Source organism: Athene cunicularia (assembly GCF_003259725.1).
Source record: "Athene cunicularia isolate RWA chromosome 2 unlocalized genomic scaffold, athCun1 chr2_part1, whole genome shotgun sequence".
Taxonomy (NCBI): domain Eukaryota; kingdom Metazoa; phylum Chordata; class Aves; order Strigiformes; family Strigidae; genus Athene; species Athene cunicularia.
This window is the reverse complement of record NW_020799095.1, coordinates 57665166-57727868: the sequence shown is the minus strand read 5'-3', so window position 1 is coordinate 57727868 and position 62703 is coordinate 57665166. Positions and strand designations below refer to the sequence as shown.

Sequence of the window (62703 nt, the reverse complement as noted above, 5' to 3'; positions counted from 1 at the left end):
AAAAAAAAAAAAAGAGAACGTATTAAGGGTCAAGCATCCCTTGTCCCACGAAACATGAACCCTTTTTGTATTTGATGTTAAAAAAGATCCAGGGAGAAAAAAAGATTAAAAAAAAAAGATGTATTAACTTCTACGTGCCGTCCAGGTGGAGGGCGGTGCTCAGCCATACAGCCCAGTGCCGCCCTCCGCCTGGGCCACACGCCAGTGAGACCTGACTCCCACCAGGGAGAGAAAAATCCCCTCTGGGACCAAGTCCTTTGCAAAGGGGGGCTTTTCCTCTCCCCACAGCACTGAGCATCCCTTGCAGCGAGTCCCCGTGCCTGAGGAAGGGCCATCGATCCCCGGGCACACACAGAAATTCCACTCGCGGGCACAGAGATGCTGAGGAGAAGCCGATGGAGGAGGTTTAGCCGCTGCTTCTGCGCAGCGTCCACTTTGCAATAGTAACCAACGGTAGTTTTATTTTTCTGTCTTTTTTTTGTTTTCTTTCTTTTGTAGCAGGCCTGTTTAGTTTACAACAAAACCGCATACAATCACCAAGAAATTAGTCAGGGCAAAGAAAAATAAAACAAGAACCTCTTTATAGGGATTTCTAAAAAAAAATCTATCTATCTGTCTATCTATCTATCTATCTAATCTATCTATATATATATATAAAATGACTGTTCCTTATAGTGTTTAACTTAGGCATTGTTTCAGTTTGTCTGGGCCACATCGCGGGGAATTTGAGTTTGATGTCACTTACCTCGAGTCCTCTGGTTGAGACCCAAATCGGAGTCACTGTTGACCTGTTTTACCATTTCGTACATTGCCCTTGGGCTCACTTTCCCTTGAAGATGCAGACCTCGGGAGGAGGGAGGGGACACACGTTCCTTTTTTTATTCCTTTAATTCCTTCATCCCGCTGTCGCTTCGTTCGACCTGTCGTTCCCGTCATTTTCTCGGCACGGGGAAGTGACATCACTGCTCTTGTTTCCCTTAAATCAAGGAACATTTAGAAACCTTTCACACCTTTTACTCAGGGATGGGGCTGGCATATGTGTGGTACACTGATGTGACCAGAAGCAGCACTTTTACTGCTCCGGAGTAGGGATGTACAATGTTACAGACAAGTTTGGATTTCCTGCATCTCATGGTTTAAACTTTGTAGATCTCACTTAGATTGCAATACAAAAGCAGCAAGCTCAGCACAAACTGTAGCTGTTGGTTATCATGAAAATTCACTCTCTGCAGAGATTTATTTTTACTTTAAAGTGTGTTGCCAATAGTAAAAAGGAAGTGGTGAATTTCTGTTAATACTTGCAACTGCTAAAAAAAAAAAAAGTCTGTATCAAGGAGCGTGAATCCTCAATATTCTTAAACACTAATAGTGTTATTTCAAAGAGGGGGGCTCTTGGTGCAGTGCTCTGCGTGTCATGGAACCGTTCTGCAAACACTTACACGCATGCTTCAGGGAGGTCTGGGCTGGCCAGTGAAGGCTGCTCGGGAGCTTGCTGTGAAGCACATGTATAACCTTTGGGAAATTGAAGCTTGCTTCAGTCAGGGCCAGATCCTGTCTTTAATCAGGCAGCTGGGAAAATCTTGGGGTTTGCCCAGCTTTGCCAGGGCGGAAGCCCCAGGTGGGCAGGGGGATTTGGCTCATTGAAACACTTCTGCTGTCCCAGGAATTTGACAAATGGCAAAATGGGACATGTACTCGTACAAATAGTTTCCATTTCTTCCCTCCCCATCATCACAGGTAACAGCAGAGTCCGCTCTGGGCTCTGGCCGGTGCTGATGTGAAAAGCAAAGAGGATGAACGCACCACTAGAGTGCAGGCAGCAATTTCCTTTCGTCTGGTTTATCCAACCCTCCTGCTCCCCCAAATCCTGAAATACATAGCAAAATGAGAATTAGTTGATGCAGATAAGCGTACGTGCACACACACCCCCCAGACAGAAGTGTCTGTTTGCACACAAATAAATATGTGTGATTTTTTTTTACACGTATGCCTACATGTCCACTTGATTCCCTGTCCTGAAGACAGCCTTGCTTTGTGTCGATAGGGAAATTCCAAACGCGTTGCACACCTCTACTCCAGAGTTCAATTTCTTTTACATAGACGACCTCGCTTCAGATGTGTTACCTTTACTGATAGGATCTTTTCTTGTAGCACTATACCTTGTGGGAATATTTTTTGATGTAAACCTAATTTGAGAAGCTTATTAAAAATAGAAACTTTTTTTGAAGCACTCACATTGAGGAGTACAGGTAATGTTTTAAAAATTGCACAAAAGAAAAATGAATGTTGGAATGATTCATTCAGTGTTTGAAAAAGAGATGGCTCTGTTTGAACAGTGAGTTTCATACCTTGTTTGTAAAAAAAAAAAAAAAAAGTTTTTAAATACAAAAGCAGAGAAAGGTTGAAAGTTACATGTTTTTTGTATATAGAAAATGTCATGTCTAGATGATCTGATTTGTATTGGCTTTGGCCAGGAAGAATTATTACTTAAAAGGCTCTTAAAGAACAACTGTGCTTAATTTTCTGTTCGTATTACATGGGTCCCATTTCTGGGGAATGGAGTCATGCTTCACACTGTTTATTCCTGTGCTGAAAACTTACCTTGGAGCAGCAATTCTCGAGTGCAGCTATTGGGCACTTCAAAGGGTGGCTACTGTGCAAAACTAGAGTCTCACTCTCCAGCTGTGTTTTGGCTTTAAGTCTGTCCTCCCTGTGCCGAGGGAGCCCCTGGCAGCCCGCAGGGCAGGGCCAGATTTGAGGGAGGGCCCGGCCATGACCTTCGCAGGCAGGGCCAGGCCGGCCCCAGTGTCGGGGCGCTACCGGGGCTGGGGCCGGCAACGCCGCAGCCGCCCTGGGGTGGAGAGCCGCTGCCGACTGAGCGCGACCTGCTTAGTTCCTGCTTAGTTCCCGCCTCAAGCCTTTCGGTCCCGTTTTTTCCTCTCTCTGGGATGCTGTTCCACGTTTTTTCAGCACTTCCTGTTCCAGACGAAACCCAAAGAGTATAACCCTGAGCAAGAAGTGCTTATAACAAGGGATCCTAGCCCAGCGCCAGCAGCAGAGCGATGCCCGAGGCGCCCCTGCCTTCCAGCCCCTGTCGCTGCCCCCTCTCCCCCACCTCTGCTTTCAGATCCCCCGGGGAGCATTTCATCACACAGAGCACGTTTCCAGTCATGGTCTTGGCCGATGGCGAGACCAGTGTTTTTCAGAAGCCAAAAGGAGAGGATCCTGAGGCAGTTTCTGAGAGAGAGGGTCCTTTTCCTGTCCAAAGATTGAGCTGGGCAGCTGGGAGCCAGCGGCAGGGCAAAGCGGGTGAAGTTTCAGGCTGCCCCCGTCCCCCTCCCTGGAGGTAACTCAAGCTTTGGCTCCCGCAGGCACACGGGGCAGAAAGACTCCCCCTGTCCAAGTGACTCCACAGGCGCTCAGAAAACCAGCCCCAGCTGTGTTACAATGAAGTGCATTCAGCCAACAGGTAGTATTTATACAATAACAGTCTCTAAGGTTTCTGTAGTTTTTTTCTTGTCGTTAGCTGAAAGGACTCAAGTCTTCCACTGAGGATTTTATGGAGGCTTCATCCAAGCTTGTTTCTTTTTTGTTCGTTTCTATTTTGAGCAGTCAAAGCTCCTGTGCCCTTTCCCTTGACCACGCAGTAGGTATGCATTGGAAGTGTTGTTTGCCGCGAGCGTTAGTCACTCATTGAAGCTGTCGTGGCTGTACTTCGGGATTGCTGACGAGCAGAAACTTCAGGGCCCAGGTCCTCGGCCGGCACGGAGCCGGTGTGGGACCGCCGGCTCCCTGGGCAGCGTTACTCTGCCCCTTCACACCAGCCGGCGAGGGGATCCCGCCCTGGCATTTGCTTTAAAAATCCAGGACCCACCTACTCTCCCTTTGAACACACTCTGAGAACTCCTGTCCAAGTCAGTCGGGTTTGGATCCGTGTAGCTGAGGGCAGAAACGAGCCAGGGGTGGCTGCGGGTGGCTCAGTCTGTGTTTGCTGCCTGGCCATCGGGCTGGCTTCCTAGCAAAGTTACTAATCTGTTAAGGCGTAGATACGACTCTTCACGACAGTCAGCTAATGTTGAAACTCACTAATGTATGTATTTGCTCTTTTTTTTTATGTTTTGTTGGAATAATATATTAACTTGTTGAACACTGTTCTTTTCACAGTGTTACAAAAGGGGGGGAGGGGGAATTTCCCAACCTTTTTCAGTTCGGGTGAGCTACTGAAAATCATTTTGTACTAGCTATGTCACCGCTCCCGGCAGCCAGCGGCGGCGCTTGGCCGTGCTGGGGTAAAGTTTAGCCATTCTACAGCAGTAGTTTTTAAGGTCTTTTTGTTTTGTTTTGTTTTGTTTTTTAATTCGTCTGGTATTACTAGTGAGGGTTGTTGCAAATAACACTTCCAGTGTAGTTCCTAGTGTAGGCCCAGTAAAAGGGATATCGCAGCTTTGTGTTGGGGAGAAATCGAGCTGACATGGCCAGTACAAAGGAGAAATAGGGAGGGAATAACGTTTTGCACCTTATTGAAAAGAGGAGAAGATTTTAAGTGCATACAGACATAGTTAAGAGCTTTTATTGTGACAGGAGAACTTTTTTCCATATGCGTGCATACTCTCTGTAATTCCAGTGTAAAATATTGTACTTGCACTAGCTTTTTTAAAACAAATATTAAAAAAAATGGAAGAATTCATATTCTATTTTCTAATGGTGGTGTGTCTATTTGTAGGATACACTCGCGTCTGTTTATTGAATTTTATGGTCCCTTTCTTTGATGGTGCTTGCAGGTTTTCTAGGTAGAAATTATTTCATTATTATAATAAAACAATGTTTGATTCAAAATTTGAACAAAATTGTTTTAAAGAAATTGTCTGTATACCAGTACAAGTTTATTGTTTCAGTATACTCGTACTAATAAAATAACAGTGCCAATTGCAAATACGTGTTTTGTTTTTATGAGTTATGACTGAATGGGAGAGAGCTTTCCTAGGGAAGTAATTTGCCCAATTTAATTTCCCCCCCTCGGCAACACATTTGAGAGCGTTGGCTTTTACTCGCGACAATGCAGAAACGCGCACCTACCCATCCGTAGCCATAAAACCCTCTCCAGACCATCAGAGTGAAGCTCTTTATTGCATAACAAAAACTTTTCCATTTACAGCTTCTGAACACGTTAAAGGCCGGTGCCAGCTGCGCTGGAGTCGTCGCGCACGCGCGGTTGCCACAGGGGAGGGGAGGCAGCACTCGGCATCGCCACCACAGCAGGGCCGAGTGGGGCAGGAGAACATGGAACCTCATCAGCCCTTTTTTGGCCGATTATGCAGAAGCGCTTCACAGTTATCGCAGGCAACACCAAGGAGTTTTGGACTATGAATTACTTATTTGTGAATGAAAACTTCAACCAGTAAACATTGTGTCAAGTAAATGCTGGGGAGGGCTCGCTTAAACAGCTGAACAACCACAGGCAAAGCAAAGGCTGCGGGAGTATCCATGCTGTGTTCAAGGGCGCAGAGCTGTGCCAGCATCTAACCCAGATGAGCTTTGGCCACTCTGCTCCTGGGCAGCTCCCAGTGGGCAGGGAAGGGACCTGCCCTCTCCTGCCTGCTGGCTCTGGCCGCTGCAGAAGGCAAACTGCTGCTCTTGGGCCTCAGCTTTTTTTTTTCCCCCATTCTACATAAACAAGGTCAAACCTGGCACTGGTCACAAAAGCCCTCCTGGCTCCCACAAAGACCTTTTGGTATAAAACTGATATTAGCAACTAAAAACCAACATCCCCGGGGTGGAGGCGGTGATGGACACGGGCAGGAAGCTGTAGCAGCAAGTCTGTTCAAGACAGTGGAGCTCGACGAGTATAAACCAGGGAGTGCTTGGTCCAGAAAATGCTTCAAACTCTCCTTATGTCCACAACTGAAAAACACCAGCCCCTGTCGCAGCACAGTGGAGCAAGCTAATTGCTGCTGTGTTTCTTGCTCACCCCCATCCTTCCTCCCCCCACTACTGACTAGCTGAAAGACACGCATAGGCACGCTTTGTGCTGGAAAGGCTCCTCCAAATGTAAGCAAAGGCTCCTCCTGCCCCTGCTTACAACCCATTTACATTTACAGCGTGGCCCCATCCTACGCTCACCCCCAGCCATGCCCTAAGGTGAGAAGACAGCTGCAGGGCAGAGCACAGCTGAAGCCTCTGCCCCATGGCCGATGGGGGTGAGCCAGTGAGCAACCCCCGGGCACCTGCACTTTTTTTCAGAGAGCGGAGACGCAGGTGGCTGGTCCTGCATCCAGAAGGATGCTGGCTCAAGGCCTGCTCCTGTCACAGGCAGGCCTCATGCCTGCGAGGGGGGCTACACGTGCACTCCTCGCAGCCAGCATGCAGCCGCTGGGGTGTGAGCAAGTCTGCTGCTGTGCCAAGGCCTCCCTCACCCCGTAGAGCTCCGCTAAGCCAGGCCACCAGAGCAGGAGGGACAGCCAGCCCAGCCCGCACAACGTGCTGCAGCAAGGCAACTCCAGAATACAGCTGGGAGCAGTGGGGGGTGTTTTGGGTGTCCCTGTGTTTCAAGAAGCCAGAGATGGACGTGCTCAGCAGGGAGTCCTTTAATGATGTAACATTATGATTTATCAGCATCCCTGCTTGTAGGTCTTTGGTGTGTTAAACTCAAGTGACTTGCGGAGCCAGCCCAGGGAGCCAAACGTCAGCATTGCTCTCAGCATTGCTCTTGGGTGCTCAACAGCTGCCTGGCTGGGGGAAGCAGGCATGAACTTGGCCTACAGCACAGGCAGTCGCAAGCACGGCAGCCCGCTGGACAGGGTGGCGTTGGGTGGTGGGGTTAAAGGAGCCCAGGTCATGCACAATCACCCGACACGATGTGCTTTCCAATGACGCGTCCCACAGAAGGGCACCAAGTAACGGAGAACCTGGTTACATGTGCAGGTGAGGTAGATCCACAAACGGCACAAGGTGTTTGTCAGTGGTTGTGGTCTCTGCTTGGGACCCCACCAGGCACAGCGTGCCCTCAGCACCCTCAGAGCCCAGTTCCCTGCCAGAGTGGCACAGGACCTGGGGCTGAGCGAAGATTAGGGCAACTACTGGAGCACAGGCCTAGGTGTTACAGAAGGGCTCAAGTTCCTCTTTTTTTCCATTTTGCAGCCTGAAAGCTAGACACTTACTGTGTGAATGGTGAGCGCTGACAGAGCCAAGGATCATCCCTGAACAAAACTCACATATAACTTTGGGTGAGATGCAGACATGCTACAAAATGGAAAAAAAGACGAGCTTAAGCCTCCTTTAACACCCAGTTTAGCCACCAGTTCAGCCTTTCTGCAGCCAATTTCTCTCTCCCACTCACTTTGGAGAGAGAAGGAGAAAAATCAAATAGAAAGAGAACATGTTGCTTATCAAAATGATGGTAGGAGCTGCTATTTGGAAAACCAAATACTCTTAAGTCAAAGCTTTGAAGCTTTGTCAGTAACCATTCTTAGCATCTATGTCCTTTACAGCCTGGAAAATTCCAGGGACAACTTAAGATTTGCCTATCGCCAGCCTTCCCTATTAGTCACTGGTCAGTCAGTGGTAGGTTGGCTGTGTGTGGCACCTCGGCCCCGGGCCAGGCTGGCCATGTAAGTGTGGTGCCTGCCTGGGGCCAAGGCCTCACACTGCCACGCCTGTGGAGAAGCCACCCCGCTTTTTGCCCCCAGCACCTGCCCTTTGGGAAAGAAACTGTTCTGAAGACATGTCATGAAGCTGCTCTGTTCAGCGTGCCTATGAGCTTTTAAAAAATGTTTACAAATATATATATTTATATGTATATGTATTTCTTAAATTCCATTTAGAAATGTAGCTAAAAAAAGTAGAAAAGCGCTAGCGAGAGTAGGCGTGAGACCAGCAGACTGCTGTGCTTCCCACATATGAAGGCACGAGTGTGGAGACAGCCCTGTGGTCAGGGCTGCGCTGCAGCGGTCTGACCCCACTCCTGCTGGAGGTGTTCACCTGCTCATGTGGCCCTGCCCTTCACATGGCGAACATAAAGGACCAGTGACCCCCTACAGCCGTAGCAATGCGGAGCAGTAATACTGCCCGTACTCTGGGCAGTATGTGGCCCAAAGTAGGGTTTGCTGTAAAGAAGCTCAGTGTCTTCTTAACGTGATGCTTTCTGGCTGGAGGCTTGAAGAGAGATCAGGTCCTTTATTCCCAGGGCCTGCTTGCACCTGTGTGCAGGTTCCTTTATGGTATGTGGCCAGGACAAATGGTCTTTAAAGCCAGCACAAGCATAACCTGTGCTCACATTAAGGCCCTTACTCACCTCCAGAGCAGATGAAGGGGTCATACCACAAGAAAGAATTTTGTCCTGCATGTTAAATGGAAGCCATTTAAAATACCAGGCTATTTAGAAGACATTCTGTGCTTTTTCTAATGTGCACAACACACTTCAAAATCACCAGGGATCAGCTTGTGGCTTAGACTTGCTCCTCAGCATGGTCAGCTGTACCAATCCTTGTGCATGGCTTTCTGAGCAGTCAAGCACAGGAGTTTAATTCTGGAGTTAATCTCTTTATTATGCCTCTTCCTACAGCTCGCTGTTTTGCTTTTCAAAGGAAGCCTGCCTCTTTCCACAGGTATCTACACAAGGGGAAAGTAAGACTCTGAAGTACTGAAGTAACATTAGCTGTATTGCGATCTCAGCAGCACTTTAAAAGTAAGTGGCCAAGCATTATTAATTCATTGGAGCTCACTTTTACATCGTTTATCATAACGAGCTACTGTGGGATTCATGTGGATGCAATGTGTATTTTCAAAGAAATTTCATTGTGATTTATCAATTAATTAGTGGGCCATTACACTTTATTAAAGTGTTACCCAGAGTCTTAAACATTCATTACTGCCTTTAGAGCAAATGTTTTAACTCCACTCTCAGCCTACCAGTGTCTTGGGATTGGGTTATTCTGCTGAAAGCTCTCTTTTGCTTTTTATGGTGTCGAGCACTGCAAAGGAGTGGTACCAAATAACCAAAAGTGAATTTGATCCCTCCAGCCTCATTCCCCTGGCCACATACAATGCACAGCACGGCATCTGTACACCTTTGCTAAATGGATATGAAGAGGCAAGAGAACAGGGAGGGCAGCAGAGAAATGCCCCCCCTTGGAGGGGATTACTGTTGCCGAGTTTCAGTGTCTTAAAAATCTGTTCACAGACAGCAGGCAAAGCAGGAACCCAGGTAATTCAGTAACTGCATGCACAAAAAAGCAGGCAAGATCTGAGACGTTTTCTCCTGAACAGTCTCTGCAGATGGGGGCAGGGGGGACAGCACGGGTTTGCTACATTCAACGCCAACTTCTCTGAAGAGGCAAGTTCACTAAATAAGGAGATTTAAGTAAGAACAGCAGTACCAGCCCTGTGAACTGAGAGTGAGAGAGATCTGGCATTTTTAACATCACAGTAGGAAGTCACCAGTAGCCTGGCCTCATCCACCATCCACCTCTAACTAACATTCTGCAGGCTGGCAGCCACACCACAAACATCCATTCTTTTGCCAGGACAAAGATTAAGAGAATTTGAATGGTGATTTCTCCACGCAATTCCTTGTATCTTTTTATCTCCCAGCCTGCAATGTTTGGAGGGTGAACTGCCAGAAGTGGCGGTAGCTGACAGGCCAGTCTTAAAAAACAGCAAGTGTGTATGTGTGCAGGCGTTAACAGCCCTGCCTGTACAAGCCTATTCCTTGTTAATTGAGGTTTCAGCAGCTATTTATCAGAGGAGGAGAAAAAGAGGTGAAGAAATGTTGATTAAAAAATAACATAGGCACAACAATAAAAGATGAGGCTATTGCATTTTGAACAAATGGCACTGCATTAATAGTACGACCTTCCCCACTCAAACCCCAGACATAGCCCCTCCAATGGCTATGTTGCTGCCATTCTGAGAGAGAGGAGAGTTTGCCACTAAGACAACATGGAGAAAGCAAATCAAACCAGCTACCCTTCCTGCTCCTCTCCCCCACCCCTCTCTCTCCAGCCCCCCCCAGTCCTGGGCTAAGAGAAGACCTGGCTGTGCTGCTGCGTGACCCGGATAAATGTTGTTCTCCTGCTCAGTTCCTTGAGTTTGGCAGCTCCCACGTAGGTGCAGGTGGAGCGCAGCCCTCCGAGGATATCCAGGATGGTGAGTTCCACGTCCCCTCTGTATGGTACCTCCACAGTTCTGCCCTCCGAAGCCCTGGAGAAGAGATCGGTTGCTGCATTTATGTCTAGATGCAAAACATAACAGTGTGTTTACTGGAGCAATGTGGAGCTTAATACTCCACATGCTGCAGTTTACACACATTCCCCCAGCTATACTGCTTGCTTGCCTGTTGCTACTTGGTGCTCTGAACCACTGAAATGCCTCAACTCCAGTCAACACCAATACTGGGAACTAGAAGCAGATAAATCTTTTAGGTACCCCAATATTACATGAGTATATTTACAGCTCTGCCCCTTCCTCCCCTGCACCATCTGCGTACAAGCAAGTGAAACTTTCCGGTTTATTGAAAGGTAAATTTGACCTTGAGAGCTGCAAGCTTTAAATATAAGGAATGGCCAGGCTCAGGCAGCTTACAGAAATGTTGGAGCTGGTGCTCAGCGGGCACGACTCAGCACAGCTCTACAAAGACTTCACAGTCCCTGGGCTGTGTCCCATGTCACTGACCAGACGCAGATGGAACTGCTCAGCTGTCTCCTACCAGCCTGATTCTCGAGAGCCCACAGAGATGGAGTGGGAAACCTGTCACAGAAACCCTCTGCAGAGCTGTCCCCTGAAGCTAAAGGGGGAGCTAGCATAGTTCAGAGCCAGGCAAAAGGGCCAGAAAAAATAGCAGTGCTGTGAATACTGTCAAGTAAGGGTGCATGCCAGCACAGACTGCACTGTTCCCAAAAGCACATCTGAAGAGTTACTCGATGGAAGAAGCCAGGCAAGTAACTTTCACTCCTTCCCCTTCAGCTTTCTCCAGCCTCATGCTCAGCAATTCCTCCTGCAGTGGAGTTTCCCCATCACCAGCTGATCTCGCTAGGCTTTAAAGCAAGCTTGTTCTGCACGGCAGGCTAGCTCCTTTGGAGAGGTGGGCCTTGAGAAGGGGGTCTAAGAGAAATGCAGAGGGGAGAGGGGATTGCTCTCCTTTTCTCCTACAAAATGGAAGCAGAAATCACGGCAGGGATCTGTCATTGTTGTAAATGAGGCTTTATTTACTTCTCCCTTAAACAAGTTGTCTAGGGGATACTGCAAGAAAGAAAGAGCATGCCTGTTTGGAGGCTCCATTTGCAAATCATTAACAACAGGAACAGTGGCTATGTGGAGGTACTTCAGCATGAGCCTGGCTATATTTCACTTTGTTAGTTTAAAATCGAGGTCAAAGCCCTAGGGAGACAATAAAGGAGAAGTGTTAATATGCCATGTGAATAAGGACCCATGATTAATCTCCCTACATCTGATGAGTAATTGATTCTTTCTTGAAACTCTTAAATAAATGCTGTAATAAGTGGCCAATGGAAAACCAATGTACCACTGCCATCTAGCAGACTGCATGGGGCGCAGTGATGCGCTGTAGGGCCTGCACTGCTGAGAGTTCACTGGCTTTTATTTTCAGCTCCAGTGCCAGCAGAAAGAGAAGGCCTGGCCCACAGAACGACACAGAAGTAGTCATGTTACCACTCTGCAGCTTGGTTTTCGGCCATGCCCACCTCTTCCATTCAAAATCAGGAGGTTCAGCTCTGCCTCCACAGAGCCTCCCATGAGATTCTGAGAGACAGTGCATGTCTGGGATTTGGGGAAATCAGTGCCAATTTTACCTACCAGATCCTGCCACCTGAAGAGTTCTGCATGCTGTATTGGGCAAGAAATGCAGGGCTTACTGCATTCACACATGACTGCCCGTTCAGTTCATGCATGAGAATCCAATTGATTTATGCATGAATGCCCCATTAAGTTCAAACGTGAGTACCCTCTTAATTGATGTTTGCGCATCATGTGGGATGCAAGATAGTGTTGATAGCAGAGAGCTGACTGCAAACAAACACAGCCCCAGTTACAGTGGTTCAACAGACCTGCTGAGATGGGAACACTGCTCCCAAAAGCATGAACACTTGGCCAGCCTTTTTTCACAGCAAAATTACAGAAATGTGGGACATTTACAGCCACTGCCCCTGGGAGATGCCCCTGCAGTGGCTATGGTGGTGTTTGTTAGGAAGCTGGAGCTTGTAGGATGCCACTTTTGGCTTTGGAGACCAAAACCTACAAAAGTGGTGAACACCTAACGTCACAGCCTCAAAGTTCTGATGGATGGACAGTTGCTACTGTTTCTCTAGTATCAGCTGATAAGCTGGTAGGATGTCCTGTCGATCAAGGAGTAACCTATAGATATCGTACTGGGAGAAGCATGCTGGAAGAGAGGTGTGAGATGAGCTCCACAGAAAATGCCAAGAGTCCAGTATTACGCCCATCGTTGAAAAAAGTGTCAAGAAGGGCTGAAAATTCTCCATGCTCCCACCGTACATGCTGGGAATACCAGAAGGAAAAGGAGGAGTGGGACAGAAGTGGGATGGAAGTGGGACAGAAAGCTAGAGCTGCAAGTGAAGGAACTGCAAGTGCAACAAAAAGGTCAGAGCTCAGCCAATGTTGTTATGGCTGTGGAGCAAGCCCCAACACAGCCAAGCTCTTTGGTGTGTCAGCTTACTCCCCAAATGGGGAAATGCCCACGCTGCTGCATGTGAGCACTGTTCACTGCCCCACCTCCCACCATTTTGGATGTAAATGAAGACCTGCAGCCACTGACCTCACGACCCTATTAGTACCTTCAACAGTGGTGGTAGTTTTTGCTTCTATGATCTTTATCACACGCTTTTATGCTAAAGCACAGTGAATAACCTAACTACCATTATGTTCTTGGTTGGTTGTTTTGTCCTAAAATTTGTGCCAAGTATTCAGATGATGATGATGTTAACCCTGATAGGGGTCCATAGGGGTGAGGGGTGGAGTTTGTTTCTGTAAAACACATAACCAAGAAAGTCCCAACAGTTTGAATATATACTCATTATAAAGTGTGTACTTTGTAAAAAGCATCTGCTCAGATTGTTGTAATACTAACCTCTGTAGACTTGTCCACGGGGATGAGGCAGTTAAGTTTGTGATGAGTATAGATTCAGGCTGTATTAGCGTTAACCCCAATACTCTAGTCCCCAAGGGAAAGGGGTAGAGTTTTTAACACATATAACACGTTGCCCAGAGCGTGCTGATGAATCTTGTCATCTGGTTCCCATGGGAGAGTGGGTGGAATTTTATTAAGTGTACGGACACCTTGTTGCACTATTAACCGCTGTGGTGTGAGCCAGAGGTGGGTTCTGATAGGTACATAACCAAACCATGATGACAGCCCCTTTAATATGGTGCTCAGGGTGGAGGAGTGACATTTTAGTAAGTGTACCATTACAGTATTAATCCCTGCTGTCTGGTCCACAGGGAGTAGTATATAACTGATGTACATTAAGACTGTGATGATGTTGAAAGAGTTCAAATGGATTAACATCCAGAGTTCTTTGATACGTACCCTGCAGAGGCGAGCAATGTCATACAGGCCATGAATTGCTTGGGTTTGCTGCATTCTTGTGTGACGTCACACAAATTAGTTCATGCACGAGCACTGAATAAATTAATGCATGAGTGCCCAACTAATTAATGCATGAATACATAATTAATTTATGCAAAAGCATCCAATTGGTTCATGCATGCCCAAATAATTTACAACCAAGCACCCTGTTAGTACATGCATGAGCACCCAATTTGCTGATGCATGAGCACCCAGATAATTTACATGAGCACCCAACGATTACACATGTAGGTGCTGTGTTGGGCACAGATGGTTGAGTTTGGGTAGCAAGGGCTGCTGGTGTGACCTGTGTGGGAGAAGGCCATGATCTGCTTCACACCAGATGGTCCCACCTGGCTCTGAAAATGGTGTCAACCACTGAAACTTCAGCCCATCAGGGAAGCACATGACACCTCCGCTCAAGTGTATTTAAGAAACAGCAGGAGCCACTGGGAGAGGAGACACACCTCGACATGCTTGGGGAGACATGCAGCTGGAGATATACTCTTGAAAGGAGGTGCTTGTGCCACAGGTGTGCACTCCCAAGGGGACTGTAGTCCCCGGGTGACCCATGCCAGAGCAGGGTCAGCCACAAAGGGACTGAGGTCTGTGGACAACCCACAGTGGAGCAGGCACAGTGAGGAGGAGTGGCAGACAGAAACCATTACACCCATGACCACAACGTTCTGTGCTACCTCTTTCCTCACAGAAGTAGCTGGGACAGACTGAGTGTGACCTTGTGGTGAAAGTAGAGGGGAGCTGAGACATGGCAGGGCGAACTGAGGTGTCTGGCTTAAGTGGAGTCTGGAAAAGGCGGAGGAAAGGTGTTTACTTATGTGTTTGTTTAATTTCCCAACAGCGATTAGAGATTTGTGTTAGTTGGCAATAAATGAAACTAAGTAAAAAATCCCCAAGCTGAGACTGTTTTGCCAGCAACAAATGCCTGCGCAGAGGCCATGCGTGGATTACAAGGGGTGTCACAGAAGCTGCCGCACTTGGCAGAGAGCTGCATACGCAAGTCAGCAGGAACTGCTGAGGGATTTTCAGCTCTGACATCTCTCCCAGAATGACAACCCAAAACTAACCCTTTGTCAGAAAAGAAAGGTGAAGACCAAGCAATTGGGACTCCCAACAGCTGGGAAAGGTGTGCTCAGATGCTCTCAGCAGAGACTCGATCTCTCGCTAGCCACTAAATGGCAACTAGAAAGGGAGAACTCTGCTTTAGACCTTTTGCACAGGGCCCAATCTGTGGTGTGTGCCCTGTAACTCCCGGCCAGCTGAAGCCTGCTGCTGGCATGGAAGGATGCTCACGGGGGGTGGGAATCCTGGCAGGGTGGATGAGGTGAAGCACATGTGATGGTGCTCTGTCAGCCCAGCAAAACATGGGTCAGGATAAACCCTATGAGTGGAGCATTTAAGAAATGGCAGGAACTGAGGGCAGGTCTTCCAGGCTATCATCTGGGACACAGAAAAGTAGCAGCCAGATGCTGGTGCTGGTGCTGTTCCGTTTCCATGGCACAAATTCCACCCTAAAGTTAGTATAAAGTGCCAAAACCCAGCTCAGGAGCAGCTGTGAATTGCTGACTAACCAGAGCAGAACTGCAGCGTTCACACACAACCTGTGAAATCTCAAAAGGGTTAACAAAAGCAAATTGGCTCTAACTGAACAATACTGCGTGTGGTCTCTGTTCCCGCTTGCCTTACTTCTTTTGTCCCATAAAAGAAACTTAATAATTGCCATTCAGAAATTGCCAGCTCTGATCCATGCTTCTCATGGAAGGAAGTAAAAAATGTAGAAATAAACCAAAATGTAAATGACATAAAAGTAATGAAACTGGGTAGACAGATTTCCCACAAAATTAAATGAGATCAACTTGACATATTCATTACAATAACAATTACTGTCATAACGTTATTCCCTGCTACAGCCATCTCACCTTATGTGTCAATTTTCATTTAACTGTTTGCTGGAGGCTCTGGCTCTCCAGCCAAAATGTGTAATTTTGAGAAGATGAAGTTAAGTGACAAGCAGACCAATTCTGAAGGGGCTGAGCACACTGAGCTCTTCACTGCTTGCATAAAACACTGTGAGTGCTCAGGCTCTTTTAAAGACAAAACAGCATATTGTGGTCACTGACACAGACTTACAGCTGGGCTTTTTAAATGCATGTAAAGAGGCCCCACTGACTTGGCTTGTTTGGGGTATCCAGCATTTTAAATGCTGATTTAGAACGAGAACTTTTGGTTCAAGTTTGCCATAAGCTAAATTAGTAGGTGACTAAACTTCCTGTAACTTTTCTTATCAGAGTAATTCAAAGCAAAGCCTTGCCATTTCCAATCATCCCTTCAATGTCCAGCACATTTACAGTGCTGCATAACTAACAGCTGCTATTTTTAAACCAGTGACACTCGTGCTGGGACAGGCCAAGCAAGACCAAAATCGAGGTTGGTATAGGTAGCCAGCTCTGTGTCACGGCTGCAATGTGAGCAAGAATTGGCTCCTTCAGAGTTAACAGCCAAGGCTTACAGATTTCATGTGTGGAGCTGTTGTACCTAGCAGCAGACTGGGGGCCTCCTTCTATGTAACCTACCAGTGGTACAAAATCAGTGGCAATATCTCAACAGGGATTAAAAATTTCAGATGGTGCTTCTATTCCCTTGTTGCTAAGAAAGTTTCAGAACTTGATCCCCAGGGGACTCTAAATCAGGATGCAAATTAAAATACAGCTATGGATCAAGCAAAATTTATGTAGTATTGCCTATAAGGAATTGAAAAGGTCTATCTAGACTGAGCCAAATACAGTGCCCTTCTGTACATCCTTTACTCCTATAAGACCTAATACTTGCACTTTATGTCATTTTTAAGGGGGACCAGTGTCAATTAATTCTCCTGATGGCAGTAAATTTTGTGGCCAGCTCACACCTAACTAGGTAGAACAGAATTTAACAGCTGCCTTAGTCCTTTGGCCCACTGGTACAGCATGCTTCCTCAAACTTTTCCTGCAACTTTCACGAGCTCTGTGGTGGCCAAGCCCTAAATGACTACACTGTACTGAGATCCATGCAGCATGCTTGGGCTGCTCTGTGATCTCTGGGGGAGCTGTCTGACGCAATGACTACAGGCCTGACCATCATCAGGCCTTCCCCACACTCCTGCTGACATAAACACACGGTAGCAAAGCACGGGAAGTTACTGTCATTCAGATAAAAGGTTGCCAGTACCTTGGTGTAACTGGCAGCTCCCCCTTTTAAATTAGCAGATAATTACTAGCGCTGTCCACTCAGCCCATTTGTTCAGAGGCTTTGATGATAACCAAGATACACTGGGGGACAAAAGTGCCCCCAAACTGCACACTGCTTCTGGGAACTGACATACGAACCCAGAGTGAATCAAAGCTCAGAGGTATGCCGCGCATCCTCCTGATGCATCATTCCAGCTTGTCTCGGATGCAGATGGACTCTTGTGTAGCTCTTTCTTCTGCAGATAAACAGTTGTGCTTGAAAGCCAAACCACACTGAACATGCAGTGCCATAAGGGCCTTGCAGGTTAACCAGGTGGAAAGCCAGTCACGTGGTTTGCTCCCGTAAGTTGTCCTCAGCATAGCCAGATATCCTGCAGACAGCAGTGCTTTTAACTGGTACACAGGCAGCCCCATATGAGATTTTTAAAAAAATCCCTTGTACATTGCTCACTAGCTTCTGATCTCAGCCCCAGAACACGGCTCAGGTAAAGTCTGATACAGTACACGGGCTCAGGTAAAGGAGGAAGGGTATGATCCACTCAAGAAAAACATGTATGTCCTCCTCAGGCAGAAAGTAAAGGTATCCCAGTCCCCTTCTCATCCAATTAGATGCAGAAATACATGTTCTCCTCAAACTACAGTATTCACTGGGTATTTTTCCTTGTTAAGAAATACCTTTTTTTTTTTTTTTTTCCCCCCTGCAAAAACCAATGCCCTTGGAACTTCCCAAAACTCATCACAAGCTTTTTTGCCCTTGGAAAACTCTTTACTTTACTATCATCTCTCATCCCTATATCCAACTGATTTTTGTCTCTTCAGAAGTCTTCCTTAGAAGAACTAGACTGTGTCTAGTAGCCACAGACCAGACTATCAGGTAAGTGCAGCATGCACAAGCTTTCTGTTTCCCCATTTTTCACATAAGCTTCTCTTTTAATGAGCCTGGGTTTTCTGCCAGACCAGGAAAGCTAATGACTTCATTTGTCTCCAGGTCTCTCCTGTACAATGTCTACCACTAGCCTTCCTTAGTCTCCATTATTATTGCAGTCTAGAAGCTCATAATTAGCATCTTCATCAGTGACACAGACAGTGAAATTGAGTGCACCCTCAGCCAGTTTGCAGACATCACCAAGCTGAGTGGTGCAGCTGACACGCCTGAGGGAGGGGATGGCATCCAGAGAGACCTGGACAAGCTCGAGCAGTGGGCCCATGTGAACCTCATGAGGCTTAACATGGCCAAGTGCAAGGTCTTGCACCTGGCTCGGGGCAACCCCCAATATAATACAGGCTTGGGGATGCAGGGATTGAGAGCAGCCCTGCAGAGTAGGATGTGGGGGTACTGGTGGATGAGAAGCTGGGCATGAGCCTGCAGTGTGTGCTTGCAGCCCAAAAGGCCAAGTGTATCCTGGGCTGCATCAAGAGAAGTGTGGCCAGCAGGCTGAGGGAGAGGACTCAGTCCCTCTGCTCTGCTCTGGTGAGACCCCCATGGATGCTGTGTCCAGCTCTGGGGTCCTCAGCACAAGAAAGATATGGACCTGTTGGAGGCCACAAAGATAATCAGAGGGCTGGACACCTCCCCTGTGAAGAAAGACTGAGAATTGGGGTTGTTCAGCCTGGAGAACAGAAGGCTCCTGGGAGACCTTATTTCAGCCTTTCAATACTTAAAGGGGGTTTATAAGAAAGATGGGGACAAACTTTTTAGCAGGGTCTGCTGCAATAGGACAAGGGGTCATGGTTTTAAACTAAAAGAGGGTAGATTCAGGCTAGATACAAGGAAGAAATTTCTTACAATGAGGGTGGTTAAACACTGGAAGAGGTTGCCCAGAGAGGTGGTAGATGCCCCATCCCTGGAAACATTCAAGGTCAGGTTGGATGAGGCTCTGAGCAACCTGATCTAGTTGCAGATGTCCCTCCTCGCCACAGGGGTTTTGACTAGATGACCTTTAAAGGTCCCTTCCAGCCCAAATGATTCTGTGATTTAGGCCAAAGGAGACAGGTGTAAATGCTCTGAAGTAGGCTGTGCCTTACCATTTTGCAAAGTGCTAGGTGAACTAGTGCACATTTTTATGGTGCCTTTTAACTCTTCAGAAGTGGCAGACAAAAACCACCACAAGAGCCAATCTCGAGGTGGAAGACAGCAGGTGGGATCAAAGATGCTTTCTACCTAACATGATGTCTTGGATTGTCATGGTCCTATCAGCATGCCTGTGTGTCCAGGTATGAATTCCATTTTGTTTTGTGGATCCCATTGTGCTTTATATTCTGCACTGTCACCTTCACAGTGCTGCAACTCTTGTCCACGGTAGCAGCTGGACACGGTGGGAAAGACCCACATGTTGTAGTAGTTGTAGCAGACAAGGCCAGCAAAACCCATCAATCCTGAATGACTGGAACAGTTGGTAAGGTCACTGGCTCTGAGACTCTTACAAACAGCAATTTACCAGATGGGATCAGGGCCTGAATCTACCCCAGCAGAAGAGAGGAATCAAAAGGTACCCCTCAATAAACCAGTGTATACTGCAAGACAGAAAACATTCTCTAAGAAAGTATGCAAGAACCACATTGTGTAAGGACAGTGAGTACACCTGCCACTCATAAGAGAAAAGGCACAGAGGTTTTCTGAAGCCATCCACTTTTTCAATAAAATTCTCAGCACTTTCCAGAGCAAAATAGCAACGGGCAAGAGATTCCTTCGCAGGCCCCATCTTTCTTTCCTCTCCCCTGATGATTTTAGCTCAAAATCCAAGCTCCCACATGCTGCATGATTTGGGGCTACTCTGGCACTCTGTTAGCTACAAAGGGGTGGAAAATCTGTACAGCAGGATTCTGCTGCCTAAGATTGCCCAACAAGTGCAGGAAGGAGTCCTGGAGCTACCGCCTGTGACTAAGAGTGCTTTGGAGGTCCTGGGCCCTCATTAGTGTTACAACTGTAACTCAACTTTATACTGGGGAAACCCCAGCTGGGCTTTGCTGATCCACCAGGTGCCCACTTTTTGCAAATAGAAGGGAGCATGCGGACCAGCCAGGAGCCCATACATCACCAGGACATCCAACCTGAACAAGCAGAGGGCCAGAAACTGCAGCTTGGTATGCCATGTTCCAGCATTCAATTCATAGGCGTCCCGAGAAACTCGTAGGTCATAACAGTGTTGAATGACTTCCCAGACCATGCAGCTTGTGCTGCAGTGACAGCACACCGCACGGGCCACAATCATGTGAACACAGTTGCCTTTAGCTAGCCACCTCCAGCTCCTTCTCCCTGTCTCCCCCTTGATGTCACCCCTCCCTCAGACCTCCTGCTGCAAGCATTGGTAACAGCTTCCTAAACAGGAGTAGAGGCATGGGCCTGTTTCCAACAGATGCCTTTTGCACAACCCCATTCCAGAAGTTACCAGATGGCTGGCTCACTTCAATTGCTCCTGTGTAGAATTCATACCTGTATTCAGCAACCCCTCCTGCATGCTTCTTCATGGCTGTTTCAGAGCTCATTCCATAGAAGAGTTTCACTTTCTTGCCATTCTTTTCCATAATCTCTCCAGCACACTGGTCATGGCCTGCAAACATTCCTCCAAGCATGACAAAATCAGCACCGGCTCCTGTGATCAGCAAAATGACATGTAAGGAAGCAGGGAAGGGAGAAGAGGGTGAAAGACAAAGCAAGAACACAGTGACCTCCAAAAACAAACTTGAAAGAAACGCCTTACTGAAAAACTGACACATGCTGAATTGTATTTCTGATATTTTAAATGGAAAGAATCCTCTTCTGTTGTGACGACAGAGATACAGATTATTCTACTCCACCCTGCACTCTTTATTTTCAAATTCAGTTTTAACCCTTTACTTCATAATAGTATCTGAGCACAGTTCCTTATTAACTACAATTGTGACTGCAGTACTCAGAAGCCCTAATCACAGAGCTGGGACCTGTTGAGCTCAGTGCTGTACAGAGAAGAGGACAGCTCCTACTTCAAGACCTCTCTAGGCTACAAGTTGTGAGTGGGAATGTACCCTGAAGGAACAACTCCTAAATATGTTCCAGACACTGGGTAACAACGCTGAATACTCAATCATGCCTTCCATTCTGTCCATCTCCCCTGGCTTTGCAAATCATGAAATCAATTCCACTGGGAGTAAAATCAGGAAGAAGATTTTTGGAATTAATCTTGGTTTTCTTACTGTGATTTCCAGTATTTCCAGCTGGGCTGGAACTATTCCACCAGCAGCTCCTCCTGTGATATTTTGGCATATCTAATCTTGCTTGGAAAAGTTTGGTTTTTACTCTTTCATGAGCCTGTGGTGACCCATCCCTGAAACAAACTATTTTCCTGTTCAGGCTCTCTGCTTCTTCAATATGTATGTGTCAGAACAGGCCTCCCCTCTGCCCAGCTTCCTCCTAGAACTGGCAAAAGAACAGGGTTATAAACCTCACTTCACAGAAAACAGATCAGCCTGAACTAACCACACCCCATTACAAACATGTCCGAACTCTTGGGAGGTCCCAGACTAGGTAAATCTGGCATTAGGATTTGCTCTGATTTCTGTCACTATTCAAATAATAGCACTGGACTTGGAAATCTGAAGAGTGAAATCATTATCAAATCTGCTTAGCTTCTGCCATCTGTGTAAAAGCTCTGTAGATAAACTTGAATTTGAGAATATTTTGATTTTAGAATACATGACAACTGTGGATTATGCACTGATTTATAAAAGCCAGTTCCCTCCCTGCCCCTCTTTGCCAAAGAGCAGACCTAGCAGCAATGCCTGGGAACAGAGTACTCAGCTGCTCTGCTGACCTCACCTCCCTTCTCCTGGTTGTTGTTTGAAGGGAACAGTATGTCCGTCGTAAAGGGATAATAAAAATGAAGCTTGCGCAAAAGTGCTGAGCGCATCACAAGCAGTATTTATAATCAGGCACCCATTCAGGTGTCCTATCATGCCAGCTACCTGGCAGATTATTCCTGAGCTCTCTTGTTTCAGATGGCTTAGTTTTAAAGCCTCAGTTTGACTCACGTCTGATACTACTATTAACCTGCCAAAAACAAAGGGAATGTTCATCTTTTAAGACATTCTCAATTACTGGTGGGGAGCTCCTGGTGTTACCTGGCACAATCTTGCTGCACCTTTGCAAAAAATAAGTCCCTGGGAAATCTAGTCGATGTCTTCTTCATGAATGGAAGAAAAACAACATGAGGAAGGAGGGATGGATTTGGGGTCAAGGTTTCAAAGTGGGTGTTGAAACAAGTCAAAGGCCTGCCAAAGGATACTCTGGACTCTTTTCATTGTCAATACTATCCCTGATCCTCAATTCTAGTCCTGTCTCTGATTGTGCATCTCACAGCCTCCTTTTTGCACAGAATTATTAATGCAAAAACAGTCACATGAAATCTACAATTCAGAATTACGGAATTTTGGTTCCCGTGCACTGAAATATCTATTTATTATTTTTCTTCTGACTGTGTATTTTGGGAAGAAAGCAAATATGTTTGAATTACAGGATTGAAACTCATCCAACTTGAGTAACTTTTGCAAGCTACAACATAATTCATCAAGCTCTTCCAGAAGAGAGGGAGCCATGTTACAGCAGATGCAGCACGTCTAAACATTGGAATGACACATGCTTACTGCCCTGCAGCTCCAGGAATGACAAACCACTATTAAATATACTTCTCCAATACTCTCCAGAACTTTCCACCCAGCTTAAGTATTGCAAAGATGGCTGAAAATTTAAGTCTGTTCCACTACTTTTCTACCAGTTAACATCCAATCAGGAGGCTGTAATTTTTAGCATGGTCTTTACTTATGCATCTTTTTTTGTATGACCATAAGTACTGGTCCTGTTTGCAATACCCAGCTGCAGTCTTTCATTTTCAAGTACAGATAGACAGCATGCCATTATTTTAGGCTGTGGGAGACTGAGAACACCTGTCAACAACCCTCTAGTTAATACAGGATGTGATGGGGTGCGCCGCATACAAGCACCCCAGTAGCTCACCCAGGGTTTGTTAGACTCCTCCTGTTTCTACACAATGCCACTTCAATGCACTGATGCTGGGGAGGACTTCCCCTTTGAGGCCTATGCTGTATCTGGGCTGATTTTGTTCATTAACATTTCCCGGCAGCTTCTCTTTCAAGCCATTACAGAACATGTGTGCTGACGCCATCCCAATCTCACAGCACTCACACGATTCTGCTGGATCTGGATGGAGCCCCTCAGATGTCTTTTGTATGACTGATAATACACGTTACTGATACCCAGACTGGCTCTGCACAAATTCAGCTGGAGTCAGCCTGGATTTGTAGCCTGGGCAACCCTCCAGGCAGATGCAGCATAAGTTTGCTTGGACCACAGCTGGCCCTGGAATCAACATTCACCTGTGCTCCAGCTGAGCCAGCAAGCCTTTGCAACCGTAGGTATACATACACAGCTAGTGAAAACAGGAGAAAAAGCTAGTATGATCTGTCGGGTATATTTTGGAACCTGTCAGGTATATTTTGGAACCAGTGTATGTCCCCAGTTAACTTTTCCACATGATTTTTCCTTCCTTTTCTTTCCCTGCTCCTGCATCTCTTCTTGACACTGCTGTAAGGAACAGCAGTATTGTGTTAAAGATGCTGGCGTAGGATTCAAAAGGCACATTCTGTTCCTGGCTGTGTCACAAAAATATATGTGACCTCAAGCAATTGAACTTAGTATTTCTGTGCTTTGACTTCTCATCTTTAAAAAAGGAGACAGTATAGTGCCTCCCTGGGGCATTCTGAGAAATGTGTTCATGTTATCAGCCTTTCCAAGGGTGCAGTTATGTGAACCATCTGAGTCCAACACAAAGTTCTTTCATGCTTTCTCTCATTCCTGCATCAAAACACCTCTTTTCTTCCTGATTGACCTACATCTTTTCCATTATCATCTCCAATACCCAGATGGCAATGACATCTTCAGTTTCCCAAATCCATTAAAGGTTCCCATCCAGCAGTTCCAGAATTCCAGCAGTCTCTCCCAGAGTATCTGTCACTCCTGGCATTTTTGTCCTGCAACTTCAGCGCTTCTCTGTTCGTTACTTTTTTAAATAGGCTTCCACCTTGTTTCCCCTCTGTCAAAATGCCCAATCTGCCTCTGACTCCTGGCACCAATGGTGTCACCTTCCACTTGTAAAACTCAGCATCTTCATGGTTCTTCACAACTCTTCATTTACACTCAATCCACTCTGCTCCTCGTGTTCCCATGAACTTGTCTCCTCCAGTCACATCTTTAGCCATATTTCAATCCTAGTCTTCACATCTGGGACTCCCTCATACTTTTTATGATTCAAACGGCTGCTCTGTCACTGATTTATAATGAACATCTCAACATCCCTTTCATGAAGACTAGAATGATCCACCAAAAAGAGAGAGAATCATCACTTTAACCAAAAGCCCTCTTTGGGTCTCTTATCCATGCTTTGTCCAGGCCTCTACCTCCAAGTGAAACAGTACATCCATATGTTTTAGCACCCGGTCTCTGCCATCCAATCTATTTATGTAACTCCTTGCCCCCAGGAGGCTCTCGGCAAGCACAGAGGTCTGTGCTAGAAAATTCAGTATCAGTATCAAGACTCTGCCTTGTAAATGTTGGGCATGAAGGCTATTCTACGTGGCTTACATAGCAAATCACCTCAATAGCATTCAATAAACACTGATAGTAATAATGTTCCTTAGAAGCTTATTTTGCCACCCACCTTTGACAAATGCACGCCTGGCTCCAGCTAGTCAGATGCTAGTCTGTGTGTCTACCTCAATTCCACATAACTAGATATGGTAAGTTTATTGCCTCAAGGTGATCTCTGTCAGTTCCAGCTCTTCAACTGTGACAGACAGGTCAGACTGATCTGGCTGGCCTACTGTCAAGTGTAGAACTACCGCCTGAATAATCTCAGCTTTCTGATGCTCCTCTGTCCCAGGGACAATTTGTGGTAGCCTTCAAACACATACCACTCTGAATCCCAGCATCTCCTGACAATCAGCAAGGCCAGAATCTGCCCTTTCACAGGTTTCAAGCAAGCTTCTGTTCAGTTAGAGACTACAAGGACCCTTCAGTCTTGCTATAAACATCACAAAGGAAACAACTTGAAGTTGCTTCCTGTTGTTCTAACTTCTGGAAATGCTCTTCTGAAGAAAGACCTTTTCCACGGGTCAGGTTTCTGTGCAGGCAGCTGGGAATGCAGCAAGGTCGCAATCCCAGTTCACAGGCTCCCAACAACACCACCAGCAAGACGCGGGTGAGCGGAGGAGCCAGAGAAAGTCAGGCAGAACAAAGGCCTCACTGCAGGTGGCATGGAGTGAGAGTGGGCTGGGCTGAGGAGAGGTCAGGTGTTTTTTTAACACAATCTTGTCAAAGAGGGTGGATGCCACTGTTCAGCTATGTCAGAATCACCCAACTGGAAGTATCTATTCCCTACGTCACACAGGGTAACACAAGGGTGGTGTGAAATCCTGTGACTGAGCAGATTCCTTGCTGGTAGCAATCACTCTACGGCTGTGCTTAAAATTCTCTAATTAAGTCTTCCTTGTCATTTGACCTGCCTAAAAACAGGAGCTGTCTGCAAACTTAGAAAGCAGATTTTGGTTTCAACCTTTCCAGGAGGCCCAGTTTTTCTTGGCAGGTCTGTAATCTGAGTTTAGGCCTGCCCCTGCTTTCCATACTTGCAAAGCTTCCTGCCAAGCAGATATGCTGTATCATAATGTGCAATCTCTCATATCGTACCACTCTGAAATCCCAATGAGAGAAACTGCTGTCCTGCAGTGTTCTGGGTATCACCCCACTGTGAAATCTCAAAAGATGTGGCATTTTGGGGGGTGGGGGAGTGCCTTTAAATGTCCCGTCAGCCCAGGACGCATTTAGCACCTGGTTTACATACACTGCTGCAACAAGGTTATGGCAAAGTGACAATTCTTACCTTAACCCCATCACCACCAATGTAACTTTCATGTCCAACAGAAAATACTGACAGATTAATTGCTCTCTTCTATCAGCAAGAGCTGGTGCAATTCACTGAAGCAAATGGCATGAGAGCAAAATCTGTTAATTATTAACTTAGATGTTTTAGACATCTGCTCAGCTCTAGGGGATACAACATAAATAAAATCTCATCTCTTCAAGCGGACAGCTGATCCTAGAACATCTCCAGGGATCTGGCCTGCCTTTTTGTTTTATTCTTCTGTCCAACACACATTCCACCATCTCTTTGTCCATTTAAGGCCCAGGTCAGCCGGATCTAGCAATGTTACATGCATCTTTGAACCCTACTCAGAAGAAACCCTTATCAGTTTTCTTCATATTACTGTCCCAGTGGCTGTATCCCACGCACACCTGGCAGATCATTTCTAAACAGGACTTCGACCATTGTATGTTTAGTGCTGCAGAATTTGGACTGTCTAGTCCAAAGAGCAAATTCATGTCTGGTGTATTAATTTCACTGGAATCATCCACAGGGACGAATGTAACCTACTGCTGATTACACATTCGGGGTCAGATTGACTCCAGCATCACTGCTGTGGGTGCTGGAGGTACACGGGTGTGCGGGGTGGCACTGCACGCTATCCTTACCAAATGCTTTGGCGACATCTCCTGGGCAGCTGCATCCTCCGTCCTGCACAAAGAAAAGACACGGTGAGTGGCAGTGGGCTCACCCACGGACCCCCTGGGCGCTGGCACTCAGCGACCTGCACCAGAATGGCCCCTGCTCAGGAACAATGTGTCAAGAGCTGACTGTGCACCGCTTGTATCCATCATCCTGGCTGAGTGGCTGAGTTTTTAGGGAATCCAGATCATCCCTACTGTTGCCTTCCTCCTTGAGGCTCGTTTACGCTACCGTATAGTCTACTGATAACTGGTAACAGCAGCAATGTAGATTCCTGGCTGCAATTTCCTAAATCCCAGAAACAAAACCACCTCTGATGATCTGAATCATTCCCTGCCATTTTAATGAAAGGTTGTGTGATGCAGAGGTACCACAAACCCCTACCTTAAACCACCAAAGACATTTAAAATAACTTTCTTAGCAGTTTACAATACATTAAAAGGTCACAGTGGGAGGGGTGAGGAAATGTACCGTCAGCTATGTTGGATTTTGATCTGATAATCTCTAAGCAAATTGGGTAATCTAATCTTTGGTAAATGAAAATTAATCTCTCATCATACTCCTCACTGTTTGCTAGGGGTTTGGCAAAGAAAAACAGCACTTTGAGATCTTTAGCATTTTAGACCCATCTTTCAGTTTCAGTGCAGAGCAGAGAAGTGGCTGATGAGGGGTTTCAGCTGAGGGGAAGGAAGTTAAGTATCTGTGATAAGGCTGTAAGAAAGGAATGGCACATAGCAGAGGCTCATCATGTGCTGTGGTTCTTTAGGTTTTGTGAAGGTCTGAGCATCAGATGAAAGATCCTTCTACTCTACACAGTCATTGCACCATGAGGGCTCCCCATTCCTTTGATGATCAGGGTCCGCTGCAGACTGCCAACAGCTTTCTTGCTTTTGAAACTACTCTCCAGAGTGTATGTTTACTCCATTTTGTTTCACCTCCCTGTTGGCAGAAATGCATGTGTGTGTATGACCTGCAGCTGAGCACAGCCAGACAGCCCCCACCATCAGCTATTTTTGAGCTGGCTTTCACTGGTAGCTGGCAGTGGGGCTCAGCATTGGAACCTCTCTGCACACAGAAAAGGATTCAGACACAAACTGAGCAGGTGGATCCAGAAGTGAGAGGCTTTTAAAAGGGCATCCCACAGCAAACAGCGCCTGGTAGAACTTTAAAGGCTTTTATTCCATTTGCTGATAACCTCTAGCACATTATGCCTTTTGTTGAGCTAGACACTCTTGCTGTCAGCTCCAGAAAGGAGTGCTGCGCTGACAGCTGAATCTCTCGCTCCTGTTAAAGGCTCTGCTTGTGCAATTCTTTCCCTCTGACAAGTCTGTCAGAGCCTGGAGGAGGGTGTGAGTGTGTGTGCATGTGTCAGGGGAGGAATAGCCAAGGTAGAAAGAGGGGTTTAATAATCTTCAAAGAATAGTGTCAGGAATTTGCCTGACTTACTGTCTGACTGAAACAGGCTGGCTATGAATGCTCTCTGGTAGATGGGTTTCAGTCTGTTCTTGTTGGGTGGCTCAGTATCTGACTTTTATAATTAACATAGTAGTGGCAGTGATGGAGACTTTACGCTTTCAGAAGTGTCATGGGGATGGGAGCCTCAATGTGTACTCATTAATCACCGGCTTCAAAAAAATATCACTTTGAATGTCACCAAATTACAAATCACAAATTACAAAATGCTGAGCAGATTAAGAGACTTCCCCAACTCATGAGTTCCATTTAAGATAAAAAGAACCGATGATGATGATGATTCACAGCACTTCTTTATCTGTAGATGTCTCTACTTCCTTCACATAAGCAGGTAAATTTAACAATTCACAGAAAAGGAAACAAAGAGGGTACATACTAAGCAGTTATGTCAGTAGATGCTATATAATAAAGCTATATGCATTAAATCACTTCATTCCATGTGAAAAATCAAGCACTCTGTTAAGAAATAAGACTATGCTTCTGCTGCATCATCTGGGAAGCTCTCCACTGCAGTTCAGCTTGTCCCAACAGGGGCCTAGCCCCGGATTCAAACTGATGGGCTTCAGTCACGGGGCTTGTTGCAGGCTCTGCCTCTACCTCAGAGCTCTGGGGAAATGTATCTGTACAAATGCCCCTGTGAATCCAGGAGAAATGGAGTTATTCTGAAGTAATCTAGTAGAAAGGGTGGCCATGGGGCCTGCAGAGGGCATGATTCTGAGACAAGTGGGTGCTAAGCTGAAGGAAAGGGGAAAACAGCTTTCCAGTCAACAGAATTATTTTAACATAGCTAAAATAATAATATTTTCCCCAGTTTTGGTCTCCAAACAGATAAACCATTTTACAAAACATTTACAACAACTGAGGAAAAGAAATGAAGTATGGAAAACCAGTACAAACTGGTTGAATATTTAATATTGTATGCAACTTATTATCAAGCAACCTTTATAATAAACTGTATAACCAGCCCTTCCTACAGTATTAGCAAACAGATATTTATTATGCCAAAGATATATAAAGTTTGTGGCATATACAGCAGTAGAAACAATACATATGGTGCTTTATTCTGAACTACATATGCTGGGCTTATTTCTGTATGGAAAGTGTTCCGTGTGGAGGAAGAGATGGTATGGCAGTAGCTGGGTAAAGAACCCCTTAGTCATCCTTTCTACTGAATGCTGATGGCCTGTCACCCAGGCAGGGTAAAGGGGGAATAGGGATCTCTATCAAATGATAGCCAATGAGAAAGGACACATGCAAGGCTGCTTTCCATTCCCCACATTGCTGGCTTACTAGAATACGTGACTGCCTCTCTATCCAGCAGAGTAGTTTTCTGACCTACAAGAAACAGAAACTTTATCTCAAGTAGGGCGTTGCTGAAGGATCTCTCCTGCTAAATGGCCCCTCCACTGTAACTCACTGCTGCACTTTCTCAAGGCCAATGGATTAGCAAGAAGGAAAATTGAGACTACTGGCTTCCAGACAAATAGCACAGGACAGAAACAGTGCCTGTATCTTACAGAGGGTTTCCTCTCTTCTTTCAGTGAGTCATGAAAGTTTAATTTTTGAGGTGAGCTTTGAGTCTTAAAGATAATTTAGCATGAGGAAAGCGACTGGTGCAATTTCACCTCCCCCTTCTCTGAGTAAATGACTCTAGAGAGACACCAGGCGTTCACTTTGACTATCAAATGTTTGCCTAAAAATTGTCACCTTCTTTGTCAACATATCAGCTCCAAAAATCACATACGATCACTTTAGTAACACAAACATTTAAAATCCTGATTTGTTCTGCCATCCTAGCAGAGCTACTGCAGAATGGGCTTCAACTGTGTTGTGTCCTTGCAGTGCCTGTACTGTGCTCAGCACCGTCACTTTCTCATTCCATGAGTGAGACTTCTTTCCCCTCATAGATAAGCTGAGCCAACGTAACATGAAAGAGAAGCAATTCGATGAAGGTACTGGACAAGACAGAAGTGGATGCAAGAAAGTGTCCCAAGGGACTAACCCATATCACACCATCAGATATAATCTACGTGAAGATAGCTGATAGGTTTTGAATCTTTTCATATCCTTCCTGCTACTTCCATATCAATGTAACAAAAAATTGCTGGACATACTTTCTCCTGTCAAACCGATGTAGATAGCTTTGGTTCAGGCAGGGTATTGCCCCTTCCTGAATCTACATCATGACAGTAGTGAGACATCTTGAGAGATGCCATGTATATTTGTTGCCATTAGATCCGATTATGTACTTAGGCTTGCTCACATACAGTGTTTTTCCCTCAGAAGGATACGTCTCTTTTGTGATATTCTTGCCAGACCTCTGGCAATGATCACACAGTCCAGTCTTTTATTTCCCCAATGAACACACCAATATCTTATCTGAATGCTGCAGATCTGGGTGTAATATCCTCACCCTTGTTTTAGTCTCCTTAGCTTCAGTGACAGAGTTGAGTTGAAAGTGGTGTTAAAAAGACCCCAACTACAGCTGAAGGTAATTCTCTTGGACCAGATGTTGTGGCAGGCAGGTGTTAAATTGCCCTTCTATGCTGCCCCTGTAATGACTAGGGGGTTGATAGGTGTGGGTTCACTGAAGCCAGTATGACCTAAGCAGGTCAGGAACTGATCCATCCCTGAAGCAGGAAAGGAGAGGAGGAATAGTACAGAACCATCTCATTTTCCAACAGTAAATACACACTCCCTGTTTTCTTGTAAAATCAGGATAATAACATTCTTCTGAGGGCTGCTAGCAGAAAATGATTATTGCAAAACTAGGACTGGTCTCTGAGCACCACTGCTAGGATGACACCTATAGTTATCCAGCCTTCATAGTAATGAGTCAGTCTTTCATGCTCTATTGCACACATGTTCTGCTGTCTGCTATAGACATAAACATTTGTAATACTGCCCAAGTCATAAAAATCACAGATTGCTTCTCTTTTTTTCCTGCAAAATTCATACAGAGGAGCCATGGAGAGAAAGGAATGCATATGCATTAACAATAAAGAGCAAGAGAGATCCAACTGTAACACCTACTTGTTTTCTACTTGTAACACCTACTTGTTTTCTGGCTCCATTATACTCATAGTCAAGCCCTAAGCCCATCCACAGTCAGTCCATTCTCCTCTCACCTCCTTCCTCACATGGATACTAGTCACAACTGGGTCAAACAAATCAGGGCTTTCCAGCAATTTCACTTGACAGTATACCTAAAATTCAGTGTGTGATCTCTTCTAAGGCTGCTGAGGGAGACTGCAGGCTGTGAGGGTACCTGTGAGCCCAGCAGGCTGGTTAGCCCCTATGCCTTCCTGATTACAAGCTGCCTCACAGCCAGCCTGCAGACACTGCACAAGCCTGAGGCAGGCAGGGGCCCAGTGACTGCCTGAGTGTGCCTCAGCACACAGGACCTTTGGGTGCTGTAGGCTGCAGCCTAGTTCAGTCTGAGGACATGCCTACAGATTTACTTTTTCTATGTGAGGTGATGCTGGTCTTGCTGGTAGAGTGGGAGCTGCTATTAGCAGGCAATACAGATGCATGCTCTTTTTTCTCCACAGGCTCATTATTTCCCCAGAGCTTTGTGAGAACGTAAGTGGTTCATGTGCCAGCTGTGCTCAACAGAGCTGCTTCTGAAACACTCCTGCTCCTGCACAGAGAGCTCTGTGAGGATGTTCTCCGAATTAATCCATCTACAGAGACACAGATGGGCTCATACCATCTTACCTTGTACTCCCCTCTACTGCCTGTCTGTCCCTCAGTCCCACTCTCTGGGGAAAGCCATGTTTACATTTCACTAATTTTTCAGAAATCTTTCATAGGAATTACTGTTTACTTCAATGTGAAAACACTATCAAGCTTTCTATTCTGCTCACATAACAGCTTACTCCATTCAGGGAGCAAGAAGCAGCTTTCCAAAGGCACAAACAGGAGCGAGGTGCCCAAACCTTTTTAAACATTAGAGGGAGTCGATTTCTTTACATTTAAATCTCCACTGACTACCCCAGGAGCTACCACAGGGGTCAACTGGGGATGACAGAAGGATATCCTTTAACATGCAGGGTACTGGACTGTTTGATTCTCCTAATCCACAACGATTTGCACAGTGGGAATCAGAGTAGATGATATTTACTTACAGAGATGATATGTCCTTTCAAGCCATGTGCTGAGTCTGCACACTCAATAACAGCACTTAGCTGTGGATAGCCCACCCCCGTCTTAATCCGAGTAGTACACACAGAACCTAGACAAGAGAATGAGAGGGAAAAACATAGCCCATTAGGCTGACAGAAAAGATACAGCTTGTTTTCTTTTTCTTGTGGAAAAAAATGTGTTTATGTCTGCATTATTTTTTCCCTCAAGAAGTCTCTGTTGCCAATGTTGCCTTCTCACGGATAAAAGGAACACATAGGAACTAATACCCCCCCTTTCTTCTCCAGGGCCACAATTCTCAGCTTAGGTCTCATCAGTAATGCTTCCTGGTGAGGGAATTACTGCATCACAAGAAGGCAAATCTGGCTGAGGTGCCTGAAAGGAAGGGGGACAAAAGGACCAGAGCCACAACCTGTGAGACACAGCTGCAGCATTTAATACCCAAATATTTCTTCCAATAAAAATTCCTATCTCTTTTCTACATGTTTTTTAAAATAATTCTAAGGGAAATTCTGTGCTTTTATTTTCTTTTTTGTGGGGATTTTGCACAATGGAGAGAAACCCATCTTTTGCCTAATACTTAAAGCAGAAATAATTGGTTGATTGCAATAGTTGGGAATATAAGAAAATGAGTACATATTATTTAAAAAGTGAGGTAAGTAATCATCAGAAAGCTGTATAGTGTAATATTACAGGACATATACTAATTACATCTTATTATTAAACTATATATCCATACTTGGTGCATATATACATGTATATATAAAAGTAAAGGTATATGCATATATATATAAAAATACCCACTTTAATTATAGCTCAACATGGTAACATGGCTATAGATCTTTTGCAATACCTTCTCTACTTTTCTCCTCAAGAGTCAAAATGAGGACTGCTTTTTGCCAGTCCAGATCTTATAATTTAGGATACAGACCATAAAGGTCTGCATGACAACAAGAATTTCAGAACAGATTCTAAACCAAATGCAGTGAAATCTGGATTCCTTCACCCAGCTGATATGCAGGTGTACTTGAGCTACGAGTAAAGTAAAAGTTTCCAAACATCTTTCAAAGAACTGACATGGTGAAAACACTGAGAAGTATTTCTGCAAAGTAGGAAGATAATTAGCTATAAAATAATCTTCACGGTCTATGTACTTATGTGTGTAATGCCTTATAATAAATCACTGCCACTTTCCACAGGATGGACCATTGTCTGGAAAAGAGCCTCAAGATCTGATCTTCTGTGAGGAACATTTGTTACTTGTAGTTTTGGGTGATCAATTTGTACCAGATCTGTTCAGGAAGATCTCCAGAGAGGGCTGTACAGCATTTACTCCTATTTCCACTTTGAGGCTACAAACTATAGTATTTCTTCTTTTATATCTGAACTTGCCTGTGACAATTGCATCGCAACATCTCTGATGCTTATTCTTCATGTAATTTGCAGTATTTATTGTTGTTTGCTGTCTTCCTGGGCACAACTGCAACCTTTATTACATCATTTGCTCTGCTCAAATTATCCATTCATGGACCATAACTATTTGGCATTGTAGAGTAAACAATCTGCTTGCAGTACACTGGCTGATCACAGCTATACTGTCAGTGACACTTGTGTTAGCCAGTTTAAAATCTAGCCCATGTATGGTGACCCCAGCTTCTGTCTGAGAAGAAAATCACAAGAGGAAGGAGCACATGAAGAAACATACAAGGGAGGGAAACAAAAAAGGGAAGACAATAGGGCAGTACGTGCCAGAAAACATTAGGGAAGGAAAGGTAGGAAAAACACTGTAAGAAGTCTAGAGTCCTCCCATTATCCATGGGAACATTATAGTGATAGGTAACATATAAGTACATTAATGTATATTTTTGCTCCCAGGCAACAGTAACAGGTAGAGGCAATGTTATCCATACTTCACACTTAATTAATGCCATTTCATCTTTGAAGGCATTGACAAGATGGGCAACTCCAGCTTAACTGAATGCAAATCATAAAGCTACTTAGAAACCTATCTTTCCTCAACAGAGTGGATACCTGAACACAGTATTCTTTAAGCTTTAGCTGGGATGACTCAGCCTCTTTTCAACAAGCTGGAAAAAGTGTTCCTAAAGACAACACATATTATCAGTGATAATGTCAACAACACAGGCAACTCAGTGCTTCCCATAATAGGCATCTTCACTGCCCAAAGATGCAATACTAACAGTCTGCAGTACAAAACACTAGCAGCCTGCCCATGTATTTATTAAATATACTATGTGTAAGTGCACTGTTACTTCGTTGACCTTAGTGGGCCTAAGCATCCTAACAGACAATAAACAGCATTACATACTGGTTCCATCAAGACAACTCCCTCACCAATGTTACCATAAGTCACCCTTATTTGACTGGATTTGACTTACCTGGTCCAATACCAACTTTAATAATATCTGCTCCAGAAAGAATAAGTTCTTCTACCATCTCTCCTGTCACCACATTGCCTGCCTAGACAGAAGGAACAACATCACATATACTGGAGATTTCAAAACTCCCACAGTAAAGACTAATGACAATAATGTAGAGTTTTATCCAGTGCTTTTACAAGTTCAACTATATAGAGTCAAGAATAATATATACTGTTCATTGTGCAAGCCACAGTGATTAAACAAATCATACAGGTACATTCTCAAGTCAAACAGACTTCATGATAGGTCCAGGAAACCCTGATCCTTAAGATCCCATCAGGATATCTGCTTTGTCTTCTATCCCCTTAATCCTCACACAGAGGCTCTCAATCACATCATCCATAGCCCTAAGGGCTATACAGTCAAACTTTTCTCTTGCATACAGTGCAACTCCTCGACCTCTCCTGCCATGCCTATCCCCCCTGAACAGCCTATAGCCCACCATCCTATTTGCATACCTCACTTTGTGGGAAGATGTTCAGATCTTATTTAAAACCCTGGCAAATCTTTTTCCTGTAGGATTTAGTATTTTGAGTACTAAAAGAGTAAGGAAGGTACTATTGTCATTTTGTACATTGCTGTCAACCAGCACCCCCAGTTCCCTTTCTCCAGGCTGCTCTCCAGGCACTCCTCTCCCAATTTAACTTGTGTCTGGTGTTACTCTGTCCCAGGTGCAGAATCTGGCATTTGTTCTTGTTCAATTTCATGCCACTGATGATTGCCCAATGCTCCAATCTATCTAGATCCCTCTGCAAGGCCTCTTGTCCCTCCAGAGAGTCAACAGCACTGCCCAGTTTGGTATGATCAGGAAACTTGCTAATGGTGCATTCAACTCTTGCCTCCAGATCACTGATAAAATTGAACAGCACTGGCCCGAGAATTGAGCCCTGCAGAACACTGCTGGTGACAGGTCACCAGCCAGATGTAGCCCCATTCACTACAACCCTCTGAGCCCCCAGCACACAATGAACCTGCTTGTCCCACCGTTGGACAGCTTGTCCAGAAAGATGCTGTGAGGGCCAGTATCAAAAGCCTTACTAAAATCCAGAGAAACTACATCCACCACCTTCCCTCATCCACTAGATGGGTGACCTTATCATAGAAGGATATAAAATTAAACAGAACTTTCCCTTCATGAACATTTACTGACTAGCCTGAATACTGCATGTTATTTAAATGTCTTTCAATAGCACCCAGTATGATCTCCTCCATAATTTTTCCAGCTAATGAGATTAGACTAACAGGTCTGTAGCTTCCTAGGTCTTCCCTCATGGCCTTGTAAAATGGAATAACACTGGCTAGCTTTTTGTCAGTAGGGACCTCCCCAGACTCCCAAGACCTTTGGCAAGTGACTGAGGGGTCCTGCTGTAATATCCACTAGCTCCTTCAAGTGCTCTGGGATTCATCAGACCCATCATTCCATGAGACACTTGAAAACCAATTATGGTTTGGATTTCAGCTCTATGGCTTCTCTCACATCTACAGCATGCTCCTAACTAGAAAAACTGCACAAAATAAACCTGCATGAAACACAAGTCCAGTTGCTCACATCACCTGTTTTGCACTTGTACTGAGATAGGCTACTCATTTGCAGAGATTCAAATTTAGGATCTAGAGATGTTCAGAAAACCTCTTATGTAATGATATTCCAGGATTTAGCAAGTGTTTGTAGCAGTACTGATATGGGCAGAGCAAGGGACAAATCCTAAAATCCTTACTTAATATTTTCTTAGTTTTTATTGAAACAAAATTCCTGCTGAAGTCAACAGGAGCTACCCAGGGAATGCTGGGCAAGGCCTATTCTGCACTTACTGATTTTTGGCTCCTATTTCACCATTTATTTATTTTTAATGATTTTACTTCCCCCTTTTATTAGCCTGAAACAGCTGACAAGCCACCACCTGAGGCACTTACAAAAACAATGATACTGTTAGGCAGCAATTTGTGGTCTAGGACACAGGATCACTTAACTTTGCTCAAAACTGCATGATATTGATTAAAAATAAAATAAAATAGAGCAGTCAGGAAATAAAGAATATATAATAGGTACAGTGTTTCCAGATAAGTGCTGTTTCCTTTCTGCTCAGTGGTAATTTGTTCTACTAATTGTTGTACGCTCCAAGGTGGGGTGACAGAGCACACTTCTTACAACGTGAAGGAAGCAGTTTATGTCTGGAAGGCAGATGACTACCTGTGCAGTGTGACACGCAGCACTTTACAACTTGGTGAAATACTGGAGTACATGCAACAGATTTATAAACAGGAACAAATGGGTATTAAAAGTCAGTGGCTCCATGAGATTTGGGATCAAACATGTATTTAACTTAAACAGCAGTGTCTTCTTATTAGCAGAGCATAGCAGGTTGTCAAACTGTCTCTTCAGAAATGCTAACCAGACGTTTAATGTTAAGTTACTGCTAGAGAATGTTGGAACTGCATATGTTGATTCAAAATGCTCATCCTAGCAGGGAAAAGCACTTATGTCCCCAGCATACATTTTTTCCTGGAATGCATGTATACACATCAGCGGTTTCTGTCTTTCTGAATCTGCAGATCCTTAACAAATTTTCAGGGAAGATAGGGAGCTCTACATAGCAGACTTCAACCTGCTGATGACAGGCTTGCTTCTTTTAGGTACCTTTCACAGACCTCAGAGAGACACAGCTATCTGTATGTGAAGAGACACTAGTATCACAGCTGAGGAGCAGGGAAAGCTGTTTTCTCACATCCAGCTGAACTCTACTTCCACTGAAACCAATGCTTGCTTTACCACTGATGCCTGTATGACAGCTGAATAGAAGCATAAGGGCTTTTGAAAGCCCCACCTGTAAGGTAAAGCCAGAATACTTCAACTAAAAAAAAAAAAAACAAAACTGAAAACGTGATTATAGAAAGACTGAGACTACAGAGATGAAATCCCCCTAAAATTAACTAAGAATATAAAGCAAGTAAAAGCAAGTAAAGTAATTGAAATTGGAAAAAGAAGCCACTACAGAAAATATATTTTGCAGTGTATTTGGGCAAGTAGTCGGGGAACATAGTAAATGATAGAAGTACTGTATTAGCAAAAAGCATGCTCATGTTAATGGTGAGCCCACGTGCCAATGCATTTCTAATCTGCTGCAGAACTGGCTTTCTTGAAGCAGATATAGCCCGGCAACCACCGAACTGCTAATCTAACTTTGCTACCCCTGGCAGTAAAATAACAGCATCAGTAACAACTGAAACTCAGGTAAACTACCATGTTTACAGTGTGGTCAGTTATTAGGGGCTACAACAAATTACCCTGGCTGTGGGTCTGGCCTTACACACTCATGGCAATATTCAGCTGTACCATCACTCAGTGAGAGGTTTCAAGTGAGTGTCACTTTGGCTCATTCCAGCATTATCCAGGATGACTGAACTGTGGGTCAGTCCTGAGGGAAATCCTGGCCTCAGAAAAGTCAAAGGGAGTTTCACTACTGACTTTAATGGGATCAGGATTTCACCTAACAGGATTATAAAGGCTACAGCTTCTCTGACAGAGATACAAAATTAGCGAACACAGTAGGGCAGTGCCTCTGAATTTCAGTCAGGCATTTGATACTGTGCCTCATAAAAGCCTGCTATAAATATCGCCTCACACTAAGACAGGAACACTGCTGCACTGATTGAAAGCTGCTGGCAAATGGCAATGGATCAAGCTGGGGAGAAGTGTCTGTGACAACAGTTCTCAAACTTTCTTCTTGTATCCTAGAGGAAAGCACAGTCTGTGCCTCCACACTATGAGGAACACTGCCAAAGGACACTTCCCACCCATCAAGGCAAGGGGTGCTTTACCCTAAGATGGAGAGATGATGCCCTTTGTGAGGCTGAGCCATATCAGGTGGGGGCTTGCACTCAGAATTGAGACTGACCCAAGATAGCCTTGGCAGCATGACAGTCTCCTACCCCGGGATCCCAGCTGGCCTTTGCTCTGAGACCCCAGCCCTGGTGGACACGCCATGACTGGACTAACTCTGCTGCTTGTTTCAGAGATGAACTGGGAGCAGTCTGCCTGGCTGTCTCCATCTGATTCTGCCTCCACTAAGGCCCTGAGAAGTTCTGCTACTAACTCCAAGGGGAGCAACAGTTTCTGGCCCCTGTCATTTCCCTCTGCTCCAGATTTGTGATTCTGCTTGCCTCCATCCCTGGCCCACATCTTGTGGGTGCTACTGCATCTGCAAGTGTGCCCCTGGCTTTTCCGTCCTGCCACACTCCCCGCTCCCCTTCCTAGGGTTTCCCCTGTATAATGAACAGACAACACTACGAAAAGAAAAATTCAGGATAAAAACTTGGCAAAGCTTGCTGGCAAAGGTATCTTAGCTTGCTAAACAGACTTCCAGTGAAACGGAAGAACACTAACGTCTACAATTACACTAATAAATAAGGACTCTTTACTGTAATATGAAAGCTCTGACCCTCCATCATGAATATCAACAGAAATTTTGCTTTAGACTTCAGCAAGTAGGCACAACCCAAGCACATGATGCTGTGCTACAGCAAAACACCCCACTGGACCATTACTCTTGATTCTGGGGGGTAGTGCTGCACTTGTGAGACACTCAGGAGACCTGAATACTACTTCTTCCTCCATCCTCAATCTAATGAGCGATTAAAGGCAAGTCATGTTGTACCTTTGTGTCCCTGTTTGTCTTCCCTACCCTTTGTGTTCCATGAGAAATCGATCTTTGTAAATTAGTATGAAAGGCAGGAGTGAAAAGAGCTTGTGTCAGAGCCAGACAGAAGAAAATAAGGTAATGTGATTATAAAAGCAAGTATTTAAAAAGGTAAAACCATGCATTTGAGAGGTTGTTACACAAGAGGCATCCTCTATCTGCACTGGAGTACTGGCCACAGAGTACCACGTTAACCACAGCTGCTCTGCACATCACCTTTCAGCCTCAGAGCTGAACCCATTGCATGGCCCCTGGGAACATACCTTCCCTGAGACCCAGGGTTGGGTTACTGCTATGTACTGCACTGCAGCTGACTGTGGAATGAATGGTCATGCTGAGGAAAGCAAACAAGACAGCCTGCAAGGTCCTGGAGATCACTTTCAGCTATGAGAAAGCTTCTTTATTTTTATATCTTCTATTTAACTGCTAACCCTTTTGTTTGAAAGCTACCACAGCAGAGGGCACACTGCAGGCACAGCACAGAGACATCAAAGCAGACAGAACAGGTAGCAGCAGGACATGTCTTCCAGAGTATCACAAAAAGGAGCCTAGACAAGCTCCTGCATTTCAGCCAGGAACGGCTTCAAAAGGCTGTTTTGGCACAGAGTCTCAAGTAAACTCATTTGGAAGTGGGGTAGAGGTGTATTTCCCTAGATGAATCAGAGATTTGCAGGGACTGCACAGACTCTGGAGACTTTGGAAAACAGAAAGTTTATGAATGGAAATTATCCCTATGCGGGAGATTAAAAACATGAGCTATACAAAACCATGTTCAGAGAAAGGAGCTACAACCAGAGGTGACTGAACAGGTCAGGGCTGTATATGTGCTCAAGCAGGTGGTGCTGTCAGAACAGTGATACTTAAACTGACAATAACCTTAGTCACAGAAGTAGAGAAACTGAGTAGCTTAACAGATGTGGGTGGTGGATGAGACTGGCTTAAGGACCTTGGACTAAAATCCAGGCTTGATACCTGACTTTGACATTGACCTCCTCTGCCTTCTGGGCAATTCATCTTCGTTGAGTTCCCTCCTCAGTCAGCAAAGTCAGCAGTCTGTGGGGAGGTGGAGGAGGGGATGACACGCAATTTTCTTTCCACTCCTGATAGGGAAGAATTTTAACTATGTGGTTTAAGCTCCCTCCCACAACTTTTCAAGCCAAAGACACTGGAGTAATCATGTCACTAGGGACAATACTTCAGATCCAACACAAGGGAACAGCTCCTTCCCTTGCTGCAGTGAATGTGAAGCAGGAAGCTCAAAAAGGCATCATCTATAATTTCAAACTTCCAGAAGCCCTCCCCAAAGCCATGGGAAATATTGCCATACCAAAAAGGTTCCCATGTCTGCTGGTAGTTGCTGAAGGATGCCTATTCATTAGCCTATGGTAACCCAGAACCCCACAGGCATTCCAGCCTACTTCCATTCTCCAATGCCACCATTCAGAGGCAAGAACATTGCCTTCCTCCAACATGGGAGGAAGGAGGGTAGTCTCCCCTGAGCTGCCTGAATGTCAAGTTCCCTGTTGAACCAAGTCAGAGTGTGCATTTATGCCCATTTTTACTTCACATTTACATTACACTTGTGAAGCTTTGTGTACAGCATGAGAAGGTAACAAAGTTTTGCCTAAACACATGATTTTTTGTTGCCCTGGCTTAAGAAAGGCTGGTAGCCTGATTAAGAATCTACTGCTTGACTGAGAATTTCTTATATTCTCATGGAAACAAATTCAGACCCATTTCTTCAAGGGCTCTGGGAAAGAAGCAGTAGGGCTCTGCTGCAAGGAGTCCTGTGCTGATGCAAACACCCTACTCTTGGTGTAAAAGGGCTGGAAGAAGCATAGCATTAGTGCTCTCAGAAGGGATAGAAACATCACAGAAGGCATGTGAAAAGCCCCAGCAGTGACTATTTTGCTTCCTGATGACCCCATTCATAACTGCACAATACCCCTATGACTCTTATCACAGGCAAGGATTAGTCTATATTCAGCTGTCTTCATAGTGATTTACTAGACAAAAACAGCCACTGGCCTCAATTGCCCAGAAACTGTCGGCGCATTCCCACAGCAAACCTCAGCTTGGAATCACCAAATTAAACCTACACACTTTATGATTAGAGGTCACATCTGGTGTGGGAAGGAGGATGTGAGTAGGAAAAAAAAATGGATCCACCCAGCCTGCCATGCCAACATCAAACTGCTGTATCAGAGCACCCATTGAGCATTCCCACAGAAATTATCAGCAATGGAGGACTGACAATGCCAACATGTTATTACAGTCATCATTTGGCTCAAAGTCAACATCTTGCTGAACTGAAAGGGTAGATGAATAGAGCTGCCCTCTATATTCTCAGAAGTGTGTATGTCCACATGTATTTGTCTGGAAGACAAGAGGTTTGAGTCAGACTTGACTTTTCTTCACTTCCCTCTTTCCTTGATTTAAATGAGGACTCAGAAATTGATGGAACTACCACAGAGGAGCTGATGCCTACCAACCAAACTTTGGGGCCTGCTGCTGGAAAGAATTCCCATACACACCCACCCCCACCCCTTGTACACACTTACCATAATGGTGTGATGTGGGAACAGGGCACGGACAGACTTCACAAACTCCACAAAGTGCTCTGAATAGCCATTTGCCACATCCAGGCAGATGTATTTGATAGGTGGAATGGCCTCTAGAATACTTGTTAACTTGTCCAAATCAGCTTTACCACTACCTGAGCTTGCTGCTACATGCTAGAAAGATAGAGAGAACAGAAGGAGTAGTAGTTTGTAAAAAGTGGGATAAACACAATTTGTACGTCTTTTTCTGCATGGTCTTGGGAGAACTTGTGCTGGAAACTAGTGAAAATCATACTATGTAATGTGAAATAAATACCTTCCTGGGAATATCAATGTGTTACTTCTTTTTTGTTTAAAGGCTCTAAAATAAAGCAAAATTAGCTATTTATCATCCCTTCATTCACAAGTGGATTCTCATAGGCAAATATGCATAGGCAATACCTGAGATGGATAAAGGCTCAGTTGTACTCATATTAACGCAAACACAGAAGCAACCCTAACTTGATATATTTCTACGAAGGCAGAGTGGCTAAATTTGGGGCACTCTTGGAGTGTCGAATCTGGGTCTTTAAGTTCACCAAACACTCCCTTGATCTAGAGAATCCCAGAATAGTTGAGTTTGGAAAGGACCTCTGGAGACTGTGTAGTCCAACCCCCTTGCTCAAGCAGGGTCAGCTACCATTCAAAACAAGCAGACTGCTTCCTTCTTTGTCTTCCTATGAGTTCTTTCCAATAGAAAAATAGTTTCCACAGCTGTTGGCCTACAAAACCTCTGCAGAGATCCAAGGTCACAGAACAAGTCGGTATTTAACCACTAGGAGATCCTACTCCAGTGATTATGAACCACAAATGAGCTAAGTGCCAAACTGTTCAGACACAGGATATTCCTGGGACCACTTTCTACCTTTTAGTGGCATATAAGCAACCCTGATGAAGTGACAGGCTGGCTTTCAGACAATCCTGTTATCAACAGCCTTCATAATATAATCATAATAAAATAAATGTGTCACAGGTGAAGATGCAGTACAGCTGTGTGGTATTCTCTTCTATACAGAAAACGTTTCAAAACTGCACTGAGCTCTGAGGTGGAAAGACAGCCAGGCATGCTCTTAAACTGCCTTGCCTGGTGTAGGCACCTGCCAGATGAACACTGAAGAAACACGAAGTCAGAACTTAAGTCAATGGTTAAGTTTACTAAATGGTGTTTCTTTGTAATGGCTCAGGCTAGGACCCTGTGAACAAGTGGGGCAGCAGCAGTAGCTGCACAGTGTGAGCTTTAGTGCAAGGAGGTAAATGGAGGACACATATGCTCGGACAACTTTCAGTGCTCATCCCTGCTTGGGCCCAGCACCTGGGCCCCTTCAGCCCACAGGCTCTGGGTCCACTTGCACACCTTGATAGCAAAGACTGCCTAGCACAAGGGTGTGCAGGGCCAGCCTGTTGTTGGGTTACTGAAGGCTATTTGCATCTGTAGTCTTCGGCTTCTTCCTCACCAGCACTACCACAGCTCCCAGCAACAGCAGAAGCACAGCAGTTAGACCTATTCCCAAGTACTTCCTTCGTCTTTGTTCAGGATACTTCTGTTTCCATTCCAGGCTTATACAAACTTTGCTTTTTTGCATCTTAATATAAACACTATCATAATGGACTCACATAGCTATTCTTTTCAAACCAGGACAAGCCACTTCCCTTGATGCGTTTAAGAACAGCAAATATCTTCATTCCCCAAAACCTCACTTGACAACAGTATTGCCAAGAGACTCCAGTGTATGTGAGTTCAGAACAAAGCAATAAACCATAATAATTTACAGTACGAAAATGTACCTCAAGGCATTCTGGGTGATTGGCAGCAAACAGTTTCCATTCTTCCAGAGAATAATGCTTGTGAATTGCAGTGAACATTGCATGCTAGCAAAAATAAGAAAACTGATATTAATGTCCAAGTTAGTCATCTTTCCCTCAGCTGCAGAATAACAAGATACCAGAAATTCCCATTTTAAGTATAGGCTCATCTTGCTTGAAAGGAACAGTAACAGTGAATAACAGATCAGGCAACTCCAAACAGCTCTTCAAAGATAACTTTGCATACTTAGCTGACCTTTCAGGATCGGGTTTCTGATGTTTCATGAAGTTATGGTCAATATTTTGAATGTTCTTAAGTGCTGCAAGAAATTAAGGTGAGCCCTGAGGGCAGGGCTAATTATCTGGTGACTCCTGACTGCTACAGGTTTTATCCAGTACCCTACACTTTCAAAACTGCTATCAGCTAATAATTTTTTTCTGGAAGGGAACATAATATAGATCTCAAAAACTAAGCTCTAGAAGCTCCACCTGAAGCTGAGCCACACCCAAGATGGAAGCTATCCAGTAAGCACATCCACTGAAACTATCTTCTATCTGGAGCCCTGTCTCCCATACTGCCGTAAAAAGCACGGCTGCTTTGCAGTGAAACCACACCTTCTCTTCTGCATTTTTTAACTTATGCCCCTCTGTTCCCCAAAATCCATAGCTAAAAACTACCAGAGGCTGCTCACTGTCACCCAGTGGCTTCCCAGCTGTTGCAGAAATGAGAATCAAGACTTACTTTTGCCATAACCACAGCCATTTCAAATGTCCCCACAGTGTCCATGTTTGCCACAATAATGGGAATTCCTGTGTATGTCTGCTTGGAGTTGCGGAAGGTGAAGGTGCGCGTGAGGTCGACCTGCAATGAATAGGCACACATTCTTTTAAGTACTTGATTGCAACCCAACAAGAGTTTTGCCACTAACTTCAGATACAACAGGTTTGGACACCACTTCTTAGTTTTCCTCACATTTCATGTTCTTCCTCCTTTCATTCCACTATTGCCTCACTTTATTTATTTTGTTACAACTTCTGCCTTCCAAAAGAAAATATAAAAGTAAAATAATGTTTTCTGTGTTAAAGAGAGTTCTTGCTGAAGAAAGAGATAATCCAAATTAAAAAAAAAAAAAAAAAGTCAGAAGGGGTTGGGAAGGAAAGAAAGGACAATGAGAACTGTGGATTATTTTATACAAAAGTAACTTCAGCTGTTTCTCTGGCTGCCTGAGAAACCCAAGTTGAAGTCCTAAGTTCACAGAGCTGGAACTCCCTCTGTCTCCAATGCATAGAGGGCTTTGTCCCAATCTTTAATGTAAATGACAATATAATAAAGCAAGCTCTTATTTTTGGTTATGGTTACCAGCACTCTTGACATACAATATGAACAATCATACCCTGGCTTATTAAACCATGAGGCTACTAGCTTCTAAGTTAATTTCTTGAAACTGTGTCAGCCTTCACTTTCAAAGATATTTCTTCAGCATCCTCAAATGATCATGGTAACATCAGGCATTTTGTTCCTTATATTTGCAAGAGGTAATACCAAGCTTAGATCAGTTCCCATCGGACTACTTAGCATCTTGCAAAAGGGAGGAAAAAAAAACCTCTAAAAAATGCACAACAGTAAGATATTAGGTTAGTCTCTTTAGTAACTGTGAAAATGAAGGCTCTTTTCATAGTTCTCATTACTCCTCACTTGTTTTAATCCAGAAACATTTGGAGACCTGAACTGAAATCCATCACCAGAAAGAAAGCAATATCAAAAAAATATAGGACTTTGATTATTTATTTACCACCTATTTTGAGCACTGTCATATCGCATGCTACATTCTGATTGATTAATATAGTGAAGGGTTTATTACTGATTTGTATAAGAGAAGGAACTTGGTGCCTCAGTGACACATTGTGAAAGAGGTTCTCATTTTGTATAAGCTCATAAGGAAAGGGTCACTTTGGTGAATAAACTCTAATGGAGATTCACCCTTCTTCCCATTTAGTATCAGAGAGGCCCAATTCTGCACCCATCACTGATGACATAACACTCTTAGGGGAATTTCAGCTGCTGCTAACATGAGAAAACAATATAAAGAAGACAAATATGAAATAAGTCCAAAAATTTAATGTATTTTACTCCCTTCTAATGCAATTTATTAACTAGAACCAAGGAAAAAAGAGACAGAGTATCACACAACAAGTTCTACACAGACAATAGTACCAGAACAACTGCCTTACCGTTTTACAGAGGAAAAGCATCCCTTCCAAATAAACTTAAGCTATACAGAAGAGTATGTTTAAGAAAAGACTGAGGCAAAATGCAAAGCTAAGCAGAGAGCACAAGGCCATTACTCTATCAGTGATTCTCACCTCCACTTCCTTTAATTTCTCATATGTGACTTCCTTTAGCCAGGCAGATGGATCTCACACAATTATCTGCACAAATGATAATACTGTACCAGCAGGCATTTATAAGGGATAATTGCAGGGCTTCCCCTAATGAGGCTTTTGTTCCATAAGAACAGGAGAAATGGCACACTGGGTTGGAGATGTTCATGTGGTGCCCTAGTTCACCAAACAGCCAGTACCAGATGTCTGGGAAGGGAACATAAGAACAAGGCAAGTTTTGAATGACTCTTTCCCTAGCCTACCTTCCCAGGTCCCAAGAAGCTGATGTTTAGAGACCTTCAGAGACAAAGGTCTCCTCCAATCCATTGTGCTACATAGCTACTCATGGACAAGGAACTTGCCTTGTCATTTTTTTAATCCTTCACAGCTTTAGCCTCTCCAATATCCCATCGCAAAAAATTCTAAAGATGAATGATACACTGCATAAGAACTATGACCTTTGCCTGACAATTACATTCAGGGCTTCCTACTTCCTGTTTTGTGAAAGGCAATCAACAGACACTTCTCAGTTTCACCTTTTCCATTCCACTCCTTACTTCATAGACTTCTAGCATGTCCTCCACAGCTGCTGCTTTCCATAATGAATAGTCCTAGTATGTTTAGTTTTTTTCCTCATGTGAAAATCAGTCAATACTGCTGACCATCCTGGCTGCCATTCTCTGCACCTATTTTAGCATATTACTCTGTTCTTGTGAAGGGATCACCAGAACTGTGTACTCAACATGAACATACCAAGGAGCATCACAAAGCTAACTGGTTTTCCTTAGTTCCTCTAGTAGTACCTCTGACCATCTCTTTGTCTCTTACCTGAGTGGTAACGGATAATTTGTAGCTTATTGTTCCATGCATTATGAGACAGTAACTTCTGACTCTAGGATTGTTCACCATCAGTCAACAACTGTAGTACTTCAAATAGAAGTTTCTTTAGAAAGAAAATAATGAAAAATATTTAATAACTCCTACCTAGACCTTTCACATATGAAAGTACTACAACATTGGCTGTTCTGTTAAAGCTCCCTGGCCTTATTTGCATTTACAAATTTAAATTAATGACTAGACTTCCTACAGGACACTGGTCTGGTGAACTTAAAATGGACAGATTGCAGAGGCAAGTCCAGTAAAGGTAAGAATTGCCACCTACGTGAATACCAAGACTCCACAGACAGATAATGCTGCTCCCACTCTAATCATTGCTTTAACCAATTTTGACCTTGAATTCAAGCTTCAAATTTTCTGATATCTTTTCAAAAAGAGAAAGCAATCATGAAAAATGAAGACAGTACAAGGAATCAAAACCAAGTACCAACATAGCAGACCTACAAAAAGAGCTGCAAACATCCCAAACTGCCTTTCTAAGAAGCTGACTTAATCCTAGTTACTGCATAAAAAGCTATCCTTGCGCAAAATGAGGCATTCACACAAGAGAAGCAGACGCTTGCTGATACAAGCTTCAAAGCATCAGCCCGCTGGGTAACAGGCACTGTAGTATGATGCCTCTGTTCCTCTGCCAGAACTATTTATTTATATTCTTGTTTTGAAGCAGACTGGGGCTGTCCATTTCAGATCTGGCTCTCACAGACACTGTTTATTCCTGTTGCCACAGCCTCAGTGATGGTGTCCAATTTCTTAACCTTCATCGGTTTTCACTGACCCCCGACATGACATGCACTTTTTCTCATGTGAAATGTTTTTAACAGTTCATCACAGCCACCCGTTACAACCCTGCCATATCAGCTCGTGTTCCTCCTATCGTTTTCCCTTCCCAGCAACCCTTCTTTCCACAGCCTGCACACAGCTAAATATACAAAGAGCTGCACTTGAAGGAGCCATGTGTCACTCGGTGGAGCACAGCTCCACCTGTTTGCCAGCCCTGCACAATGAATTTTAAAGAGGGACCATAAGTCCCCAAGCAAATGGCCGGAAAGGGCCTACAGACTGTATGAGGAGTAATTGCACATGATGAGGAATTTACTCAGCCTGGACAATGTTCTTTGTAAATTAAAAACTACTAGTCTGAGATTACGTTTCTACAGAAAGGACCTCTGCAATCTTACACCTCTGTAGTGGCAAAACCATTTTATTTAGTTGTTGCCCTCAAAATCCCTGGCCATAGGCACATAACAGAGCCACCCTGCTTCCCTTTCCAGTCTTGTCTTTCTACCTCGATTTACTCGGTCTCACTCTCTTACAACTCCACTTTCCCTGGAGAAAACCTTAATCCTCTTTCTATTCCCCACACAACGTAATTCCTTCATTAGTCAAACTAAATCCTTTGTTAACCTTGGGGTTACGTGAGGTAAACGAGAAGGCACCTTCAAGCCTGAGGCAGCCATCTTTTTTGTAGAGGCAATCCTCATGGGATTTCCTGGGGTCTTTCCTGATCTCTGCTGAGAACGAACTACAGCAACATCCCGGCTAACAGTGGCCCTGGGCTGGTGAGGACGCCGAGCCGCAGGCAGCCTTGGCCAGGGGAGGACGGCTGGGCCCTGCCCGCCCGGGTCATGTACCAGGAGGAGGCAGGTCACAGGGGTTAATGTAAGTGAGGGTGAAACGCAGGCCACCGGCCCCGGGATCCCAGCCCAGGGTACCCTGTGCTTTGGGAAGCGCTCCCCAGCATCTCCACTGGTTATTACTACTATTTTTCAGACAGAGCATGCCAGTTACTCGGTAACAGCGCAGCCCTCAACCCCCGTGGCTGAGGGTGAAGCTGCCTGCTGGCCCGCACCCCGGCTTTTGCCGGCCCAAGCTGCGGGGCGCCGATCTGGCCACCCACTTGCCCCGGAGAGAGGCTGGCAGAGCTGTCGGTTCACGAAAGGCAGCCCCCACGGAAACCGGAGGTCACCCCCCGCTCAGCGCCGCAGAAATCCGCCGCCTCGGGCGACGGTTGCGGCCCAACGGCCGCCCGGGACAGGGACGGCCCTGAGGCGGCAACAGCGACGGGGGCTGGCGATGCTCTTCAAAGATTCTCGGGCGGCTGCGGCACGGACCAAAACTTTGTGCCTCCAACGTTATAAAAGGCCAGCCTTTGGCCTCCCTGGGCTCGGGGGAAATCTGGCTTTCCGGGGCGCTCTGCTCTGAGCCCACACTTGGCCCCCTCCCTGCCTGGCATCTCCTGGTAAAACGGAGCGTTTCCCGGCTCCTGGGACCCTCCGAGCTGGGTCCCCAACGTGACTGCAGAGCGAAGGGCTAGTGTGTGTTTTCGGCATTAGAAACGTTGAGTAATGTGCAGCTGGTTGGTCATAGAAGAGCAGTCATGGCATCAGCCACCTGGAGCTGCCTCTGCACAGTAATCTCCTATTTACGTACATGCAGAGAGGCAACAGGGAGCCTCTTTTTTGCCCTCCATAGCATAGAGGAGCCTGATCTATGACTTTATGTGATCCGTTTTCAATGGCCAGCCAGTGTTCAACACAGTCACAAAACCCCCATGGCAACAGGATTACATGCGCTGGGTCCATCTACATCAGTTGGCACAGGGATCAATATAGGGTGACCAGATATCACATGAGATGACTTTCACAGGAGCTTTGAGCCTTGAAGTCTGTTTAATTGTGAAGTTGGTGAGTTGTAAGATTTGGGCTGCTTTGGAAGACACATGAGCTAAACCTTGTCAGTGACTGGAAACTGAAGCATGTGAGGATCATGGCTTGCTTCCCTTCCTCACACACTGCAGGATGAAGTAGTGTTCTCTATCTGAAAGTTGCACACATCTGGTCAACACCCTGCCTGCACCAGAGCTGTTTTACATCTCTCTGCCCAAGTCTCCCAGATAATTCAATATGACCAAGCATGAGGCCCAGGCTTTACACAGCAGTCAGAGCATTTGAGTGCTTGAAGTTTTGAATGTCCAGGTTGAGAGACCTTGGATCTGGTTTCCAGGAAGCCTTAAGGCTTCGGAACTCCGGGGGATGTTCCAGGAGAGCCTTGCCACTATGGCTATTTCCCATGGAAATATTCAGGTGAAACAGGACCCTTTATAATTAGTCTCATCTGTATAACAGGGGCCATTCACTTGGTGGTTTCTCTACTAGATTCAACAATGTACTAGAACTACTAAAATTTATCTTTCAGACAGATAGCCACATCTCCCACCACTTACCGTTCAGTGATAAATTAACATTTTGTTCAGGAGCAGAGTGTGCTGATAAGAATGGGTTCTGTGAAAGTGGCATGCCTGTAGGAGAGGATTGAGAATGGAGAAAAAACAAATGCCTTCTGTCTGTGCCTGGCACCATATCTTCTCTTTGCCCTCATGGCAGGCATGTGATGCTGAGAAGAAAGAAAGAAGGCACTGCACTGCACTGTGAAAGCAAAAGGTCAGCACTGTCGTGGGGAGTAGGAGATGGAGGCTAGCAGTGATACTTGTAAGCCCCAGAAAATCATGCCTGCTGCTGTTTCTCAATTCCTATATTTTAGTTTTCGTTTCCACTCAGAACTCGCCATGCAGTTTTTCTGTAGATTAAAGTATATGCTAATAGCCAATAATATTAGTATATGCTAATATCAACAGACTGGCTGGGTCTCTCTGATCAGATCTGGTCATCTTGAAAATTTACAAAATCCTCCAGCTTCTTACTTCAATATGTATTTTCTGTAATTAAAATTATGGTTTCTTGCTGAACTACCTCTGTCTTTTTCAGTGTCCTTTCTGAGGTATGGACACCAGAAAGGACATGAACAGATCACATTAAATCATAGCCAGAAATGAAGATTGTCTCATTATGCATCTTTGCTATTCCTCTTTACGCCTGCGGTGATCCCATATTATCTCTTTGTGCTATAGAGGAAAGAGCAGCCAGGCTGAATGCAGTTTTGGTATTTATCCTGTAAGTGGAAATGAGCTATCACTGATTTCATAAATTAACATATGTAAATTATTCCAGCTACTTTCCTTTAGAGGTATTCTTTTATCTACTTCATTGTTTTATATTTATACTTAAAAGCAAATGGAACAATGCACTCAGAAGAGAACTTAGCAACCACTGTAGCTGAAAAGACCAATGCCAGTGTAGCTTTATAGGTCAGTTTCCTGAACTTGGTGTTTTTAAGAGGGAGAAGTGGTCATAATAATGCAAATAGTTATTACCATGTCTCAAGAGGAAGTATCTGACTTCAGCCTATGATTATCTAAGAGTTATTGTTGTCCTCGTGATTTTCATCCTGTTAATGCCATTGTAAATGTTGTTGTATTTTGTAATAGAAATGAGTTCACAGATGGGATCTGCTGACAAAGGACATGGAAGAGAGAGGTACTCATTGGCATCTTCCTCTTGGTCTTCCTTGGTAAGATTTTCCTCAGGAATCCCAGGCCTCTTAGACACATGGGAAAGGCAGGATCAATGAAGACTTATCCTCAGAAGAGCAGGATCAACTTTGGCAGTGGAGGGAAAGGCTTTTGAGACCTAGAAAAAGAAAATGTCAGTCCTGTCTTTGAGAAGAGCAAGAAAGAGGAAGGATCTGGGCAACTACAGGCCAGTCAGCCTCACTCTGATGCCTAGGAAGGTGATGGAGCAAATAATACTGGAAACCATTTCCAAACACATGAAGGACATGAAGATGACTGGAAGTAGTTGGCACGAATTTACAAAGACGAAATCATACTCAGCTAACTTGGTTACCTTCTATGATGAAATGACTAGTTTGGTGGATGAGGGGAGAGCAGTGGATGTTTGTTTTGACTGGGGCAGACTCCCATAACATCTTCATAGGCAAACTGAAGTGCAGACTAGCTAAAAGGACAATGAAGTGGACTGAAAACTTACTCAGCTTCTGAGCTTAAAGGGTTGTTTGTGATCAGTGACACGAAGTCCGGCTGTAGGTCAGCCGTTTGTGATGTGCCAGATTAATTTTATATGCCATTAAAAACACCCCTTTTTATTCATCGCAGGTTTCTCCTAATTTAAGTAAGAAAACTTTCCTCACGAACTACTTGGTGCTGGAAAAAAGCATTAAATGATAACCTTAAAGTGTAAACACTTCTGAGCACCAGAAACACCTCTAGGGTGAATGCTTAATGAGGTTGTCATTATTTATCATCAGAAACTCTGGTCACAGCAAATGCACAGCTGACACAACTGAAGGCTGTGCTGACTTCACTGTGGTTCCTAGGAAAATGCTATAGCCTTATATCGCTCCATACAGTCTGTAATGTAATTAGCATGCATGTTTAAGGAGTGTGGAGAGCAGTAGTGAAAGCATTGCTCAGTTGGCAAGTGCTCCCACAAACTGTGTGTCACAACTTCCCAGCAAAATCCCGTATCTGGAAAGAACAACATGCTGCAGGACATGTGTGATGAAGATCTTTCACTGTTAAGGAGAAGCAGCACATTTGGGAAAAGAGCCTTGTTTTTCTTGTGAGAAATTTAAATCTCTTTTATTATTCTGTTTGAATTTGGGCCTTGTCTACACTGAACAGCAGTTCCCAGTAGATGGATCAAGAGACCTAACTCAGCAAACCCTGCAAATGCAAGCAGAAGATTTCTTTTGGTTGTGGAGATAAGGGAGTTTCTCTGAACTATCACTAGTATTACAGCATCTATGCTAGGGCTTTTGCTGGCCTTGATAGCCACCAGAAATGGGAGGAGTGGGGCTGACACCCCTGACTTACATAGCTGTGCCAAACACACTTCAGCCACATGCATGAAGATCACTTGTTATGAAGTGAAGAGACTTTTATGCTATAAGTATTTTCATTAAATTCAAAGGTCATAGGGTAGACCACTAATCATAAGCTGAATCCCAGGCCCACACTGGATTCAGTAGGACAATGTCTCATTCAAGGTACGATTTACTTAGGAGTAAGTGACCATATCCATTCCCATTTGATTTCAGCAGGTTTCAAATGCTAATTATAAGTAATCACAGCAATTAATAATGAGCCTCTGACCTTCCTTGTCTTATGAAGTACATTTAGGTTCTGTCTGTGCTGATAAGTAAAATGGACCAAGGCCAATCTCTGTCCCTGCAAGGCAAGGGACAGAGTGTTGCTTATACATAGCATCCATCTAGATGCCATATGTGAGCTTCAAGGGGTTTCACTCATACTGCAATATTGGAAACAGTCTGATGCTGTTCCCTGAACTGTCCTCAGACTACCTGGGTAGCTGGGCAGGTCGTCCAAGGGAGTGTGATACTAATTAAAGAGCATGGACCACTGTATGGTAGAGCTTGTGGCCATGCACTGGTCCAGTCTGGTTTACCATAGGGCTTTACTCTTACGAAAAAGGTGGACTACATGACCCTGAGAGGTCCCTACTAAGCTCAGACAATCTGTAATTCAGTGATTCAGTAGATTACTTGGTCATTACAGAGTATCTTCCCTTGCAAGATCTCAAGGGACTTTAAACGTTCCAGTATTTAAATACTTTATTTGAGTGTCATAAGCTTTTACGTAAGAGAAAGGCATGAAAAGAAAAATTCAGAGATGAAGTGAACTCCAAGTTACACGTTAGAACTCTGATTATGATCTCACACTGATTTTATAGCAGTAAGTGCCACTGACTTCAGTGGAGTTGTCCCTTCTCAATACCACCACAGGGAGAAATAGGTTGTGAAGTAAACTCATCAGAGACAAGTTGCAAAGTGCCGTAGCCTACATTGGTTTGCACAGTTTATAACACTGTAGGGTTTATAGACTTCAGAGAGTAAATACAGTGGACTCACTCCCATTAGCATCATTAGGATTTGTTACCACCAAAGAATGGTGAAATTTAGCTTTGAGCTGTAAGGCAGAGTCACACAGAGGGTCATTTTTAGGATTGGTATGGAAACCGAAAAGGAGTTCTCAGCTCTTGTCTCAGGGTATGTTCAGCCTGGCAGAGCTCCATGTCATGCTCTACATTCAAGCTTCTCCTCCACTCTCATGAGGTTTTGTCTGTGTGTTGTATACACATCACCTGCAGGCCCACAAAGGCACTTTTTCATCAGCCTCTTCCCAGCCACACCCAGTATGGTTATCCACAACATCACAAAGTTCACTAGGGAAGGGGCTCTCTGGACCACACCATCCTTTTTACTTCCATCTCTGAAAAAGTTTTTTGGTGTGGCATTCCTGGCTCCTTGGATTTCTATTGGGAGGAGTAGGCATGTCTACGGCCTCTCTTGTGTTTTCCTCCTTCCGAATCTTGATTTGGCCCTGGAGCCTCATGAGTGCCCATGTTTTTACATCTGTTGGTCCTCTAAAATCATTTGACAGCCTGCCTACTTGGCCTCCCCATCTCAGATTGAGGGGATGGAGGTCTTTTGTCTTGACTGGACATAAGCTGATTTACCAGGATTTTCCAAAAGATATTGGACCAAACAGCAACACAAGTGAGGTAGCAAAACTACCTCAGTAAATAAGGAATTATATTTCCAAATAAATAAATAAAAGCAGTAGTGCACAACTGCAGAAGGCTTTGGATTGAGAACAACTCACCAAAAATGAACTTCTGGTGTTGCCTCTGTAACAGCTGATGGATTTTTGTCAGCAAATCACTTACTGTCATGACAGTGCATGAGAATTTCATCATGTTAGAAGCCAGATTCTACTGGGTCTGGCCATACTCCCTCCTCTCCACAGTGTTAGCATTCAAACTTGGATGCAAGCTTGCACCTGAACTTCATCTATAATTTCTAGCCTAGAAACTCCCAAGAATCCATTCTCACTTCATCCTGCTCATGTAAAGAGAGGATAATACTGTATTCAAGAAGCAATTTTGCACAAGTGTTTTTCTCACCAGCAGCCGATTTTACAGTATGCAATAGAGCAGTCATGGCACTGCTGGGGCAGTGCAAATACTAGTTTGCGTCTTAATTTTTAAATTTTTATTTCTAATATACCTGTATCAACGTGTTGCTTCCTTCGTGTTAGCCTATTTCTCCTGGAATGAGTGAGTTGTAGGTTTATCCCTGAATCTGTATTACCAGGATCAAGGTCGTTAACACAGAAAAGAAAGGAAAAAAAGTTCTCTTGCCCTTCACACCATTGATTTGATCAGTCCCTCTGGCGTAAAACAGACTAAGGTCCTGAAAGTCCATTTCCTGCTTGTAGAGAAGGGTCAGGACATTGCCTCTTTTAATCCTGGTAACTGTTTTTTTTGGTTTGGTGCCCAAAGCCTGTTTGAATAACCACACTGCTGTTGCTATATGAAAGAAATGAAAAGCACATCATTAATTTTAAAAATACCCTATTATAGAACCAAATGGCATTTTATTTATTTTCTGGGCTTTTCTTGACATTTTTATGTTGGGTGGAAATCTTGCTACAAATTTTAAACTGGAAAAATGTTTCTAAACTATGAACATCTGGTAATGACTAGCTTTCAAACCCTTTTTAATCTTTATAAAGAAAAACTTAATAACTTTGCTGCCCTACTGCACCATCTACAGGCAAAAAAACCCCATGTTGTTGATATTACAAAATGTTAGAACTGTATCAAGCACTTTCTTTAATCATTGCAATTAATAAATAAAACTGGAAGTTTCCAGTTTTAATCTCAATAAGTATGAGGTTTTTATGCCTTTTGTGTTTAAAATTACATTTCCCACAACTTTAAATACCCTGCATGCTTTGGCCAGGGAGTTTTGCTTCTGCAGAACTTGTGTTAATTTGCATCTTATCACGGGGCAATAGAAAACAAGATTGGCTTGGACCTTTATTGCATTTTAAGAGTTTAATGGGATGTAGATAAAAGCTGCTGCATTTATCAGCTGTCACACACTTTTTCACGAAGACACCTACATAGGGATTATGATTAACATCAACTCAGTTGTCACCACTATGCCTTTTTTACCCGTAATTCCTCACTGCCTAAAGTTAAAGATATTCTTAAAATGACCTAGAAAATGCTGCCTCTCTTTCCCACAGCAAATAAAACCTTGCTAAATATTCTCGTATATCATTATGATAAAATGGGAAGGGAAAATTTAATGCCTGAGCTTGTAAAATATGCACTAGTTTTGCAAGGCTGTTTAAAAATTGAAGATTTTTAGCATGTGGGGCCACAGTAGCTGTACATCTGTAGCTATTGGCTTTTATCTAACATGCAGTTTGAGTGTCCATATTTCAGTAAATGAGTAGGACAAATATGATGTGAATATGATGGATCAAATCTCGTTAATTGCTCTCCTCCTTTTTAGGAAGAAAGCAGATCCTCTTTAGCTGTTCTGTCCTTCCTGTGAACACATGTGTTTAAAAAAATATATCCAGGGGCAAGCTAAAAGAAATACAATCCTTAGAAGTGATAGATAGATAGATATATGCATTCTGTCAAGAAAATTCAGAGGAATTTATGTGATTTTGTTCTGGTAGGAGCACAAGGGGCTAAATCCAAGATCACTTATTGGATTTTAGTCCTGTATATAATGCCTTTGCTGGGAAACTGTGGAACCAGAACGTTATTTGTCGCAGTGCGTATGCAGCACCCAGAGTCAGTAAGACATGGATCCTGATTACAGTCTTTTTGCATTAGTATAATGAAGACTTCCAAAAATACTGCATATTTTTGGTTTGTTATTCCACATCCTTGCCTAGCAGATTATTAGTTTGCATTTTGATTTGTGCCTACCTGTTTCTCCCTTTTTCCCGAGCTGCTGTGCAGCAGTGCTGGTTTCTGATGTTAAAAGAGTTGGCTTGTTTCACCCCTGTCGTCCATATGTCAGCAAAGGCAGAAGTCACTTCCATATGTGGTTTGCAGAGTGCTTTGGGATTCTTCAGGATGAAAGGTGTGATATAAATATAAGATATCATTCATTCCCTTTTTTCTGCAGCACACACAGTGCTAATAGGTTTTGCTTTCATCTTGAGCTCCCCTGACTAAATTGTCAAACATCTCAGTAATACCATGAACGTTTGCTTCAGGCACAGTCATAATCACTGTTCTGTTAGCATCGTCCTTACAAAAGGATGGCTATTCTCCAGGCACACAATTGACTCTCCTACTACCAAATGCCTCTTTCTTCTTATCATCCTCAATAGCTTCTCTAACAATTGCCCTTGAGTTTCCTTGCTTTCGTCTAATCCTCTGGATCTCATTCAGGTCCCATTTCCCATTTGCCATGTCAGTTCACCTGCAGTACATTGTAAAGTCTGTGCTGATCCTGTATCCTGAGCAAAAAGGACCAGCATAAGGGTATTTCTTTGGACTTGTGAGTCCTGTGTCTGTCTTTCTTCCTTCCACTGTGTTTGGATGGCAAAGGCTCTTCCTTCTTAGGCTGAGGACTGTGAGGAAAGCAATAACCAGCTTCTACAGGCTACCTAAGCAGTACCTCATTCTCTTCTCAGAAAGAAAGAGGCAAAACACAAGAAAAGCTTCTGAGCCCTTCTGCCCAGCTCTGTGGGAAAGGGAATAATTAGCCTCATTAAGCTACAGGGCCAACAGCCCCTTGCCTTGCCTTGCCTTCCTTGCAGTCCCCTTACTTGACCCCACTGTATCAGAGCTGCAGCCAGTCGCACATTAAATACAGCTGAGCAGGTGAGCTGCTCCCAGCTGTGGTCACATCGATGCTCCCTTCTTTATCATGTGCTGCCGTGGCACCCACCCAAGGCCACACAAATGGCCCTTAGAGAGCTCAGATGGCAAATGCAGAACATGGTGGGGCATTTCCTCACACTCCTGCTTTTTCATTTCTCATTATTTTAGCTCAATTATTTTTGCTCCCACATTTCTGGACCCTCTTACATTCGACTGTGGGCTGCTTCTTTTCACCCTGACACACTGCTGTCAGGTGGTAATATATCACTCACCAGAGCAAGAACTTATCAAGGAAATCAAATAGCTTCAGTGTCCCTTTGGGGCCAGGCAAACAAGTTAAATGAGATATGTGGGGGAAAAAATAGGAATGAATAAATAAATGGCTGTAAACATTTGATTTCATGATCTTTGAAACTGATCCACTTGAATTACTGTCTCTAGTGCCCAATTTGGCAAAAAGACACCTTTCTTTACTCACAGTTACTTTTCTAAGCCTACATTTGGGCTGTGGTGTAGCAGACTGGTATAGTCTGTGGCATAGAATCTAGCTTCCCTCACTTACGTAAGTGTAAACTGGGACTACTTCTAGAGGAGTCAGTGATGGTGTCATCATGTAAAACTCATGTGTATGATCAAAAGGAGTCCTTGTTTTTCTTTTCCCACAACTCAGAACAGATCTCAGAAATGCAGCAACATTTTGATATTTAAAAACCATTTGATATTCAATCTGAACAGAAATGTGGCATTTGAAGGGCATATATCTGAGCTGGGCTTTGGGAGACATTAATAATGAATTATGCTGATAAAGAACAGCTGTATTCTTACAGTAGAAACCATGGGACAAATAATTAATTTGCCTTCATTAATTTCCCAATTCTTTCCTGGCAAAAAGTCCAGAAATGCTTAGACTACAGATCTAATTGCCATAACAAGAGTGTATCCATTAAGAGATTGTATCAATTATCAGGCCATCAGATGACATTATGAAAGCTGATTTTTGCTTCTGCAGTGTTAAGACCCTCCCCTCCCTCCTGCCCTGTCTCTTTCTTTAATTGGCTACTCACAGGAAATCTGGGGAAAATTATGTGATGAAACATAGATGATAATTTTTGTATTTAATAGAGAGTAGTTTGGGTTTGTTTCTATATGCCAGCTGAGCAGGACTGCACACAGCTGTGAGGTGGAAGGGAGGAACAACATACAATGTTAATTCTCTCTTGAATGACAACAGTATGGAGGCCATAGTATATTTGCTGCCCTTGTCACTCTAGGTTATGGAAAAATGTAATCTCTAGGTTTAAATTTGCTGACTCAAGCATAGTTTGAATAAAAAACAGGAAAATCTAACCGGCTGATCAGATGAATTTAGGAGTTGAATTGAGTAGCAGAGATGAAGGGTAATGGAGAGAGATGATGGGTTGTGTACCAAATGTTTTTGAAAGGAGAATGCAGATTCCGCTTACCATGCTGGAGAGGAGCACCGTGTCCAAGCTACCATGGGGAATGCAAGCCAGAGGGCATGGAAAATGCTGTGACACACTGGAAGATCAGCTGCTCCTGGGTCCCAATGATCCATCTCATGCAACAGCCCCTTCCAGGAGGGGGCTTGCCACTGGCTTCTCTGCCCAGCAGTGGTCCATGATAGTATTGCAGGATGCGGTGGGATACATGGTGGTGGGCTTGGCTGGAGGGAAAATACATCCAAGTCTTCAACTAACTTGTCCATGCTACAGATGGAGCTTTCTTCCCTTATATGACTCTGATGCTGGAGCATAATATGTGTTTGTGTTTTAGAGAACAATAGAGACATGGACATACACACAAAAACTATACATCACAAACACTCCTACTGCAGCAAGCCTACAGACTGAGGAAATTATTGGGAACTGGTAGATATTCAAAGGACAGAATGGGACTCCAGATCATGGGAAATACAGGCTAAACCTCAGCATAGCTCTTCTGAATGATGTAGACCTTATATTTATAATTGATCAAATGCCTTTGAGTGAGCCAAATTTTTTTTCAGTGGCAGGCAGATCAGAAATCTTGGCATTGTTTTTTGTCATGAAGCAATCTTGGCAAGTATCTCTATGGATGCTGCTACTTAAAAATTCCTACTGTGTCGTTGAAAGACTTCCAGGCATCACTTAATCAGGTGAAGGAGATCCTAGTTCCTTGTTCTTATTCAGGTTTGCCAATTATAGCTTGTCTAGAATTTCGTCTCCTCTTACTTGCTAACATCTCTTCAATTCTTGCTAATTTCTGCAGCTAGACTGAGTGATCAGAACCAATGTTTCTGACATGCATGGTATGTGCTTTCTCTCTCTGCACCATGCTTGCCACGCTGGTGAGCTCCGTGAGCCCTCTAGCCTGGCTGGATATAGGTCTGGTATTTTGTTTAGCCTGGGCCAAGAGGGATTGAGAGGTAGGAGTACATGGCTGCATGTCACTCCTTTGTTACACGGCACAGATTACACAGCAGGTACCAGGTAGTGCTAGTAGGAGTGCTAGCTATGTAGCTCCCCTACAAAATCTGTGCCTATGGAATAATTCGGGGAAGCTATTTCTGTACAGTTTGTAGATTTGCTTTTATACTGGGAGCTCTTTATGCATAACCACTTGTTGACCTGAACTCCATTTTGGATATCTGTTTTTCTCCCATGTTGGACTGGAATCTTGGGTGCTGGAGACACAAGACTGCCCTGACAGGGGAGCTACTTGAGGTGCTTTCTTTCAGGCAACAGTCTGGATCCTACCTGAGAACAGATTTATGAGAGGGTGCTTGTTGAGCATGAAAATAATCTCATAGAAGTTCTCCTACTTAATAGAGCAGGCACTACTGTATTTTGGTCATGTAGTTTTATAGCTGCAGACTGCAGAGAGCTGGTATTAGAGGTGATCCCACAGACTGATGAGAAAGACCAGTGGAGATCTGGGATGCTGATTGTTTTCTGACTCAGGCATGTTTTGTGCTGTTTCTTAAGGGAGATGCAGCAGTGCTGAAAATTCTGCATTAGAAATGCCACACAACTTGAAAGATAATGCAGTAAAATAAGTTTTATTTATCTCAATCTGCTTTCATGTGTGGTGACATGAATGATTGGGCCAGAGCTTCAGTAGAAAGACACAGACACTGGAGCAAGCGGAGGCATAAGTGCCTTGGAGAAATGCACATGGCAACATTGCTGCAAACTATAGGTGTGCTAGGGAGATTGCATAAGTTCAGAAGTGGCTGCAAATATTAGATGAGTTAGGTGATATTAGACAAGTTGGTAGGTAGGGTGTCAATGAATGGGAAGGGATTAGTGACTGTCAGAGGACTGTACACTGTTTTCCTCAGCTAGGGAACTGCAAATTTCTTAGTCATTAGCTGCAACTCAGTCTCCTCTGAGTTGAGGGAGATTTAGCATCACTTCTGCAGCCAGTAGCAACTGAGTCACTGCCATTCTGAAGGATGCACAAGCCAGAAGGGGGAGGAGCCACTTTCAAACCATTCGAGAAATGCCCTCTGTGTGTTGGAGACTCCACACACTCCTTTCTTCAGCACCTTGTACTGGGACACGGAGAGCATGAGCACTTGCAGCGAATCTCCCAGCGGCTCTGGCTCTCTGCCCTCTGCCACCAGCCCGCAGACCCCTGCTCATGGGCACAGGGCTTGTGCAGCTCGGAGGGGTCAGAGCCACACACCCACCTCACACCACAGGCTGGGCAGGCTGAAAGCCGGTCCCTGTGTTTGGCCTTTGCCTCGGAGCCAGTGCTTGAACGTATGGGGGGATTCACACCGTAAAATGGTGATGCCGCATGTTGCCCGATTATGTTTCGGTGTTTTTTAACTTTTTTGTTTTCCCCGGTTAAGATAATCTGTTAGTAACATAGTGGAAAGCTATTTATTCCCCGTCTCTGAAACACTTCTTTATGCCCTTTAGAAGCTGACTTGATTTATTGTGCATGACAGAGTAGCCTGCAGAGGGCAGCTTTACTCTTGCATCGCAGGCCTCCGCCGCTTGCTTTGTGTCACCAACACTGCTCAGAGCAGTGCTCCTTCCTTTCTTTCCCGCAAGAGAAAACAACAATTTACATCATGTAATTTTTCTGTTTCTTTTTCTCTAGCTTGCTTGTGACAGAGGAAGTCACCCAATCTACTATAATCTCTTTGGCTAAATAACATACAGCTCGTTTGCATGCTATGTGATTACAAGGTTCTAGAGGACATTAATTAGGAAGAAAATGTGGGGAGAGAATAGGGATTAGAAAGTATCCGTCAGTCAGATGCCTGTCAGACAGCAGAATAATAATAATTAATCATAATTAACAATACGTTCTGTGTCAGTAGTGCATCTTATCTGAGGACTTTACAAGCATTTTGTATTTAATCTGTGCAGCTCTGTCGGAGGGGTACAGACATGGTAAAATACTTAGAACTAAATTTGAAAATGGCATTGCTGAAGTGAGACCCCTAACTCTATACAATAATAGTTCTATACAAGCATCAAAATAAAGTGCCTGTTTTTCAGACATGCTGAACATCTGCAAACCCCAGAGTTTGTGTTCTAGTATTAGATGTCTTTTAGCCCGAGTACTGCCTGTTTCTTGGTGAAGGAAGGACAACAACGTTTCGAGAGATATGCAGGCTGTGCTGGGAAATGCAAGTCTGACCTCTCATCTATATTTTCCTGCGCTCTTCGAGGAAAGAGCCTGATCACACATGCTGAATCAGGTTCTTACATGTGAGCTGGGCACATGTTGGGAATGTGCAAGGCCAAGGCATGCCACAGATCAGTTCACCTGCAAATATTCCTGTTCCAGCTCTTCTTAACCATGGTGTGAGTACTGCTGGGACATTGCCAGCAATGATGGAAAATGTGCTGTTTGCAGGACTCGGTGTACTTAGTGCTACTTAATCAGCTCTCAAACCATTGTACAGACATTGTCCAAAGCAGTAAGAATTGTTCTGGTGAGCAAAATACTGAGTTGCCTTACAAGTCAAACAATGGCGATGAGAAAAACTTCCAGCAGTTTTGTGAAATATCTTTTATTTTATGTGTAGATATTTTGTATCTATAATTTTTTTCAGTGTTTTTCCCCTTAGATAGAATCTCAGGATGTGTAATACTAGTTTTAGTAGCACCAGAAAAAAACAAAAAAATCCAGATTTTGAGCTCGCATGTACAATGCCTTGCTGCCACATTTCCCACACACAGACGATTTCTGTCATTTTCATACTCGGCAACCCTGAAATC

At 44.2% G+C, this 62703-nt stretch overlaps 1 protein-coding gene across 1 annotated transcript; it reads right to left on the bottom strand.

Annotated features, from left to right (window-relative positions):
* Window positions 1-1971: 1971 nt before the first annotated feature.
* GMPR (guanosine monophosphate reductase) lies at window positions 1972-44490 on the bottom strand. The gene is made up of 8 exons (XM_026841367.1): window positions 44350-44490; window positions 43590-43673; window positions 41766-41939; window positions 34466-34547; window positions 32051-32157; window positions 26417-26459; window positions 20273-20432; window positions 1972-10197 (listed from the first exon to the last, which is right to left on the bottom strand). Exons 1-8 carry the CDS (start codon window positions 44488-44490, stop codon window positions 10017-10019), a joined length of 972 nt encoding a protein of 323 aa, XP_026697168.1. The 3' UTR covers window positions 1972-10016.
* Window positions 44491-62703: the final 18213 nt, after the last annotated feature.

Coding starts and splice junctions, on each gene's coding strand:
- GMPR (XM_026841367.1), bottom strand. CDS start 44,490: ATGTGTGCCTATTCATTGCAGGTCGACCTCACGCGCACCTTCACCTTC. Junction 32,158..34,465: donor TAAAGTTGGTATTGGACCAG/GTAAGTCAAATC, acceptor TCTCTTGTCTAG/GTTCTGTGTGTACTACTCGG. Junction 20,433..26,416: donor AGATGTCGCCAAAGCATTTG/GTAAGGATAGCG, acceptor TGCTGATCACAG/GAGCCGGTGCTGATTTTGTC.